Source organism: Arachis hypogaea, chromosome 8 (assembly GCF_003086295.3).
Source record: "Arachis hypogaea cultivar Tifrunner chromosome 8, arahy.Tifrunner.gnm2.J5K5, whole genome shotgun sequence".
Lineage (NCBI taxonomy): Eukaryota > Viridiplantae > Streptophyta > Magnoliopsida > Fabales > Fabaceae > Arachis > Arachis hypogaea.
The window spans coordinates 31,709,177-31,781,265 of record NC_092043.1 but is presented as its reverse complement, the minus strand read 5'-3'; the positions used below and the strand labels follow the sequence as shown (position 1 = coordinate 31,781,265).

Genomic DNA, 72,089 nt, shown 5'->3' with positions numbered 1-72,089 from the left:
TTGGTTTTACAAAATTTGTTACAATATGATTCGGGTATATAAGTGTGCTGTGCATGGTAGCCAGAACATTGAACTTGACTCTTCTTATCTATCAATCCATCTCTATTATTGAGTTCTTTTTTGAATGGAGGAGTGCTAGGGGCTTGAAATTTTTAGCTATCAAATAGTCATCAATGATGATTTTAATAGTGTGAGATTGGTGTGCTTAATGACTCACTATTCTTTGCTGGTTACATGTTAGTCAGAATTAAATGAAGTTACTGACCCTAAACTTTTCCTTTTACTTCTGAATAAGATTATTTAAATTATATCTTAAATGTACTCCTATACTACAAAGTACAAACCAAGTTTTGATGTACTCCCATGTAACAAACATAAACGAAATCATTATGTATTCTCATTATTAATTGGACTGTCCATCTTTCCTATTATTAAAATAGAATGCTTATCTTTCTTATTATTTAAAATAGTCTATTTTTTCTATTATTTGAAACGTTATATTTTTAAAAGTTTAGTCTAATTTAAATTATTAATATTTTTTATTATTTTTAAAAATTATATTTAATTATTTATAAATATATGTATCTCATTTACACTATAAACAAAATAAATAAATATAGTATAAATTAATAAATACGTTACAAATTATTTATTTTGATAATTAAAATAATAAAATTAGACTATTTTGTGAGTCTATACTAATCTATTAAATAAATTAAATTTAAAATTATTTTAAACATAAAACTATTTTATAACAGATCAGATTAATTATATACATGTATCGTTAATCTAATTCCCAACCTGCTGTTGAACATATTTCCAGTTTTATATACATATAATATTTATAATTAAATATTTATTATATTAAAATTATTTATTTATTTCAACAATAATTAAAGAATATAAAGTAAAAAAAAGGTTATTACTCCTTTTTCGTTCACAAACTATGACCTCTAATAATATTATTTATTTATTATTTCTATGTACTCAAAAAGGTGTTGTTTCAAAAAATTTTAATATTTTTGTCGAAATGCATGTCTTATTAATTAAATCTTTGGGTATTCTTAACTTGTGATTTAAGAATATATTTTAAAAATATTATAAAAAAATGTTTTATTAAAAATGATTAAAAATATAAAATATTTTAATTTTTAATATATTATTGAGTGCATAAAAAATAAAAAAATATTATTATATTTTTAAAATATGTTTTTATTATGGCACAAGATATATAGCTAATCCTAAAATTTGTTTTATAATATATATTGTGTTGAGGAATTTATTTTAAAACCTTTTTATTTAACCTAAATGTAAAACGTTCAACTACTATGTATATATATATATATATATATATATATATATAAATATAAACAAGCTAAGTCATGAAATTGCAGTGTGTTCTTCTGCTTCCCTAACTTTGTACCACTTATGCACTGGCGAATATAGTGGAGTATTTTTAAGTATGCTAGCAATTCATCATCCACTTGTTGGTGCATGGAATTATTCAATGCCTCTTTGTTATTGTTACAACCTCCATTATCATTTTTCTCTATATCCAATATAACACACAATCATGAATTATCAATCATAATAATCATTTTTCTCCATTATCATAGTGTAATTTCACCTGAGACCGAAATAAATGACGATGATGAAGCTGATGAAGAAAAGTGTTGTGCTTGTTGAAACATTTGTGGAGGATTTTCTAGTAACCATTCTCTTGGGCGCTTTCTCATTCTTTTTCTTCCAAAAGTTCTTGATGTCATTGCCTGATCTTTAGGAACCTGAAAACGGAAAATATATAGGATTTGATTGAGTAAGTTTTAAAAAAAAAATCTTTTTTAGAGTTATTTTTTTTAAAATATTTTATTTGCGAATTTGTTGAAATCTATCTTTTAAAAAAGATAAAGATAATAGAGATAATAAGAGAAATTTGTGGACAGTTGCTTATTCAGATAAGTACAAGTCAATCTCCTTCGTCGTATTCAATCTCTTAAAGATGTCTGATATTCGTTGGAGTGGACTTTTTGTTTTTATTAGGCTTATTTTTATTACGCTAGAAAATAAATTTTTTATTTTTGGTGGATTTAAATTCTATTTTAAATTATTAAATCTATAAGATAGAATTTAAATTTTTAATATTTACTTAAATGAATGAATAAGTTGAATAATACTCTATTAATCTAAATTAATTATTAAAGATGTAAAATTGAGTGCATTTATAATGTAACTTAATCTTAAAAAGGAAGCTTCTTATGATGTAAAAGTGTGATGGTCCGAGTCAGAGTGGTATAAAATTGGATGAGATAAGCCCAATTAAAAAACAAATAAAAATAGTAATTTAAAATTAAATTCTGGAATGAGAAAATAAATTTGATGCCTGACGTTCAAAAAAAATTAAAAATATTTTTTTTTGCTTTTAATAAAAGTGAAAATTCACCGATAATTATAGTTTGGAATTGTCGGGGTTTGGGGAGATCCCTGACAATTCACACCTTAAAAGGGATCTGTAAATCCCACTTCCTCGAGATTGTGTTTATAAGTGAAACAAAGAACCAATATCGACAGGTGAAAGCAAAACTTCGGGTATGCGGCTACGAAAACTGGCATATTGTTAACCCGGCAGGAGTGGCAGGAGGACTTGTGCTAGCTTGGAAGGACAGCATCAATGTTCAAATTATTAGCAGTGGAGAATTCTTTGTGGCAGCTGAAATTAAGGAAGTCGGAAGTAGTGAGGTATGGGCGTTCATTGGTGTCCATTTGAGTTGTTCGAAACAAATTCGATCCTTACAGTTTGAGGAGCTTACAACAATGAGCCAACACCTGGAAGGAAAAGTGGTAATAGTAGGCGATTTTAATGCTATAACAAGCCAAGCGGAAAAGGAGGGTGGAGGCCAAAAATCAGCAACCATCATTGCAACATTCACTAATTTTATTGACAATAACGAATTAGTGGATATTGGAATGGTGGGGCACCCTTTCACGTGGACAAATCGAAGACAATGAGAGGATTTGGTGAAGGAGAGCCTTGACCGCTATTTAGTTAGGATGGAATGGAAGTTGAAGTTTCCGAATGCAGTGGTGCACAGGCTCATAGAGTCAGGCTCGGATCATGATCTACTTTTGATGGAAACCGAACCTCAATCCTGGCATAGTAAAAGGTGGTTTAAATACCAGGAACATTGCTGTGGAGAAGAGGATGCCAAGAGAATTGTCAATGAAGTGTGGAGAATGGAAGTTGTAGGCTCAGCTATGTTCTCCTTGGCCCAAAAGTTGAAAGTTTGTAGACATAGACTAGTTCAATGGCAGAAAACTCACAAAGAAAACTCTCGAAAAGAAATTGAGGACCTTCAAGCTAAACTAGAGGAGTTGCGGGTGGCTGGAATCAATGGAGGAGAGGAGGTTACCAGTTTGGAGAAGAAGTTGGAGCTGGCATATTTGAAAGAAGAGAGCTATTGGCAAGAAAAATCTAGAGTCAAGTGGCTAAAAGAAGGAGATCAGAACACTAGATTCTTTCACCAGAAATTTCAATCAAGGATGCAAAGGAACAGAATTTAGAGATTAGTGGGGAGGGACAATGAGATTACATCGAAACCGGAAGATATTGCAAAGATAGCTGAAGACTACTTTTGCGATATTTTTACTTCTTCTTGTTCGGCTGATCCGAATCCATACTTAGAGGATTTGGAGCCAAAGGTTACAGCTTCCATGAACCGTAGGCTCCAAAGGCCAGTAACTATGGACGAGGTCAAAAGAGCTACATTTAGTGTTCACACTCAGAGTGCTCCTGGTAATGACGGGTTTACAGCTAAGTTTTTTCACTTTTTCTGGGATATAGTTGGAGGTGACTTTTTAAGGCAGTAAGAAGTTTCTTTCACAGTGGCAGAATTCTAAAAAGCTTCAATCATACTCAAATTTGCTTGATTCCAAAGGTGCCAGATGCCAATGACATGACTCAGGTACGACCGATCAGCTTGTCTTCAGTTATGTATAAAATTATTTCTAAAGTTATGGTGCATCGATTACAAGGTATTATGAATAAAATTATAAGCCCAAATCAGAGTGCGTTTCTCAAAGGTAGACTCATTTCAGATAATATTCTAATTGCCCACGAATGTATGCACTATTTGAAAAATAAGAGAAGTGAGGCAAAGCATGAGATGGCTATTAAACTAGACATGAGCAAGGCTTATGATAGGGTCGAATGGCATTTCTTATGGTATATTATGGATAAGCTGGACTTTGATGCTAAATGGATTAACTGGACTAAGGAATTGGTAACGACTGTTTCTTACTCTGTCGTTGTGGAAGGTCAACCTTTTGGCTATTTTAGGCCAAATAGGGGCATCCGACAGGGTGACCCCCTATCTCCATATCTCTTTCTTTTTTGTGCAGAAGGGCTTTCCTTCTTGCTACACAAGGCCGAGCAAAACAGATTAATTCAAGGAGTTCAAGTTAATTGGAGATGCCAAACAGTTAATCACCTTTTGCTTGCTGATGATTCAATCCTTTTTTGCAAGAGCGCACCTAATACAAGTCAAAGTATTCTAGAATTGATAGAGATCTATGAGGGTTTCAGTGGGCAAAAAGTCAATCTGAATAAGTCAGCTATCTTTTTCAGCCACAACACACCTCAGAACACAAGACTAGCAATTGCTCAGACACTAAATATTGAACATATCGGAGCACAAGACAAATACCTAGGACTGCCCTCTATAGTTCAAAAATCAAAGAAAGCAACCTTTGGAGCTATCAAGGATAAAGTTCAGAAGAGGATTATGGGTTGGAAAAGAAGTCTTTTGTCATCAGGTGGTAGGCACACGCTATTGAGAGCGGTGGGGGAGGCGATTCCTATTTATACACTCTTGTTTCAAGCTCCCAGACATGCTGTTGACTGAGATTCATAGCATGCTCTCGCAATTTTGGTGGGGTAAAAAAGGCGCAGAACGAAGAATGGTTTGGATTAAATGGGACACAATGACGAGACCGAAGAAAGATGGCGGGCTGGGGATCAAGGACCTAAGGGCGCAAAATTTGTCTTTATTGGGAAAACAATGTTGGCGTCTAATGAAATACCCTAATTCTACTCTATCAAGAATGCTCAAAGCTAAATATTTTAGATATACAGATTTTCTACATGCAGAGATAGGAAGCGTACCGTCGTGGGGCTGGTGAAGTGTTCTTGAAGGGCATAAGGTGATCGAGAAAGGCTTGTTATGGAAAATAGGCTCTGGCACTAATGTTCGCATCTTTCATGACCCCTGACTCCCACCACCAGTGCCCTTTAATGTCCCTCAAAATGCACTCACAATCCCGCCAGATCTGCAAGTGTATTACGTTAGTGCATTACTAAATCCTGATAGAAGCTGGAATAGAAATCTGATTGAGTCGATTTTTTCAGTTGATATATGCAATACAATTTTTTCAATCAAACCAACAGAGGAGGAGGATGAAGTTAATTGGTGCTGGACAAAATCTGGTATATATGAAGTTGGGTCAGGATACAAAATTGCTTATGGATTCTTTCATTCTCCTACTTCATTGAGGCCCCAGAACATACACAACAGAGTCTGGAATAGCATTTGGGAGTTGAAATTACCACATAAAATTAAGATTTTTCTATGGAAAAGTCTTCATGAAAAGCTTCCAGTGTTGCAACAAGTCCACAGCCGGTTCGCATCCACTCCTGCCACTTGTCCAAGATGCATGTTGAAAGCTGAATCAATTTCTCATGCTTTGTTCCAATGCCCCCTATCTTCAATAATATGGAGACTAAACTTAACAATCCCTGACCTATGGATGAGAGAAGAAGAGACATTTTTCAATTGGTGGCAACGAGTCTTATCCTGGGCAGCGGCTCAATTAGACGGTAGACAAAAGACCCTCTTCATAGCGGCGCTGTGTTGGAGCACTTGGAAAGCGAGGAATCGGTGTGTTTTTGAGAAGGTAACAAGCCCGGCACCAGAGATAGTGAAAGAAGCCAGCAATTTAGTGCGTGAACTCGTGAGCCATACCTGATAGATGCTACTAATTTTCTTTACTCTTACTTTACTCTTCTTTAAACTCTTAGTCTTTCCGTCACAGTTGGTGATAAATAAAAATACCCAATTCTTTTGTACTTCCTTATAGAAACACTTTTATTTTATATTAATAAAATAACATTTATCTTTAAAAAAAAAATTTCACCAATAATTATTTTTTATAAAATGAATAACTGATAAATTTTAAATAATAGTTTAATATATTTAACTAAATTATTATTTATTAATTTTTAAGTATTAACTTTAAATAAAAATAACTGAATTTTCAGTTGTAATATGACGATGCAATGTAATATATATAAATAATAAAAAAAAAACTAATTATAATTTCCCTTCTAATTGTCTCTATATTTTTGTTACGAGCAAAAATAAAGATAAAGAGAGACAATAAATATAATAATTTTTGATAAATGATATCTATTTAGCCTTTAATTAATTTAACTCTTAAAATTGTGTCTAATATATATATATATATATATATATATATATATATATATATATATATATATATATATATATATATAATCTCAAATCATCATAATCTACAAAATTTTGATTCAAATAAAAACTTTAAAAAAAAATAAGCTTCAACTAGATATAGAAGAAATTCTCATTAGAATTCTCAATTTCATGTTTTTCTCAATCTCATTAGTATGTATATATATATATATTATATATATATATATATATATATATATATATATGTTAGTTGAGTCTTTAGTTAATTACTTAATTTGCTGTTCTATTACTAAGTCTGTTATTTAGATTATTTCTTTATTAATAATAGGTTTATTATTGTAATTAATATTTAGTAAGAGTAAATACATATTATATAGTATATAAGTTATCTTTCATATTACAAAAGATCAATTTGCTGATTTTTTTTACCAAAATTCTGCCATTGAATCCTTTTTTTGCTAATGTTTTTAAGCTAAAATTGTTAGATTTACGTAATTCTAACTTGCGAGAAGGTGTTACCTAGATTATTTCTTTATCAATAATAGACTTACCATTGTAATTATTTTTTAGTGAGAATACATAAAGAGTACATAGTATATAAAATTTTTTTTTTTATATATTATATACTCTCACTAAAAAATAATTACAATAATAAGCCTATTATTAATAAAAAAATAATTTAAGTAACAAATTCTACCAATTACCAAATATAATTAAGATTAAAACATTAGAAAAGAGTATTCAAGAGGTCAACAATAAGATTTAGGGCTTTTGGAAAATAAAGAATGAATTCTGTATGCAATCAATCCAGGGATTTAGGGCTAACACTTCATAATAATTTCACACTCGTTATGTATACCAGTACCAATACAGGAACTTAAAAAAATAATTTTATTAATTTAATTTAATTTTTTATAATATTATATAAAAAAATGTACATGTAAAATAATAAAATTATTCTACACTGATAAAATAAATATACATTAAAATTATTTTTTTTTAAATATAAAAGTATTTATAAATGTGTCCACCAAAATTATTTTGTTAGTTATACGTATTTTAGCTTAATTGTTTTATTGTTTTAATTATTTATTTAGTATTAATAAAGATAATTTTAGAGATTGACCAATTATAGAAAAATATTAGAATCATTAGAATTTATTATTTTTAATGAACAGTTAGCTATTAATATTTAAAAGTGTATACTAAAATATGTTATGTTAAATTATTAAATTAAAAAAATTAATAACTAAAAATATGATAAAAAAATAATAAATTTAAATAGCCATTTAGCATTTTCTCATTAATTAAATATATTTTTGGTGTAACGAAAAAATACATAAGTAGGTTAATTTCTACAACCAAAGAAGAAAAAAATTATATTCGACAAAAAAAAGGTTGGGATACATGGATGACACATGACTTAATGTTATTACAATTTCAAACTATCTTAATCTTTTAATTTCATAACGTCATAACAAAAGAAAAAAAAATAAAATTTAAACTCTTATTTTTCATATTGGAATAATTTCATAACGTTAAAGACTTAAGAGGGAGCTACTTATACAATTTTTCTATATTGATGTATGCTCCGCGGGTGTTTATATATTTATAATTTTGATATCTTTCTCAAGTTAATTATTGAGATAATGTTCTTGTTTGTTACCTGATGATCTCGGGTACTCGACAGGTCGGGTGGTGATGACTGATGAGTAGAGGAGCACCTGAGACTCTGCGCTGACGTGAAGTGAAGATAAAGATGCAAGCTAGTGACACCAGAGGCGATGTGAAGCGTGGGGATGGCCACCTACAAGGATACTCCGACGATCAAGTCAGTGTCCATACGATGTGGTAGTCGAATTAAGTAAGAATGTTTCGTACTTTAGGTGGAGAGCTGACCTTTCCCTTTTTATACTGTGCGGGGCGGGCCCTGAGAATGACCTAGCCCACTGCCCAAGAAGCTTCCATGAGTTGTCGTAATCCACGTGGAAAGGATAGGTCGTTCCGGATCCCGGGTCGGGACTTCGGGTCATGATCCGAAGATATCGGCCCGACCGATGTCCTGGGGCGTATGGATGGTAAGTCAGGAATGCCTTGGGTCAGACGTTCTAGGACCCGACCGTCGGACTCTCTTTTGTGAGGGTGCCTTGGGCCTGGGTCAGGGGTGGTGCCCCGACCCGACGGCTAGTGGGCTGGACTCGGCGGTCCGTAACAGTGCCCCCAATGCGCCAGCTTCGAGTTTTGGTGCTCGGGGCTAGGCGCGTTTGTCCTACTCACCGAGATGGGGCGTGTTCTCCTTCTCGTGAGCTCGTTGGTGGCGTTTCGTGTTTCTCACGCGTGGTCATCCCGTTTCTCGATGCCGCCTTCTTGGCTTCTGCGCTGGGCATTAAATGCCCATCATTTCATTGATTTGAAATTTTGGGTGAAATAACGAATATGCCCTTGCCTTTTGGCGCTCTTCCTCGGCGGTTACGCTTTTTCCCTATTTTTGCTTTGTAACACCCTCATAGTTCCATTTTCCTACTTCTATTCTTCCTGCTCTCTTGCGCCACTGTTGTTTTCTGCTTCCCTCCCCTGCTGTCTTGATTTTCTTCTTGCTTCTGGTGCCCCTTCTCTCTCTCGGATCCTTCGTTACTGCTCGTCATTTTACGGATTCTACATTTCTGGTACATTGTTTTTATGGTTTTCCCCTTTTTGGTTGCTTCTTCCTCTTGGTTTTTGCATGTTCTTTTTTGTGCATTTTTCGTATGCATGCCTGGGTTTTGTCTGTTCTTGCTGTTTTTTTCCTTTTAGAGGGGGCGCCACTGAGTTTTCCTGGGGTTTTGCTTTAGGTTCTGGGTTAGTGTTGGGTTAACGTAGGGAGTGATTTGAGGAGTTTTTAGTTTTCTTTTCCTGCTTTACGGGTTCCCGACCTCCCGTTCTGACTGAGTGGTGCCCCCGCTGTAGGTATTGCCGAATGCCTCGTTCTTCCGAATCAGGCTCAGCGACCGCTAGCCGACTTTGTTGATGATTACGCTTGGGTGTCTTCCGACTTGAGGGACACTCCTTCCAAGGTCACGAAGGAGGGCCTTCAGAATTTGCGCCAAGCAGGGCTTTTATGTGGGGGTAGTCCCGAGGAGGCATTTTACCAAGCTTATGTTCCTGTAGCTCGGGAGCGTGTCTGTCAGAAGAACTTGGCAGCTCCATGAGTTGCCGACTGGTTGTGGGTTTATGAACCCATGTTCACGACTTTGGGGGTTTGTTTTCCCTTCTCCCCTTTCGTCATGGGTTTGTTGAATCGTTGTGATGTTGCTCCATCACAATTGCACCCAAATAGCTAGGCTGCCATCCGATGCTTCGAGATGGTTTGTGAATATCTGGAGCTTCCAACTTCTGTAAATGTTTTCCTCTACCTCTTTCTTCTCACGAACCCTTCTCGCCAGGGGAAGGCAAAAAAGGGATATATGACTTTTAGGGTCCAACAAGGTCGTAGGATTTTTGGCCTTTTTGAGGATTCCAACCATGGCTTCAAGTCTACTTTTTTCAAGGTTAGGCCCATTGAAGGTCATCAACCCTTCTGGCTTACTGTCGAGGGGGAGAGGCAGATCCCGACTTACTGGAGTTTCGGGGCGGGATCCAATTATCTGATAAAAATTTCTTATGATTGGTTGAATCCGGAAGATCGTAACATTGTTGATATCTTATTGGCAATTTTTGGCGAGAGAAATCTTAACCCTCGCATGGTTATGGGGGACCGGGAAGCCGGTCGGTCGTATGTTGGTGAGTTTTTTACTTTTTTGCATTTTTAGCACTTTGCTCTTCTTTTACTTATACCTTTGTCTTTTTGCTTGTAGTTTCCACGGCTGGTGGGAAGAAAATCCTGGCTGACCTGATGAGCCTCATCCAAGGGGATGACGAGGGTGGTGACAATTCCTCGGCGACTCCTTTGGCAAGTCAAGACCAGAGGGATGTCGGGAAAAGTAGTGGTCGTGTTGATGGGGCCGTCCAAAGTCAGCCGGAGAGGGTTGAGGTCCCTCCTGAGAACACCTCGGGGAACCCGAGTGTGGAGGCGGAAGTTTCCTTTGATGAGGAGGATCTAGGGTTTGGTGAGGACTTGAAGGTCGTCAGCAACCCTAAGAAAAGGAAACATGATTCCGGGAAGACACTTTCGGTTATGGAAAAAAACTTCAATGCTGTGGGCTTTATTGAAACCCAGTTACTTCTTGGCACCGACGAGTTTTTCCGTGATGCCGATCTTTCTGGGCAGGCGAGGTGGATCTATCGTAGCCTTCTTTGAGCAGCAACTATTGCCAAGAAGGTGGAGCCTATCTTGGGGAATTATCATGCTATGGAAGTGAAGCTTCGGGACTCCCAAAAAGACCTGACAGATTCGAGATATCGGGAGGAGTCTCTGAAGACGAAGTTGTCTGAGCAGGAGAAGAAGGCTGAGGAGGATGCTAAGGAGATCAACAGGCTGGTGGAACAGAACCTTGCCTTGATGAAGGATTTGAATGCCTCTCGTGGTGAGGCTACTGCAGCTAAGAAAAAGGTTGAGGAATTAGAGGAAAAGCTGAAGTTGGCAGAGGGCTCGGTCGAGGCTACTTGTCAGGAGATGGCTGTCTTGAAGAAGAAGAATAAAGATCTTGCCAAGGGGGCCCGGGAAGTCGTAAAGCTGACTGAGGAAGGAATTAAGCTTCAGGTTGCTGTGTTGGCTCCCGACCTCGATCTTTCTCAAGTGGGTGCTCTTAAGACAGCTGAGGATTGGAAGATTGTTGATATCCTGAAGCCCTGAAGTGGACGTCTCTCTTTGTCTTTTGTTCTTCCTGCCTTTTACTTTGTGATTTTTGCCTTTTGTTTATGGGCCTGTTTAGGCGCCTTCGTCTGTAATGAACACTTTAACTTTTTATTTCAATGTTGTTTTCATTAGCGGTTGTTCACCTGTTCGGGCCGTCGCGGCTTTGCTTTATTTTATTGCTTTCTTTTATCCGGGCCGTCGTGGCCTTTTTGGTTGATCACTTTTATGGTATTTACCGCTCTTTATTACTTGCTAATTGTTTTAAGCTTAGGCCCCTTTGGTTCTCGGGGTGATCAGTTCCGAGTTTCCGTTAGATCGACCGTTCGTCGTTTGCGCCATTATGTCGTTTTGTCGTAAATCTTGCAAAGAACAAAATTTATTATATATATGCATATGTGAAACTTTAAAACAGAGTGGTAGTACGATATATAAATAAAGGAATAAAATTAAAGGAACTAAAGCGAACGTGGCCGTGTTGCCAGGCCGTCAGGTCACTTCCCCCTACGAGTAGAACCTTTTTAGGTTTGCCATGTTCTATGTCCTCGGCACCTCGCTTCCATCCAATTTTTCTAGCTTGTATGCGCCTTTACCGAGGACTTCTTTTACCCTATAAGGTCCTTCCCAATTTGCAGCCAACTTGCCTTCTCCTGGGGTTAGTGGTCCTATGTCGTTACGTCATAGGACCAGGTCGCCTTCCCCGAGGCTTCTCTTCAGCACTTTACCGTTGTATCTTAGGGCTATTCTTTGTTTGATTGTTGTTTCTGTTAAGTGTGCCATTTGTCTTGTTTCATTAATCAAGTCTTTCTCGACTGCCTCATTCCCTACCCCAAGGAGTAATCTTGGGCTTGTTTCCCCTATCTCGACTGGGATGACTACGTCGACCCCGTATGTGAGTCAGAAAGGCGTCTCGCCGGTAGATGACTAGGGGGAGGTTCTGTAGGACCATAAGACTGAGTCCAGCTCGTCTGTCCATGAGCCCTTCTTGTGTTCAAGTCGTTTCTTTAGCCCTTTTAAGATGACTTTGTTGGCCGCTTCCACCTGTCCATTGCTTTGAGGGTGTTCGACTGAGGAGAACTTTTGCTTTATTCCTAATCCTTCGAGGAATTCCTTGAATTCCTTATCAGTGAATTGTGTCCCATTATCCGATATGACGGATTCTGGGATTCTGAATCTTGTGACTACTTGCCTCCACATAAATTTCTGGCAATTTGTTGAAGATATGCTGGCTAACGACTTTGCTTCTACCCATTTGGTGTAGTAATCTATGGCTACTATCAAGTATTTTACTTGTCCTGGCCTGGGTGGGAATGGTCCCAAGAGGTCGACTCTCCACTGGGCGAAAGGTCAGGGCGCCATCATCAGGATGAGTTCTTCAGGTGGGACTTTGTGGAAGTTGGCATTTTCTTAGCATTTTTTGCATTTCCTGACGAACTCCTGGGAGTCCGACATCATTGTGGGCCAGTAATAGCCTGCTCTGATAATCTTTCTTGCTAGCGACCTTCCTTCGATATGGTGACCACAATACCCCTCATGGACTTCGCTTAAGATGTAGTCCGTTTAGTCGGGGCGTAGGCACTTGAGCAAGGGTTGGTGGAGCCCTTGTTTGTACAACTGTCCTTGTATGATCACATACTTGGGGCTTCCCACCTGGTTGCTTGTGCTTCTTTTCTGTTTGGGGGCGTTTCGCCGTGTTCCAGGTATCAAAAGATGGTGTCTATCCAAGAGGGAGGGCTTGGGGTCTGGGTTGCACATAGGATGACTGCTGGTTCTGTTGCCAGCCCTTGGATTAGAGATCTATTTCCTGTTCCAGGTTTGGTGCTTACTAGCTTGGAAAGAAGATCTGCTCAGACGTTCCTTTCCCTAGGGACATGCTGGACTATGACTTCCTTGAAGCTCTTGCATAATTCTTTTACCCTTTCTAGATACTTTTGCAGTAGTGTGTCCCTGGCCTGGTAGTTGCCGTTTATTTGGGATGTGACGATCTGGGAGTCACTACTAACTTCTATTCTCGATGCTCCGACTTCCTTGGCTAGGACTAGCCCTCCTATTAGTAGCTCGTATTCTGCTTGGTTATTTGAGACTGAGAAATCGAACCTAATTGACTGCTTGTAAGCTACCCCTGCCGAGCTCTCGAGGATGATCCCGGCCCCTCCGAACGTTTGGTTGGATGCTCCATCAACGTGGAGCTTCCACCGTGTGCTCGATATCTCGGGTGCTTCTCCTGCGACTTCTACCAAGAAATCTGCCATTGCCTGGGCTTTGATTGCCTGTCTGGGCTCGTACTGCAAGTCATATTGGGACAGTTCTACTGCCCATGCCATCATTCTCCTCACAAGGTTGGGTTTTTGGAGGACTTGCCGAATTGCCTGGTCGGTTCTTAGGATGATCTTATGCCCTTGGAAGTATTGTTTGAGCCTTCTCGACGAGGTTAATAGGGCATAGGCCAATTTTTTCAGCTTGGTATATTTTAACTCTGCTCCTTGGAGCACTTTGCTGATGAAGTATATTGAACGCTGAGTCTTGTCTTCTTCTTGAACAAGGACTGCCGCCATGGCCTGTGTAGTCACTGCTAGGTACAGGTAGAGGGGTTCTCCTTCTTTGGGCTTGCTGAGCACAGGTGGTTTTAAGAGCACTTTTTTGAAATGGCTGAATGCTTCTTCGCATGCCGGGGTCCATTCGAAGATGATTCCTTTCTTTATTAGGTTAAAAAATTGGAGGGCCTTCTCAGCCGAGGCTCCGAAAAACTGAGATAAAGCCGTGAGCTTCCCGGTTAGTCGCTGTACGTCTTTGAAGCACCCTGGGCTTGTCATTTTGAGGACGGCTTCGCACTTGTCTGGGTTAGCCTCTACCCCCTTTTGCGTTATCATGAAGCCTAGAAATTTTTTGGCATCCATGGCGAACGCACACTTGAGTGGGTTGAGCCTCATGTTAAATTTCCTTAGTACTTTGAAGACAGTTTGGAGGTCGTCCATCAGGCTGCTTGGTTTTGCCGTTTTTAATAGGACGTCGTCGACGTAGACCTCTACCGTCTTGCCGATGAGGTCATGGAAAATCTTGCTCATCAGTCTTTGGTAGGTGGCCCCTGCGTTTTTTAATCCAAATGGCATTACTTTGTAGCAATAAGTGCCTCCTGGTGTTATGAACGCTGTCTTTTCTTGATCAGGTCGGTGCATCGGGATCTGATTATAGCCGGAGTATGCGTCCATGAAGCTGATGAAGCGATATCCTGCTACCGAGTCTACCAAGGCATCGATGTTGGGGAGGAAAAAAGAGTCTTTAGGACATGCCTTGTTCAAGTCAGAGTAGTCGACACACATTCTCCATTTTTCACTAGCTTTCTTGACTAGGACGACGTTGGATAGTCATGTCGAGTATTCGAGTTCTCTGATGAACCCTACTTCAAGTAGCCCAGCTGTTTGTTTGGCGACCTCATTGGCCCTTTCTTGGGACATTTTCCTTCACCGTTGTGCTACTGATTTTGCGTCTGGTTTGACGGCTAGTCGGTGGGATATGACATCGGGATCCTAGCTCAGCATGTCTGACGGCGTCCATGCGAAGAGGTCGCCATTTGCCCTTATAACTTCCATAAGGGGCCTTTGAGTTCATGGGGCAAATTTTTGTTTATGAAGGTGAACTGTTCTGCTGACTTCCCTATTTGGAACTTCTCCATGTCCCCTTCTGGCTCTGGTCTTGGCTTGTCTTCCACCTTCACATCTAGATCGGCCAAGAACACACCGGCCGCCTTCTTGGATTCCTTCCTTAGGGAGAGACTGGCATTGTCGCAGGCGACCGCCACTTCGAAGTCTCCCCTAACGGAGCTAACCGTTCCTTTGTCTGTCACGAACTTCATTATTAGGAATCTGGTGCATATCACAACTAAACATTCGTTGATGGTTTTTCTTCCTAAAATGATGTTGTAGGCCGTGGAGTCTCTGAGGACTACGAAGTCCACCATTACCGACCTCCTAACGTCACCAGCTCAAAGGCAGATTGGGAGTGAAATCGTCCCGTCGGACTTTATGTAGTTGTCGCCTAGCCTCATGACACCGTGTTGGTGAGTCTTAAGGTTGGACTCCCTAACTCCCATGGCGTCAAACACGTTCCCGAATAGGATGTTGGAGTCAATTCAAGTATCGACGAGAATTCGCCTGACCAACCAGGTCCCAACCATTGCCCTGATCACCATGGGAGGGTTCTCAGGGAGGTCGTGAAACCACTGGTCTTATGGGCCAAAGGATATCATGGGAGGTCCTCCGTTTAGGGTGGTGGGACCTCCCGTCAAAATAGAGAGGATCCGGGTATCCTTCTTTGCTGCTGACTTAGACTTTGGGGAGGGGAGGGTATCGCGTCCGATCACGACGTTAACCACAAAGGTCGAGGGGTTGTCAGTGGTCCCTGCGGGTTCTTGTCTCACTTTGACGGTCCTGCTTCGATCTTCTTCTGAGCGTTCTCGTTCTCGTCTTCTTGGCTCTTGGATAAGTCGGGAGAACTCATTCAGCTTTCTTTCCCGGATGGCCTGTTCTAAGGCGTCTTTGAGGTCGAAACAGTCTTGGGTCTTGTGCCCGAAACCATTGTGATAGTCGCAGTAGAGGCTTTTGTTGTCTCTCGTTCTCTCTTTCAACGGCCTGGGTCTGGATAAGATTCCCTTGTCCGCGATTTGCTGGTAAACTTCCACTATGGGCGCCGTGAGTGGCGTGTAATTTGTGAACTTTCCTACCCGTTGAGGTTGTTTATGCTGTTTGGCTGGGGTTCCGTTCTTGGGGGCCTCCTTGAATCTATCCACCTGGGTGACCTACCGAGCGGAAGGGTTAGGGAGCTGCCGCTTATTGGCTGCTACAACCTGACTAACTTCCTCATCATTGATGTATTCTTTGGCCACACTTTGAATTTCCTGCATAGTCCACACATGCTTAGTTGTGAGGTGCTTCCTAAAGTCCTCGTTTAGCAGGCTGTTTGTTAGGCAAAGACTAGTGACCGAGTCCGTGAGGCCGTCAATTTCCAAGCATTCGTCATTGAACCTGTCCAGAAACTTTCTGGTCGGTTCCCCGGATTTCTGGGTGACCCCTAGCAAGTTAATCGGGTGTTTTGCCTTCGCCATACGTGTCGTGAACCGAGCCAGAAAGCTTTGGGAGGTGTTCGCGAAGGTCATAATGGACCTTTGTGGGAGGGCGTTGAACCATCGGATCGCTAGGCCGGCCAGTGTCACAGGGAATGCTCGGCATCTGACCGCGTCACCTACTCCTTCCAAGTTCATTCCTGCTTCAAAAGCTGTTAGGTGCTCCTGGGGATCCTTGGTCCCGTCGTACCTCATGTCTGTTGGCTTGTCGAAATTCTTCGGAAGCCGGACCTTGAGGATTGAGGGGTGGAAGTGGGTGGCCCCCATGATTATGGGTTCTTGTTGTTTCTTGGCTTTCCCTGTTTGGGATTCCCCGTAGCCCTCGGACCTGCCTTGGTGAGGTCGAGAGGTCGCCTGCGTGTGTGCCTTGTCGCGCTTTATTGGACTCCTTTCTCGGCTCTCTAGTCTTCGGTAAGGAGAGCGGGTGCAGGTGCGAGATCGGCTGGCGTTGCCGCGGGAGTGGCTGACGTCTCCGTGGGATCGGCTCCTCACTGCCAGCTCTCGTTCTAGGTTTTGTACTCTGTGTCTGAGTTCCTGCATGATCTTGGCGCTATCGGCTCCTGTCCCTCTGAAGGGACGCCTTTCGGGGGTTTTGGTGTAAATCTGTTGGTCAGGCTGAACAAAGGAACGTGGGCGTTCGGCAGTACGAGCCGTCGAACTCGCCCTACTCAGGCGAGTCCCTCCTTCTTCGCGAAGCTCCTCCGACATGGGAAGTCCCTCCATGTTTACAGGGTCCCCACAGACGGCGCCAATGTTCGTTACCTGATGATCTCGGGTACTCGACGGGTCAGGTGGTGATGAGTAGGGGAGCGGGTGAGACCCTAAATTGACGTGGAGTGAAGACAAAGATGCGAACTGGTGACGCCAGAGGCGGTGTGAAGCGTGGGTGGTGGCCACCTGTAAGGACACTCCGACGATCAAGTCAGAGTCCGTACGATGTGGTAGCCGAATTAGGTAAGAATGTTACGTACCTTGGAGGGAGAGCTGACCTCTCCCCTTTTATACTGTGCGGGGCAGGCCCAGAGAATGACCTAGCCCACTGCCCAAGAAGCTTCCATGAGTTGTCGTAATCCACATAGGAAGGACAGGTCGTTCCGGATCCCGGGTCGGGGCTTCGGGTCATGATCCGAAGGTACTGGTCCGACCGGTATCCTGGGTCATACAGATGGTAAGTCGGGTATGCCCTAGGTCGGGCATTCTAAGACCCGACCCGTCGGACTCTTTTTTGTGAGGGGTGCCTTGGACCTGGGTCAGGAGTGGTGCCCCGATCCAACGGCTAGTGGGTTGGACTCGGCGGTCCGTAACAGTTCTAAATAGTATTTGAAATTCTTAACTCATTTTAATTAAGTCTGTCATTTTTTAAAATAGCTAAATATATCACTCAATCTTAAATCGTAAATTATTGTTAGTTCAAATGTCATCAGTCATTTTAATGTTATTTATGTGTACAATTAAATACCAATTTTGACAATTTACTAAACGACATTATTCAGGTCTAATATCCAATTATAATAAAATCACGCCGTTTCAAACTAAGTTTCTCTCTTCTTCGAATAACAAATCCCAAATGGTCCCTCCATTAACCTTACTTGGCCAACAACCTCCAAGTGTATCCAACAGTAAAAATTGAATGTTTGTGGTCTTTGATGACGAATAGCGTAGAAGTGAAGATGCCTCCACCAACACCAGCACTGACAACAACATCGAAGTAATCGACGATTGTGATGTTGGGGTCTTTAGACTTCTTGAGAGAATTTTTAAGATAGGCTAAGGCTTTACCGACAATGATCTTGCGCATGGCACCGCCACTGTCGATTGAAAGGATGCATATCTTGCCATTCTAGTTCTTGAGAAAAGATATGATGTCAAGAGTAGCGAGGATTGGCGGTTGAGGAAGTTCCGATTTGAAATCAATGGAGATGGGTATGTGCTAGAGGAACCAGTGCTTCTATCTGTCGTACCCAAATAGAAACTTGCTGCATTTTCATCTCAGTACTTGAATCCATTTTTCTCTCACAAACTCTTCTTCTGATTCACGTACAAAATTCACCTCTACAATATAATATTATATTTTATTAGTGAAATATTTACAAGAAAAAATTGAAAAGCAAATTTGAGCCTCTTCTAACTACTAATCATTCTATGGTGATGATGGCTGGTACTACATATACATATATTAACTCTAGTATTTATTTTGAAACAAATTAATTAAACATGATAAAAAATTATCACAACTCTTTGATTAACTGCTTTTCAAAATTGGAAAAACTAATTGTTACTGAAGTTTTTAAAAAGAGCCAACAAATAACCAACTAACAGTAAAAAGCACTGAACGAAACCATAAAATTCCAAATTACCTCTGCCAAATATTGGTATTGCAACCGTGGTTTTAAAAAATGACAATTGAAGGAGTAAGTGTAGGAACATTTAAAAGTTTTGATAAAGTTTGTTCTAACACTTAGATTTAAAATATTTATAATTATTCATATTTAAATTTGCTTGACTTTTATATCAGCGTGTAGTTAACTTGGCACTTAACTATGTACACATTAGTGACGTAAAAATATATGATAACTTTTGAATTAATTATAGGAATTCAGCATTTTAAAAATGAGAGATTTATTTAGTCATTTTAAAAAATAAAAAACTAATTTAAAATGAGTTAGAAATTTTAAGAATAATTTTAGACATTACCTCGTTAATTATTATGTACACTATTTTTATATTATTACAAATTATTATGTATTGAAAGTTTAATTACAATGTGTTGATAATATAAATGAACCAAGCAATTTTTTTTTTTGGGAAAACTCTTAATTAAGATAACATAAAGACGAGTGTAATATTTTTCCTAATGAAATATTGTTCATGATTAAACACTTGCGATTCTTAATTAATTTTTTACACTGAAAATTGCATAATAATAATAATAATTTGATTCATATATAAAATTTAACATTGCATAAATTAAAAAAATTATTCACTATAATTCTCTAAAAGTTATATTTAAAATTTTAAATTTTACACTCACGATAAGAAATATGTTGAATATCGTCAGATTTAGAAATGAACATTACCAATGGATTTAGTGGAGATTTTTCGACGGTTACGAGTGAAAATTCACCCCTCAACTAAGTTACCGTCGGATTTAAAATTTCGCCACTAAATTCGACAGTAAATAGAAGCGCAAAAATTAATTTTATTAGCGCCGAATTTACCGTCAGATTTTCCGTCGAAAAATTTCGACGTTAACAGAATTTAGTGAAACGCATCGTTTAGGCAACGACGAATATTTTATCGTCATATTTTTCCATCGGTAAATCCGACGGTAAATTTGGGATAAAATTCAAACGCGAAACCCCTCTCTCTCTCTCTCTCTCTCTCTCTCTCTCTCTCTCTCTCTCTCTCTCTCTCTCTCTCTCTCTCTCTCTCTCTCTCTCTCTCTCTCTCTCTCTGATCCATTAAAGAAGGTTGTGCCGCCACCACCTGGAACTACCGTCGCTATCAGTTCGCCACATTGTCGTTGAAGATCAGCACGTTGTCATCACTGTCGCTGGAATCTTTGAGCCTCCGCCGTGCCACCATTGTTGGTGTCTTTTGCCGTCGATTGGAGGTCGTCGCCTTGCATTGTCACTATTACCGTGGCTGAGGTCCATCGCGCTAAGGTAAGGTTGTTGTCCATTTTTTCTTTTGGTTGTTTGTTATGTTACTAAACCCTAACTGCACCACTATAGGTTTCACTATTGCCTTCTGTCACCACCATGCTTTCACCATTTTACAGCCACCACCAGAGGTAAATTTTCTATAGTTTTTATATTTTTTTCATATTTTTTTGTTTATTTAGGATTTTGTTAGGTATTTTATTAAATTATTGATTAATTTTTTTAATAAAGTGTGTGATTAGAGTTTGTTATATTAATTTAGTGTACTTAGAAATTAAATAATATTAGGTTAGGTAGGGTATAATTTAGCTAGGGAATTCGTCTATAGACAGTAGGTTTATGATGCAAAACTTCCAATTAGGTTTGTAAGTTGCTGAAATTGTATAATCATAAATAGATATACCATTTGAGAGACATACACAAGCATGTTAGTGGTTTACCTTGAATCTTAAATAGATATACCATTTTTATAATTATTTTTTTAATATTTTATTATCTAGATAGTTTTAACTATGCAATTTACTTAGTTACCGTGAAGTATCTTGTTTTTCATATCGAACCTTATGTAAGTTCATCTTTTCTGAATTTAGAGTATATATTTATAGTGCTACTTTTTTTCATACACGAGTAATTATTATTTTTCTTCTTTGTTCTTAAACTTTGATGTGTAAACTTATTTGTAAATTTTTAACGAAAACTTATAGACAAATTATTATGGGAAGTTGTTAAATTTTGAATTGTTTTAGTTTAAAAATTATTAAATTTAAACATTTAAAATTATATATTGAATTTTTAAATAATTTTTTAAAAAAAATAAAATTTAAGATTATCGTCGAATTTACAGAGAGATAAATCTGACAGTAACAAGCTCTAAAATTTCTCCAATTGAGAGTTAATATCTGCCGCTAAGCCGGTATTTAGCGGCGAACGAAAAAACTGTCAATAAACAATTATCAATGAGGTTTATACCGTTGGATTTATTTCAACGATAATTCTGACGGTACTCATTGTTTTTCTTGTAGTGACTATAAACTCTAAATTTTACCTTCTAAACTCTAAACTCTAAATCATAAAATTATAAATTCTACTCTCTAAATTTATAAAATTTAAAACGTAAATTCTAAATTTTAAATTTTAAATTTGTGTCATTAATATAAAATATAATAAATTAATATTTTATATTTTTTAATTAATAAAGAGTATAATATTCTTTACTTGATAAGGACCATTTTAGGATGAATTAGGCATTTATTCCTTTCTTGTTTTGATTAAAAAACAATATAAAATTAGCCATTAATATCATTTACTTTATCTACACCCATAGTTATAAGAATCGAACCGGATTAGTCGGTTCGATTGAAAAATCGATGAAGTAGATCTCTAGCCGATTCGGTTGATTAATATGACTGGATAAAGAACATAATCGGAGAGAATCAAATTGAACCATCCAGTTCTGATAAAATCCAGAGAATCGACAGTTTTTTTTTCATTCGGCCAGTTCGAAAGTTTTTTTTTTTTTAATTTACTTACCAAAACGATGTCATTTTAGTTTTTCAAAAAAAAAAAAAAACCCTCGAACCTTACCCAATACCCCATCCCTGTTCCCCAACCCTAATCTCCTAAACAACGGCTAACCCTCCCCCCTCACCTCACCTCACGTCCTCACCTCACCTCACCTCATTGTGTCACTCACCGCCACACCGCCGCTCGTCGGTCTGTGTCGTCTTCTTCGTTTCACCTCACCTCACCTAACCGCGATACCTATTCGTCGCTTCTCCTTGTTTCGCTTCATCGTCGCCATCGTCGTGCTGTCTCCGTCATCTGCTCTCTCGGACAGGTTGGCGGTCTCTGTCGTCTTCGTTATTTGTTCTGTCAAACAGGTTGGTGCTCTTCTTTTAATGCTCTTGTTATGTTCTGTTTGGTTGTAAACTATGAAGTTGTTCTGTTCTTCTAATGCTTTGTCAGACAGATTTTTCTTCTATTGCTCTTCTTCTGTTCTAATACTCTTATTCTGTTCTAATGCTCTTGTTCTGTTCTAATGCTCTTGTGCTGTTTTGTTCTATTTGATGCTTGAATCTGCTTGTTGAAAATTGAAATTATGAATATGTTTTGTTCAGTGTGGTGTTGGAATCTGCTTGTTGAAAATTGAAATTATGAAAATGTTTTGTTTGATGTTTGTTTTGCTTGAATATGTTTGTTGAAATTATGAATTTTTGTATGAATCTGCTTGTTGAAATAGGTGATGTTGAATAGGAAATTTAAGGTTGTTGAATTTGTTTGAAGTTGTTTATTGAAATTTTTTGTTTATTTTGTTTGAATCTGCTTGTTGAAATTATGAATCTGTTTAGTATGAATCTGCTTGTAAAAATAGGTGATATTGAAGTAATCTGTTTAATATAAATCTGCTTATTCTGTGAATTTAAGGTTGTTGAATAGGGAATAGGAAATTTAGGGTTGCTGTTGTTTTATACTTTTATTACTCTATATTGTTTTAGAATTTGAAACTTGGTTATTTTTAAAATGTTGGTGAAGAACTTTTTGAATTTTTTAAGTTTATGACTATTTTATATTTTTTATTTACGCGATATCGATTTTATCGGTTCAACCATTAATTTATCAATTAAATCAATAAACTAATAATCTGACTAATTTTATCACCGATTCCGTTCTTACAACTATGTCTACACTACCTAAATATTTATAATTAAATTATTAAAATATACAAGTAAGTTGGAATTAAATAAGTAATAAGATTATCAAAATAACAGAATCTGATAGATCAAATTGTTAAAATGTGAATTAACTTTGAGATTTTAAATTAGTTAAACTAAGAAAATGGCCAAACTCACGAGTTTTTGTAGGATAGGACTGGCCACTAGCTTGTCTAGCGGACTGTTTCATGAATGCTATAAAAAAATTTAAATTTGATATATTGTTAGTGTAAAATAATTTTATACGTGTATTTAATGATGTAATTTTATATCAACAAAAATAATTGTCTTTAACGTTGACCGCATGAATAATTATTTAAAAAAATAAATGTGATTGTGCGACTGTATAAAATATTTTAAATTATCAGTACATTAAAATTAAACTCTTTAAAAATATATATACAACATTTAAAAATTAAATACACTACTAGAAAATAGTTATTACAGACGGATATTTCCGACGGATTTTATCCCACGGAAATATAGACAGAATTTTAGAGGGATTTTTTTGTTGGAAAATAAAAAAAATGAATTAGCATAAATTACAGACAGAAAACAAAATCCGTCGATAATTCTGTCGGTAAAATTAATTTTTTTCAAAAGAAATGATTACAGACGGAAAATTCGTCTGTAATTAAATAAACAAAATACTGTATTTTAGTAAATTATTACAGACAGAAAAATTCGACTGTAATTAAAAAATTTCCGTCTGAAAACATGGAGCTAACCCTAACTTACACCCTAGTCTCTCGAGCTTCATTCACCCTCCACACAAGTGAAGAACTTCTTCCTCTCTCCGTCCACGCTCTCTCACCGTCCACGAGCTTCTTTAACCGCTGCCGCCGCCGCTCGCGTCGCACAATCTCATCACTGACCTCAGCAACGGCCATTCGCTGGTTATCCTCATCCACCGGTTCAGGAATCACTGCACTCATCCTTCAGGGAAGATCTCTGCCCTGATGGTCACGGAGGTAGTCGCGTCGTTGTCGTTCTCACCGCTCTGGGCCCATCCGCCTCCTTCATGCACGGTGTCATCTCCCTCCAACTTTGCCGACGGCGATTCAACCCCTCCGCTGCTACTCCGCTGCCCTGGATGGCAACTTCCTCCTCAGATCGGCCCGAGCCGTTTCCTCCAAATGCGCCAAATGTAGATCCAGGTGTTCTTCTCTTGTGTGTTCTGGAATGAGAGGTAATTTTGATTGCAGTTTTTGGAATTGAATTTTGGAATCCTGCTCGAACTGAAATTGCTCTTGATTATACTGGTTGAAATTCAAAATTGAAAGCTAATTCTTCTTCTTCAGCCAAATCTATTGCTTCTTCTTCGTTTTCTGCATAAATAGACAAAGATGAATGCTGAATTATTGCTCGATCTGCCAGCTCTGTTGATTTTGTTTGTTGTTGAGGTTAAAATGTAAAATGAAATCTGATGAGTCTCCTTCTTCTCCTTTGATGTGAACTTCTTCTGTAAGTTTTGGATTCCTTGCTGATTCTGAAGCTTTTGATGTTGTAGACTCTAATTCTGCAATTTTATATTCTGAATCTGAATTCCAAAATTGGAGATATATGATTATTGAATTTTCTGCTGCTAGCTTTGCTGAATTGTTACTGAGTAGTGAAAATTCTGCATTTGATTTGGCCTGAATCTGGAAAATTGGAGGCTCCTGGAGTCGTTGATGATCGTTGATTTGGCTGTGGTTACTGTTCTAAGGTCGTATAATGAGACTGCATTTTTGGTTAGTCAAAATTATCCTGTCACCATCTTCAATTAAGCTCTGTCATATAAGCTCTGGCCCTGTTATTGTTTCTAGACTAGTATGATTTTCCCTTTAATTCATGAAACAGGTTCGGGAAGGACATGAATTTCAGTACCAAGATGAACTTGCCAAATTGGTGTCTCTAGAACGTTTCTTTAGGTTCGATGTGCCGGCTCAGACTTCAAGAGATACCGAAGAGACCTTGCTCAAAGTCACAAGGATACTTAGTGCTGTTAGGAAGCTGCCCTTAGCTAGAACTGAAAGTGCAACCGGTTCGGCTTCTGACTTGGATTCTATGCCTCTGGAATCAGATGTGTGTGGCACTCTACCATTGCAGCTGAATGATGAAAAGGAGAGGGAACTTGATTCTACTGAGGAATTCGCCGATTAGAGTGCCTTGCTAAGCCAATCTTGAAAGATATTGCCAGCCTTGTACAGAAGGGTAGCCAAGTAAGTTTCTATATTCTTCTGCCATTTATCTTCAAGTGAACAATCAATTTAATTAGAAGCCACAGCTGAATTTGATATCATGTCCCTCAAACTGAAGCTCACAAAGCTTTAAGTTTGCAAGTTCTGACAAATTAAATCTTTAACAATGACAAACGTGAGTGGATGAATGGCAGGGCAAAATGATTCTATTTAGCTGAGCTTTTGAAGACGAGCAGTGGAATAATGTTCATAGCCACTGAACTTAAAAACTGAGTTAACTAGAAGAAAGCTAAGGGACTTCTTTTATGAAGGAAGTGGGAGACTGAGAAGCAGCATTGAGTTTTTTGGCAGTAGAATGGACTTTACAGTTAGTGATTCCATTGTATTCAATGAAAATAATTTGATTGCTGAAGATATCTCTAAACTAGAAGATGCGTTTAAGCAGCTATTGTCATTTTTCAGGTTTGTATATTTTTAGCTTTATGTTGTTCATGTTGAGGCAAATATTCATTGCTTGTGTTGTAATCACTTGAAAGATTTTTTTTTTCAGTACCACCCCACTGCCTCAGAAGGACCGATTTCTGGCACCTAAAGGATGGGGCTTATCTGATTTTTCAAGTGGCAGGACAAAATATTTCAAAGGCGAGCTCATAGGTCTTATTTACGCAACTCAATACCTAAAAGTTCCTCTCATACTTCTCAACTCCATCTGCATCATTTTGAAATTTATTTCTGGATAATGCCTAGCAAGGTGAGATTTCAAGACGTGTTGTCTAAACATTTTGTTAATCTTGTGTATGTTAATATCTGGTGTTATGGAAATACCCTCAGCTTTCATACGTTAAATTTTCAAACAAAAAAGAACTCTACTTTTCTTAAACTGATGCTTGAGCCATTCTGACTGATATGCCAGTGCAACTCAAGGACATAAACTGGACGTAGTTGATTAGATTCTTAGTTCAGGTAATGAATGACTCTAGTCATCAAGTTATACTTTGTCATTTTCAAACTTGACTGATGTTTCAGTTCAACTCATGAACATGAAATGAATTATAAGTTGGTTAATTTTGAGTAGTTTGAACATTTGCTTGAAATAACTGCCTTCATAGAGATATCGCCTTCACTCTCTTCAATCCTCGCCCCCCTCTCTCTGTAGAATCAGAGGGCCCAGCTTGCTCCGTAATCATGTCTTGGCGCGTGCAGAAGATAAGGCCAGAGGTTCCTCCGCTTCTTCCCAGCAGCAGATCCTGGTTCTTATGGATACCCATTTATAGCAAAGTTTGTGAATTTGTATATTCGATACTGATTTGCATATTTTGAGTCAAGGGCACCTCAAAAACCAATGCAAGATTCAAAATTTCTGGAAAGTTTGTTGAATTTGAACCTAATGATATCAACTCCACTTAAAAATAAAAATAAAATATAAACCTCTGTATATGTGGCAAAGTTACATATCTGCTGCTTATAGCTTAGTGCTTAACTCATACTTCACGTATAAATATTTTCAGGACTTACCAACTGAATCTGAAACTGTGATCCCCTATGTTCACTCCATGAAACAAGCTCACAAGATTTTGAGGACAGTTATAAGCCCAAGACTGATTTGCTCAAAGCTGTTGCGGTATTTGCAGCAGCTGCAACTGGGGCAGTGGCAATTAACCATTCTTGGGTGGCTGCAAATCAGGTCTATCAATGTCCTCTTAGTTGAAATTCACTTGTGTATATTTCAACATGAAGTGTTTGCATTTGGGAATATGTTTACAAGTCTGTGACCATGACTGCAGGATCTTGCCATGGCATTACTATTTGTAATAGGATATGTAGGCATCATATTTGAGGAATCTCTAGCTTTCAACAAAAGTGGAGTAGGACTTAGTATAGTTGAACAATACATTGAGTTTATGTTTTGAATTATAGTTAATGTATCAACACACTTTGATGTATGGTTGTTACTTATTATTATAATTGATGATCAATATATTTTGTTTATGTTTTGAATTATATTGACTTACTTGTTTATAATACTTTTCTTTTAGTTTGATAATACGATGAATTTGTTTATATTTTGAAATATTATAAATATTTCATATATAAATTAGATAAAAATTTGTATTAAATTTATATTTATTTTGTATGAAAATAAGTTTATTTTGTAATTAGAAAAAGTAAAAAAAATTCTATTTTACCTTACAGACGGATTTACAGACGGATTTTTTGTCTGTAATCATGATTTTCCAAAGTTTAATTTACAGACAGAAAATTCGTCGGAAAACCTGTCTGTAAATTACAGACAGAAAATCTGTCGGAAAATTCGCCTGTAATTACAGACGGAAAATCCGTCTGAAAATCTACCTGTAATTACAGATAAAAAATTCGTCTGAAAATCCGTCTGTAATTACAGATGGAAAATCCATCTGTAAGTTTGTCGCCTTCAGGAAATGGAGGGAGAATTTACAGAGGGAAAATCCGTCGGTAAATCGTAAAAATCCGTCGGTAATTTTCTGACGGGAAAAAATCCGTCGGTAAATAATTTTCGACGGGGCTTTTACAGAGGGACAAAATCCGTTGGTAATTTCGTCGGTAACCAAAAATTCGTCTGTAATAAAGACTCAATCTGTCTGTATTTATCCATTTTCTAGTTGTGATATCTAAACATACCTCTTTTATTTTTTTATTATATATATATATATCCTCCAAATTATGTGACACATTTTAGATAATTTATTTTATTCTTTACAGTAATTTAAAAACGATATTCTAATAGACAATTTTATTAATATTGGGAATTTAAAAAATTATAAAAAGTTATATTATAATTTAAGTATTTTTTATTTGTGCTTGAATAATAACTAATATTTTATCTATTATTTTTATTAAATTAAGGGTTAAGTATTTTTTTTACCTTAATATTTAGAGTTAAAATTAAAATCGTCTTCAACCTTTTCTTATTAATATCATCATCGCTCAACGTTAAAAATCATTTTAAAATTATTCTTTTCACATAAAAATCACATAAAATTCTCTCTCTCTCTCTTTTTTGTCTCTACCATTTACTCTCCATCCTCAACACTCCTCCCACCTCTATCACACCTATGCCTTAGTCCTTTCTTCTTTTACTGTAAAAAAAATCATCACAAATCTAACTTTAACTATACCCAAAATCAATAACAACAATAAAAATAAAGAAAAAGTAAATCAATGAAAAAAGATACAGAAGAGAAAAAAAGAGAGAAGAAGGAGCAGAAATTTGGCTGAGATCCAAAAAATCTAGAAAATAACAAATTATTATTTGACCAAATTAACCGCAGATACACGATTTGGCCGTTGGCGGCGAGAATACCTCTCATGGCAAAAGTTGTTGGATCAATTACATCTTCTCCGCTTTCTCATACAACACCATACTTTAGTCGCCAAAATTCTTTTGTTTTTTTTCTCTATTGGCATCTTTAAGGGCAAAATCGTCTGAAAAATATTATTTATGGATAAAAGGATGATTTTATAATATTTTGTAACGTTAAAAATGATTTTAATAATAAAAAAAATGTCGAAAACAATTTTGATTTTGACCCAAAACCTTAAAGACAAATAAAGTATTTAACTCTTAAATTAATTTTAATTAATTTTATGATTTTCGAAAAAAGTTAGATTGATTAATCCGCAAATCCATTTTAGGTTAATGAATTACACTTATTGATTTTGTTTTCATCTTAGGTACTACAACACATTAAAAATTTTTTAGATGAGTTATAGCAAATAAAATTCCAACTTAAAATCTTTAAATAAAAAGAGACTTTAAGTTCAAACTAATTTCATCAGACTTTTAGTTGTATCGCACAGGAGCCACCGCCCACTTTTATATCCATAATAAGCAAAGTACTTAACTTTTTATTTTTGCAATATTAAAATATGCAACGCAAATTATTATTTTCATAATAAAATCATTTTTAAATTAATCGTGTGTTCAGTTTTTGAATTTATATATATATATATATATATATATATATATATATATATATATATATATATGTGAAAACTCAGGTGCAGTTGACTTCACGTGAAGTTAATAACTAGGAGTCGTTAGATGATTTGACTGATTTGACTAAATTTTCATCTAACGACTCTTAACTATCAATTTCACGTGAAGTCGACTGCACCTGAGTTTCACCATATATATATTCTTCTTACTTTATTAATGACAAAGTTTTAAACATGAATATTTTACTTAGAGATGTCCAAAAAATTCATATCAGCGACGAAAAAGCTAATAAAACCTGCAAAATTTTTATGAAGACAGAGACTCGTCCCACAAATAAATAAAGATAAGGTGGGGATTGAAGTACACAGGAACTCGCAGAATATTTACAAAACAAAATTTGTTTAAATACCGATTAAATTTTTAAAATGATTTTTTAAATTTATAATTTTTATCATTTTAGTCTCTCAAATTTAAAATGTCTAAACCATATTTTATAATAAATATTATGTTAAAGACACCTAAAAAAAACTCAATAAATTTAATTGCCCTAACCTGCACAGTTTCAAATTGCAATGTGTTCTTCTGCTTCCCTAACTTATAATCCTAACATAGCATATTGGATTTTTAATTGTTCTAAATATATGAATGAACACATCTACGATTTCTTTAGTTATTACAATGAATCAAAATTCCATAAGTTACCAACATTCCAATCTCCATCATCATCATGAGGGAAGTACTTGTCATCATCAACTTTGTACCACTTATGCACTGGCAAATATAGCCAGTGGAGTATTTTTAAGTATGTTAAGCAATTCATTGTCCACTTGTTGGTGCATGGAATTATTCAGTGCCTCCTTGTTATTGTTGCAACCTCCATTATCATTCTTCTCTGTATACAATATAACACACAATCATGAATTATCAATAATAATAATCAAACTCGTGAAAACATAATTAAGTTAGTTTAATTTCACCTGTTGAAATCAATTGATGAGAAGAGCTTTGAGTTGCAATAATGGTGGCTGTTTCTTCCTCTTTACTGGTTCCAATTGGTGGCAATGGTGGCTCTTCAATAATTTTCCTTTTATCAGCTAATTCTTCTTCCTCCTTACCAATAACAATGGGTGCATCCTTGTTTGACTTTCCCTTGGGACAAAGATCATTACCCTCCATCACCACATCATTCAATAAACCACCACTTTTACATTGAGGTAATGACCATGTTGATGATGCTCTATAACAAGGAGACATAGGGGTTAATGGCAATATAAAGCTTGCATTATTATTGGTGTAAGAAGAAGAAAAAGTTTGATTAGGTTGTTTCTTATTATGATTTTGTGGAGGATTTGCAGCAGAAATATTTGGCGGCGGTTCAACACTACTGAGATCATTTTTAGGGTAACATGAAGCTAAGACCGAATTAAATGACGATGATGAAGCTTATGAAGAACTTGTTGAAGCATTTGTGGAGGATCTTCTGCTAACCATTCTCTTGGGCGCTTCTTCATTCTTGTCTCACAAAAACACTTGATTTCATTGCCTGATCTTCCAGGAACCTAAAAACGAAAATCATATAAGAATATTGTAAACGAAATTGCTAAATTTACAATATAGAATTCAAACTTCTAATATTTATTTAGGTGGACGAATAAGTTGAATAATACTCGATTAACTCAAATTAATTATTAAAGATGTAAAATTGAGTGCATTTATAATGTAATAGTTTTAATATGTCAAACGTGTTTGCACATTGAAGTGCCAAAAAATGATTTGGCTGACCGGTGAGCATTTTTAATGTGAAACCATTAGATTATTGTAAGTTTTTTAATTTAACGGTAAAGATCTTTCTGAACCTAGTTTCATATGATTGGCTAATTAATATTTTATACAATTTTTGTGTCAATGTGTAACTTTATAAATATTACTTTTATGATGGTTATTGTTGTTAAATTTAAAATATTTTGTGGTATTATATAAAAAAATAAAAAATTAGATATTTTAATTAATTCAAAATTGATAAAAATTTTATTGAATAAAATATTTTTTATTGTATTATTTTGCAAATTATTAAACGCCGGAGTAGGAGCATCAAACCAAAGTGGAAGAGGATCGTACTTCAACTCCGATGAAAGCACAGCGTGTACACAGTTCTTCACCTCCGATGACTGCATCCCCAACGCCCGCAACCGCGACAGACGACAATACTTCAGGTGTGCAGCAACGCCTCAACAACAACCATGGCGCAGATGCCCCCGACGAGGAGGATTACGGTATGGTAGGGATGAGATTAGGAGGGAGATGCTGTCGCGTGTACACAGGGCAGATGCCTTCCTCCTCTTCGTCGTTCCTTTGACTTCCTCTTCTACCTCCGCTGTTGCAAGCGCACTGCGTCTTTCACTATCTTCACCGCCGGCGACGACTCCAAACCTCTCCACTGCATCTATTACTCACTCTTTCGTCGCGCCATCAACTCCTTCTCCTCTCTAATCGGCCATGGCGGCTTTGGCACCGTTTTCTCCGGCATCTTTCTTCTGGACTCAGTGAAACTTTGGACTCCACAACAACTTTATAGAGAGCGTGAGTTTCACAACAAGATCTTCTGGATTATTACAATTTACGATTTTTTATTTTTGGTTAAACAAAAGCGAAAAAATGAGGTTGGTTAGATTTATCAATTGGTCATTATTTGTTGGAGTTTTGAGAAAGATGAAACATTTTATAAAAAGAAAAAATAAATAATAAATAAATTTTACATTTTAAATTAATTCTATATTCGAGTCACCAACAAAAATTAATTATATATTCTAAACCAATTATTATGAGTTAAATAATTCAGTTCAATTTTCTTTTAAAATAAGATATTCTAAAAATTAGTAATATTTGGAATAATTTAATTAATTATAGTAAAATATATTAAAAATTAGTGATTTTGATACGTTAATTTTATTAATTATAGTTAAATAATATCAAAAATAATTTTATTAATTATAGTAAGATGTCATGTAAAATTAGTAATTTTTTAGAATAAATTTATAAATTATAGTAATATAATTTAGAAAATTAGTTCTTTTTTAATAATTTAATAAATTATAGTAATAGATCTGAGAAATTAGTAAATTTTTAAAGTAATTTTATTAATCATATTAATATGATATAAGAAATTAATAATTATGTTAAATTAATTTCATCAACTATAGTAATATGTAATGAAAAATTATTAATTATATAGAGTATTAATTATAGTAAGATACTATAAAAGCTAGTATAGATAGAGAGTATACAGAAAAAACAAAGAGTACACACAAAAATTCAAGAAGATAACATGAAAAAGAAGAAGTCTCATATTACACAAATAAAAATCTCATAAATCCTGAATCCTAAACTCTAAATTAATAATTTTTAGATTAATTTGATTAATATTATATATATATATATATATATATATATATATATATATAAAATTAGTAATTTTTTTATATTAATTTTACTAACTATAGTTAAATGATATGAAGAATAATTTTATTAATTATAATAAGATGTAATGTGAAATTAGTACTTTTTTAGATGATTTAAAAAATTAGTTATTTTTATAGTAATTTTATTAATTATAGTAATATAATCTTAGAAATTAAAATTTTTTTTAAAATAATCTTATTAATTATACTAATATAATATGAGAAATTAATTATTACGTTAAATTAATTTTATTAATTACAGTAATATGTCATGAAAATTTATTAATTATATAAAATATAAATTAAAATAATGATATAAAATTTAAAAAAATAACACTATAAAATTTTTAAATTAAAAAATAATAATTTAAAATTTGAAATGCATGTGCAAAACCAATACAAATAACCATATTCATATTATTTTACATATGAACTTTGTCTATTTTTAACTATAGAATATTTGTATTTTATTTAGTTTATAAAAATAAAAAAGTCAAAAAAAAAATGATCAATGAACTAGGCCTCAAATGACATAATTTTTTCATACTCACTTAAGAGATTGAAAAAAAAAATTAATAAAAATTTTAACGCCAAACTCCAATTCTAAAACCCCAAAACCCAAATCACGAGCTCCCAACTCGAAACTTCCAAATATATTTTGTTATAGTCAAACTAATATTTGAAAATTTTTATAAATATCCATATAATATTTTAATTTTATCAATTAAAATATTTTTAATATTTTCTAAAAATTATTTTGTTTTATTAAGAAAATCTAATAAAAGAAAGATAAAAAATAAAAATAAAATAAGAGTGATATTTGTATATATAAGATAAGAGTAATATTTAAATATATAAAATATATATTTTTTTAAGGTAAGATATTATGAGAAATTAATAATATTTTGAGTAACTTAATTAATTATAGCAATATATATGTTGAAAATTAGTGATTTTGTTACGTTAATTTTATTAATTATAGTTAAATGATATCGAGAATAATTTTATTAATTATAGTAAGATGTCATGTGAAATTAGTAATTTTTTAGAATAATTTTATGTAGTATAATAATATAATATAGGAAATTAGTTATTTTTTAATAATTTTATTAATTAAAGTAATATGATTCGAGAAATTAGTAAATTTTTAAAATAATGTTATTAATTATATTAATATGATATGAAAAATTAACAATTTTGTTAAATTAGTTTTATTAACTATAGTAATATGTTACGAAAAATTATTAATTATACAGAGTATTAATTATAGTAAGATACTGTAGAAGTTAGTATAGATAGAGAGTATATAAAGAGTACAGAGAGTACACATAAAAAAATTCAAAAAAATAATATGAAGAAGAAGATGTCTCATATTACACACAGATAAATATCTTATAAACCCTGAATCTTAAACTCTAAATTAGTAATTTTTAGAGTAATTTGATTAATTATATATATATATTAAAAATTAATAATTTTGTTATATTAATTTTATTAACTATAGTTAAATGATATGGAGAATAATTTTATTAATCTTAATAAGATAGTTATATAAAATTAATAATTTTTTAGAATAATTTTATAGGTTTTAGTAATATAATTTAGGAAATTAGTTATTTCTTTAGTAATTTTATTAATTATAATAATATAATCTAAGAAATTAAATTTTTTTTAAAATAATCTTATTAATTATGTTAATACGATATGAGAAATTAATTATTATGTTAAATTAATTTTATTAATTATAGTAATATGTCATAAAAAATTATTAATTATATAGAATATGAAATTAGTATTTTTTAAATTAATTTTATTAAATAATTGATAGGTATTATTATTGACTTGTGAAATAAATCGAAAATAAAAAGAAAATATATGTAGAAAGTTCTAACGTTCAAATAATAAGATGGAATATATCGAGGATAAGAAGAAGAAAAGAAAACCTAAACCCTAAATTTTAAACTCTAAATTTTAAATTAGTAATTTATAAAGTAACTTAATTTATTTTAGTAATGTATATATATTGAACATTAGTGATTTGTTACGTTAATTTTATTAATTATAGTTAAATGATATAGAGAATAATTTTATTCATTATATAATAAGATGTTATGTGAAATTAGTAATTTTTTAAAATAACTTTATAGGTTATAGTAATATGATTTAGGAAATTAGTTATCTTTTTAGTAGTTTTATTAACTATAATAATATAATATGAGAAATTATTATAATTTTAAAGTAATTTTATTAATCATAATAATATGATATGAAAAATTAATAATTGTTAGATTAATTTTATTAATTATAGTAATATGTCATAAAAATTTATTAATTATTTAGAGTATAGTAATATGCTATAAAAAATAGTATTTTTTAGATTAATTTTATTAAATTAATTACTTATATTTCTGGGAATTTTATTAATTATAGTAATACAATCTAAAAAATTTTAAAGTAATTTTATTAATTATAATAATATGTTATGAAAAATTAGTAATTGCTAAAATAATTTTATTAACTATAATTAATTAATTGTTCAAAAACACCGAAACTTGTTTTAGACTTTGACAGAATATTCGAAAACGCAGTTGAAAGAGAAACAGAAGCAGTAGCCATGGCGGATCAGCCAAAAAGAACGGTGCAGAATATTCTAGAACAAAAAATTTTTAAATGAGTTTTCGTTGGTGGTAAAGGTAGTGTTGGCTAAACCACATGCAACTCAATACTCTCGATTCTTTTCGCCAATGTTCATAATTTTCACCAACCCAGCTCACAATTTCCTTCTCAACTGCGATTCACAAAGATTCCAACTTTAGTCAATGACTTTACCAATCTCTATACTATAGAAGTGGATCCAACTGTTGAACATAAGAATGTGGACACTTCTAAAGGGATGGATGGTATGAGTCACTGCAATTTTCGACGGAGTGTGACAGTGAATTGCGTGCCAGAGAAGACAGGGCCGAAACTATCATGACTGAGTGGGGAAGAGAAAGAGTTGGTTGGTAGTGAAAAAGAGTATCGGAGAGGCAGTGTGGAGGATTGAGTGGTTGTTGGCGGTGGAGACAATGGAAGGGGGGTGCGCAAGGAGGGTGCGCTTGCGACCGCAAAGAAAGGAGAGAAAGAGAACTTGCAGGAGATTAGCAGCTTTTAACAACTAAGTGAAATACTAAAATATATTCATTTAAAAAAATTAAAAAAGTTACCCCTCTATTTTATGTGTAATTAGAAAAAAAGACCGCATAAAAATAAATATTTTAATTTTAATACTTTATAGCTGACTGGTGTGCCAAAGAGTATTTTGGCGTTTTGGTGTGCAAACTTCTCCTACACACTGAATCCGTGCCCGTGAAAGTGTGGTGGTCTGAATCAAAGTGGTACAAGGTTGGATGAGATAAGGAAAAGAAAAAAATAAATAAAAATACTAATTTGAGGTTATTAATTCAGACGAAATACTAAAATTAAATTTTGGAATGAAAAAATAAATTCGATGCGTGACGTTCATTAAAAGGAAAAAAATAAAAATATATTTTTTTAATAAAAATAAAGATTCACCGACAATTATTTTTATATAAAAGGATGAATAACTGATAAATGTTAAATAATAATTTAATATATTTAACTAAATTATTATTTAATAATTTTTAAATATTAATTTTATATAAAATTTACTGAATTTTCAGCTTTAATAAACTAGAGCTTGCTGTTTTGATATATTGTGTGATTGTTCTTAGAACATCTATAGAACAAAATAAAATTGGAGCCAGGAAGCATACAATGCAATATATATAAATAAAAAAACCCTTAATTAGAATTTCCCTTCTAATTGTCTCTATATTTTTAGGGGGTTTAGAGAAATAAAGAATGAAGAAAATTTAACTATCATTAGAAGCAGAGTAAAAAAAAATCACTCTAAATTATATGAGTCTTTCTGTATGTAATCAAACGTTTTTATTGTCAAATTTGAGTTAACTATTTTAGTTGTAAATAAACGTGACTACAATCATTATAGAAAATGATTCAATTATACACATAGTCTTCACTCTTCAATCTTACTTGGTGTTGTATATATCCCTGATTATGGTCATAATTTACAATTGCTAGAATATAATAAATCTTGAGATTGAAACATTAGAAAAGAGTTTCCAAGATGATTACAGCAAATCAATCAAATTTCAAAAAAAGTGATCCAACTAATAAAAAATTACAGCAAATCAATCAAACAGGCATTATATAGCGTACCTTGGTAGCTATTAGAGCCCATTTGTTTCCAAACTGAGCGTGGAGATCAACGATGAGTTTCTCCTCTTCTTCAGAGAGAGGACCCTTCTTCAAGTCAGGCCTTAGATGTTCGAGCCATCTACGCTTACAACTTCTGTCACTTCTCCTCAACTCAGAATTCCTTTGGACAAAATTCCAATTACGTTCGCCCCACTTCTTTACGTACTCGATAAGCATGGCCTCCTCTGTCGGCGACTCGGCGTCCAAGGCCGCTTTCTCAAATCTTCTCTCTGTTGGATGATAAGGCTATACAGTTAATATAGCTAATTAGTTCTATCTTTAAAATTAGTAGAGTTGTTACTTAAGTTTGTTAGAGTCTAAAATTTGTTAGAGGCTCCTAACTCATAGCATTTAGTTAGCAGAGTGCTGAATTAGTGTGATTCAGTTTTTTCTAGCATCTATAAGTATAGAACTAGTCATTTGCAAGTAAATAAGATTAACCATAATCACAATTCCATTTTTGAATCTCTCTCAAGTTCATTCTGCACTTTCATTCTGTTCTCATCCCCTGATTCAAATTCTGCAATACTATTGCAGATTTTATCATGGTGCGGTGAGCGTGGATGTGCAAACGGTGACACCTTGGTGGATCTCCTCCATTGCAAGGTCGAGAGATCGTGGAATTGAAAATCTGCAATTCTGTCCAACTTTGACAAATTAGCAGAAAGTATGGTTGATCCAGAGCAAGGCCCATGTCAAAACGTGGAAACTCAAGTTTTCTCAGCCTCGGATCTTCAAAATTTGGCTCAATTGATGAACCAGCTAGCAACGATGCAAGGGCAGATCGCTCAATCTGCCAAACCAAGCACGAATTTGATGCAAGATCGTGCATCTCCATACTACCTTCATCCGAGTGAAAATCCAGGTATTTCACTCACTCCAAATCCTCTAACTACACTGAATTATCACTCATGGTCCCGATCGGTTTGGATATCACTGAAGACGAAAAACAAGCTTAGTTTCATAGACGGATCTTTACCAAAACCCGAGAAATCTGATTGCACATTTGAAGCTTGGGATAGATGCAACACTTTTGTTCTGTCTTGGTTGCATGCTTCCCTAAGTAGTGAGATTTTGCAAAGTGTGATGTGGTGTAATGTGGCATCAGAGTTGTGGAAAGATCTTAAGCACAGATTCTACGAAGGAGATTTGTTCAGAATAGTTGAGTTGGAAGAAGAAATGTACTCAGCAAGACAAGGAGATTTATCAATCACTTCATTTTTTACAAAGATGAAAGGACTATGGGAAGAATTAGAAGAGTTTCAACCGATTCCATCATGCAATTGCACAGGATCATGCACATGTGGATTAGAGATTGTTAGAGGATACAGAAAGCAGTCGCAAGTGGTTAGATTCTTAAGAGGCTTGAATGATGAGTTCGGAAATGTGAGATCACAAATAATCCTAATGAGACCCCTCCCTGATGTCAATACTGTTTTTTCGCTATTATTGCAACAAGAAAGGCAAATGTCAAGTTCAGATCATGCAGAAAGTAAGGTATTAGTAAATGCTGCAATTGACAACAACTTCAACACTAATAGAGGCAACATGAGCGTACGAGGAAGAGGGAGAGGGCGTGGAGGTAGAGGCCGTGGCTTCGGAGGAAGAAGAATGATCAAGAAATGCTCTCATTGTGGCAAAACTGGCCACTTGGTTGACACATGTTATTACAAGCATGGTTTTCCTCCACACTACCAACAAGATTCAAGCTCAAAAACCATAAATCATGTCACTACTGATGATGAAATTGAGAAAATCAATAACTCTCCTTCAGGAAAAAATAGTAACAGCTTAAGTTCTTTATTTTCCAAAGAGCAGAAACAAGCTCTCATTGCTTTATTCCAGGATCATGAAGAGGATCTTGTTCATAACTCAACATTAGCAATTGAGGCACAAGTCCCATCCCTAGGTATATACCACATTCTTTCTTTTGCCAAACATAAATTGAAACCAAATGATTGGATTTTGGACAGTGGTGCTACTGCACATGTCTCTTTTTCATTAAAATTCTTCAAAAATTATCATAAAATAAATCCAATTATGCTTCAATTACCAGATGGTTCAAAGGTTGTTTCCTCTATTTGTGGAACAGTCTGTTTTCCAAATAATATACTCCTCACAAATGTCTTTTATGCTCCATCATTTTCTTTCAACATAATTTCAATTTCCAAAGCCACAAAACACTTACCATATAAATTCTTGTTTGACGAGATGCATTGTGAGATACAGGATCGGAAGAGCTTGAAGATGATTGGCATTGCTGAAGCCAAGGCTGGATTGTATACACTGGAATTCAAGACTCACACCGATTTGGATTTGCATTCCTTCACTAATAAATCTGTACCTGCACTCACAGCAGCACTCACAGCAGATTCTGCTTTTAGAGATATTTGGCACAGTAGGTTAGGACACATCTCTTCTGAGAGATTAGACATAATAAAGAAAGCTTATGACTTTTCTATTTCTGATAATGCAAGCATTCCTTGTGCACCTTGTCATTTTGCAAAACAGAAACGTATTCCTTTTCCTACAAGCATTAATAAATCTGAAAATTGTTTTGATTTGATGCATGTTGACATTTGGGGACCTTTAGCAATTCAATCTATCAAAGGTCATAAATATTTTCTCACTATAGTAGATGATTATAGTAGATTTACTTGGGCTTATTTTATGAAAACCAAAGGAGAAACCTCTGATTTGCTTCGAAACTTTATCACAATGATTGAAACTCAATTTCAAAAGAAAGTGAAATGTATAAGATCAGATAATGGTAAGGAGTTTATCATGCATGATTTTTACAATTCAAAAGGTATTTTACATCAAACCACCTGTGTGGAATCCCCACAACAAAATGGTATAGTAGAGAGGAAGCACCAGGATATCTTAAACATGACAAGAGCTTTTCTATTTGAAAGTAATGTTCCTAAAAAATTTTGGCATTTAGCTACTGCTCATGCCATTCATGTCATTAATAGAATTCCTAGCTCCTCTCTCAATTTAAAAAGCCCCTATCAAGTCATGTTTAATAAACTCCCTTGCATCAAACATTTTAAAATTTTTGGCTGTTTGGCATTTGCCTCGACTTTGGCTGCTCATAGAACTAAATTAGAAAAAAGAGCCAAACAAGCTGTATTTTTGGGTTTTAAGTCTGGCACTAAAGGATATCTTCTTATGGATTTGCAAACTAATGAATTTTTTTATCACGAAATGTCATTTTCTATGAAAGAAATTTTCCTTTTCACACTAAAGATGCCCCTGACTCCTCATTTACTAACAATTCATCTACTAATAATACTCAACTTTCAAATAATCATGCTTTACTCTTTGATGACACATTCATATCAGCACATACACCCATTATGCCTATTACAAATAAAACACTAGCTCATGTTCCAGAATCTACTATTAGCACACCAACTCATGTTTCACATACACCTCCCTCACAATTACATCCCATCACCCCATCCACACCTCATGATGCACACACTGATCATCCTCAAAATCTCATTCCTCCCTCTTCCCATACATCCACTATCTCACCAACTTTAGTTCCTAGGAGATCATGTAGGATTAGAAAACCACCTGCATATTTGTCTGATTTCCAATGTTTCCAAACCAGCACAGCAACTCAGAATGAATCCCAATCATCTTTCAAGGCAAGATATCCACTCTCTCAATATATGTCCTATGATAATTTTTCACATACACACAAAATTCTTTCTTTAGCTCTTGATTCTATCATTGAACCTCAAAGTTATGAACAAGCAATTCAACATGATTGTTGGAAAAAGGCAATTAGATCAGAACTCAATGCTCTTGAAGCAAATAAAACTTGGACTGTTACATCCTTACCTAAAGGAAAGAGAGCAGTGGGGTGCAAATGGATTTTTAAAACCAAACTCAAAGCAGATGGGACAGTGGAAAGACACAAAGCAAGGCTCGTTGCAAAAGGCTATACTCAAATTCATGGATTTGATTTCTTTGACACATTCAGTCCTGTGGTAAAAATGTCTACTCTTCGAGTTTTGTTAGCAATTGCAGCGTCTAAGGGTTGGTTTCTCCACCAATTTGATGTCAACACTGCCTTCTTACATGGTGATCTCCCTGAGACAGTTTATATGGAGGTTCCTCCAGGTTTATCGACTCCTCCCAACAGTGTTTGTAAGCTTGAAAGATCTCTTTATGGGCTCAAACAAGCTAGTCGTCAATGGAACCATAAATTATGCTCAGTTCTCAAAGCTTCAGGGTACATTCAATCCAAGGCAGATACATCTCTCTTTACCAAAGGCACCAGAGATGATTTCACTTGCATTCTTGTGTATGTGGATGATCTGATTTTATCTGGCAACAATATGAATGAAATCAATCGGATGAAAAAGGTGTTGGATGATGCATTCAACATCAAGGACATAGGTAAACTTAAGTACTTTCTGGGTTTTGAAATCGCGCGGAGCAAAGAAGGAATTGTCATGAATCAGCGAAAATATGCTACTGATCTCCTCCATGAATTTGGAATGACAAATGCCAAGCCTGCGACTACGCCAATGAACTACACAACTCCACTGTCCAAATCTTCAGGCACTGCATTAACTGACTTGACTCCTTACCGCAGGCTTGTTGGGAGGCTGCTGTACCTCACAAATACAAGACCAGATATTTCATTCGCCGTCAACAAGTTGAGCCAGTACTTGGACTGCGCTACAACAGATCATTTCAAAGCAGCCCTACACATCTTAAGATATATAAAGCGTGCACCAGCCAGTGGAATAAAGTTCTCTGCTGCCTCATCAGAGTTATCGCTCACAGGATACTCAGATTCCGACTGGGGGACATGTCCAGACACAAGAAGATCTGTATCTGGGTTTTGTTTCTTTTTGGGTTCATCTCTTGTGTCATGGAAAAGTAGGAAACAAACTACAGTTGCTAGATCATCAGCAGAAGCAGAGTATAGAGCTATGGCTTTGGCAACATGTGAGGGAAGGTGGCTTAGCTACATACTTCGAGACTTTCTTACCCCACTGAGCAAACCGATCACTCTTTACTGCGACAACCAGTCCGCAATGCATATAGCCGCCAATCCTGTATTTCACGAAAGAACGAAGCATATCGAGATAGACTGCCATACGGTGAGAGATAGAGTACAAGATGGTTCACTAAAGTTACTGCCAATCCCTAGTGGAGAGCAAATAGCAGACGTGCTCACAAAGAGCTTAGCTCCAGGACCATTTGCATCATTTTATCGCAAGCTTGGATTGGTTGATATATGCACTCCAAGCTTGAGGGAGGCTGTTGGATGATAAGGCTATACAGTTAATATAGCTAATTAGTTCTATCTTTAAAATTAGTAGAGTTGTTACTTAAGTTTGTTAGAGTCTAAAATTTGTTAGAGGCTCCTAACTCATAGCATTTAGTTAGCAGAGTGCTGAATTAGTGTGATTCAGTTTTTTCTAGCATCTATAAGTATAGAACTAGTCATTTGCAAGTAAATAAGATTAACCATAATCACAATTCCATTTTTGAATCTCTCTCAAGTTCATTCTGCACTTTCATTCTGTTCTCATCCCCTGATTCAAATTCTGCAATACTATTGCAGATTTTATCACTCTCCAAGACTCACCATCCTCATTGTTCTTGTTATTCTTGGAAGTCATTTTGACCATATATATATATATATATATATGGCTGATGCTGCTTCAATTCTTAATTGCACCACCAATGTATATTTGCTTTGTTACGAAACAAAGACAATGCGTATGTAAGGACTAAGAATTTGATCGAAGAAACAAGAAAGAAATGAGGTTAAAGAAACAAGAAATTAAAGCTTCTGAGAGAGAGCGCTAGGTATGAGAGCTAACACTTCATAATAATTCCCCGCGTTATATAAAGCAGCACCAATCCATGGACTAAAAACAAATAATTTTATTAATTTAATTTTATTTTTTATAATATTATATAACGAGATACACATCAAAATTAAACTATTTTTTAAAAATATAAAGTATTTATAAATCTGTCCACAAAAGATATTTTATTAGTTATACGTAATTTTAGTTTGATTTTTTTATTATTTCAATTATTTACTTAGTTTAATAAAGATAATTTTAGAAATTGGTCTACTATAAAAAAATATTAGATCTATCACAATTTATTATTTTTGACAAACAATTAGTTATTAATATTTAAAAATATAAATTAAAATATATTATATTAAATTATTAAACTAAAAAATTAAATTAATAATTAAAAATATTATAACAAAAAATAATAAATTTTAATAGTTATTTAATATTTTTTGTTAATTAAATATATTTTTGGTGTAACAATATAAAAATACAAAAGTAGGATTAATTTCTCAGACCAAGAAAAATATTAGATTCGACAAAAAAAGGAGGTTGGAATACATGGGTCGACTTAAGGTCCGTTTGAAAAATTTTAGAGGTAAATTTTTTTAACTTTTGACTTATGAAAAGTAGTAGTATTAGGCTGGATTTGGTAAAGCTTTTTCAGGAGGTGCTTGTGCTTTTAAGGGTTTATTGCGTTTGGTAAATTAAAAAGCTCAAGTGCTTGTGCTTGCGGCTTTTAAAAGTTATGCGTGCTTTTGAAAGCACCTAGGAGGGAGCTTTTCAAAGCTGGCTTATGCTTACCAAATTTTTTTTCATTTTCCCGCACATATTTCCCGCTATTATATTGCCATTAAAATCTTCATATATTTCTAACTTCTCTTCCTAACCTTCATAAAATCTAACACAATCTTCATATATTTTTTATTTTTCAACCTAATCTTCACAAATTTCAACACAAATACATCTCTGTCACATATTAGGTATGAACTTCTATCTATTTATATTATATTTGTTTGTTTTTTTCTGTTCTTAGATTATAGTAATTTAGGTAATTTAATATTTTTAGTAATGATGTTTAGGATAAAATAAATTTTTATGATACTTATATAAAATTTTTAAGTTAAAAAATAGAAGAATTTATTTATTATATTTATGTTTATTATGAATTTTTTATTTTAACATTATTTTATTTTAAAATATTATATAAAATTTTAAAGAATTTGAAAAAAAATTATTTTTTTGTTATAAACATGTTTATTATAATTTTTTCAACTTTTAAAAGCTGTTTTACCAAACACAATTATGGTGCTTGTACTTATTAAAAATCATTTTTAGTTTGATTTTACCAAACATCAGTGCTGCAGCTTTTAAAAAGCTGTCTTTTAAAAGACAACTTTCATAAGCTACTTTTAAAAAGCAAAAGCTTTACCAAACTAAGCCTTAATGTCTGGTGCAATTTTCAAAATCAAATTGTAACTTTCTAAGAAGTTATTTAGGAGTTTATAGAGAAGTTAAAAAAAAGACTTTTCTCATAACATTTCTACTTTTTATTACATTTTTATAAAATAAACACTTTTAGAATTAAAAATCTAAACACAAAATAACTTATTTATAAGTTACTTTTAACAGAGTCATTTATTGTTTAAGTTATTTTATCAAAAGGAACTTAATTAAGTTTGTTACCTAAAGTGGACCTTAATGTTATTATAATTTCAAACTATCTTAATCTTTTAATTTCATAACATCTTAACAAAAGAAAAAGAAATAAAATTTAAACTCTTATTTTCCATGTTGTAATAATTTCATAATGTTAAGAAGGAGTTACTTATGTAATTCCATGTTGTAATAAAATTTAAACTCTTATTTCCCATATGGGGCGTTTATATATTTATAATTTTCATATCTTCTAAGTTAATTATTGAAATAATGTCCTAAATGGTTTTTAAAATTCTTAATTTATTTTAATTTCTCACTTTTTAAAATATTAAATATATTTTTTACTCTCAAAAATACGAATTTCTATTAATTCAAATATTATTAGCCATTTTAATATTATTGATATATACAGTTAAGTGCCAATTTAATAATTTACTAAACAACACCGTTACACCGTTTAAATCTAACATCCAATTGCAATAAAACGACGTCATTTCAAATTGAATTTCTCTCTTCTTCAAATAAACAAATCCCAAATGATCCTCTCATTAACCTTGTTTGGCCAGCATCCTCCAAGTGTCTTCGACGGCGAAAATTGGATGTTTGTGGTCTTTGGTAGCAAATAGCATAGCAGTGAAGTTGTCTCCGACACCAACATCGGTGGTAACATCAAAGTAATTGGCGATTGTAGCGTTGGTGTCTTTAGATTTCTTCTTGAGAGAATTTGTAAGGTAGGCTAAGATTTTACCGGCGAGGATTCTGCGCATGACGCGCGCCACCGTCGATTGAGAGGATGCATATCTTGCCACTGGTTCTTGAAAAAAGATACGATATCAAAGAGTGGCGAGGGTTGGCAGTTGAGGAAATTTCAATTTAATTAGGATAAATAGAGATAGGTATGTGCTTGAGGAATCAGAGCTTCCGTTTATCGTAGCCAAATAAAAACTTGCTGTATTTCCATCTCATTACTTGAATCCATTTTTCTCTCACAAACTCTTCTTATTCACGTACAAAATTCACCTCTGCAATATAATATTATATTTTATTAGTGAAATATTTATAAAAAAAGACTGGAAAACAAATTTGAACCTCTTCTAACAACTTCCTATGGTGGTGATTCTAGTACTACATATACATATATAAACACTAGTATTTATTTTAAAAAAAATTAATTAAACAGAGTCAAAAATTATCACAACTCTTTTGATTAGCTGCTTCTCAAAATTGAGAAAACTAGTTACTACTCAAGTTTTCAAAGGGAGCCAACAAATAACCAACCAATAGTAACGAACAGTAAACAAAACCATAAAATACCAAATTACTCCACCCAAATGTTGGTATTACTAACGTAGTTTTAAGAAAGACAATTAAAAGAGCAAGTGCAGGAATATTTAAAAGTTTTGATAAAGTTTATTCCAAACACTTGGATTTAAAATATCTAGAGATGTTCATGTTTAAATTTGCTTGACTTCTACCGTTACAACTCATCATGCCTAGCATAGAAAAAAGGAAAAGAACAATAGAAAACCAGATGGAGAAGAACACCAAAAAAGATGAGAGAAAGAACTTATAACAAATGATGAATATGAACATTTGAGGGTTAGAATTTTATAGTGTGAATGGATTAATTTGAGTATTTTAATTAAATTTGGATACTAATTCAAATTGAATTTATTGTGTGTCCATATCAGTATGTAATTAAGTGCTAACTTGACATTTAACTGTACATATTAGTAGCATTAAAACATTTGATAACTTTTAGTCAAAAGGTAAGGGATTAATCTAAAATGAGTTAGAAATTTTAAAGATTATTGTGAGAATTAATTTAGAATGAGTTGAAAATTTTAAAGACCATTTTAAACTTTAAATCGTTAATTATTATATACACTATTTTTATATTATTACAAATTATTATGTATTGAAAGTTTAATGGTAATGTGTTGATAATATAAATGAACCAAGCATTTTTTTTTTGGGGAAAACTCTTAATTAAGATAACATTAAGATGAGTGTAATATTTTTGTTAATGTAATATCGTTCATGATTGAACAGTTGCGATACTTAATTAAATTTTTACACTGAAAATTGCATAATAATAATAATAATAATAATAATAATAATAATAATAATAATAATAATAATAATTTGATTCATATATAGAATTTAACATTGCATAAATTAAAAAAAAATTCGATATACAATTAACAATATAATTTTCTAAAAATTACAATTAAATCTTAAATTTTACGTTCACTATAAGAAATACGCTGAATATTGTCGGATTTAGCGACGGATGTTATCAATAGATTTGGCGAAAATTTTTCGACAGTTACAAATAAAAATTCGATACTTAGTAAGTTATCGTCAGATTTAAAATTTCGCCACTAATTTCGACGGTAAATAGAGGCACGAAAATTAATTTTATTAGTGTCGAATTTATCGTCAGATTTTCTGTCGAAAAATTTCGATGATAACAGGATTTAGTGAAATGTGTCGTTTAAGCAACGACGAACATTTTACTTTCGGATTTTTCTGCCGATAAATTTGGGATAAAATTCAAACGTAAAATCCTTCTCCCTCACTTTTGCAAACTCTCTCTCTTCTTCTTTTTTTCTCTCATCTTTCTCCCTCTGATCTTCACTGAAGAAGGTTGCGCCGCCACCACTTGGAGCTGCTGTCGCCGCCGATAAGCCATATTGCCGTCGCAAATCAGCACGTCGTCATCACTGCTGCTGGAATCTTTAAGAAAAGCCTCCATCGTGCCGCCGTTGTTGGTGTCCCTTACTGTCGATCAGAGGCCGTCGCCTTATCGCTATCACTGTGGCTGGGGTCCACCATACTAAGGTAAGGCTGTTGTCCATTTTTCTTTTTGGTTGTTTGTTATGTTTCTAAACCCTAGCTCCAATACTATAGGTTTCACTGTTACCTCCTGTCACCAGCACACTTCTACCATTTTGTAGCCACCATTAGAGGTAAATTTTTTTTTTTATAGTTTTTGTATTTTTTCAGTTTTTTTTGTTTGTTTAAATTTTTGTTAGGTATTTTATTAAATTATTAATTAAATTTTTTAATGAAGTGTGTAATTAGGGTTTGTTATATTAATTTAATGTAATTAGAAATTAAATAATGTTAGGTTAGGTTGCTTGTAATTTAGGAAATGCGCCTATAGATAGTAGGTTTATGATGCAAAACCTCCAATTAGGTTTGTAAGTTACTGAAATTGTATAACCTTAAATAGATATACCATTTGATGAGAGACATACATATGCATATTAGTGGATTACTTTGAATCTTAAATAGATATATTATTTGTATAATTAATTTTTTTTCAATATTTTATTGTCTAGATAGTCTTAACTATACAATTTACTTAGCCACCATGAGGTATCTTATTTTTCATATCGAACCGTACGTAAGTTCATCTTTTCTAGATTTAAAGTATATGTTTATATATAGTGCTACTTTTTTTCATACTTGAGTAATTATTATTTTTCTTCTTTATTCTTAAACTTTGATGTGTCGTCAACTTATTTGTGAATTTTTAATGAAAAATTATAGACAAATTATTATAGAAAATTGTAAAATTTTAAATTTTGTTAGTTTCAAAATTATTGAGTTTAAACATTTAAAATTATATATTGAATTTTTAAACAAATTTAAAAAAATAAAATTTAAGATTACTGTCAGTAATGAGAAATAAATTCGACGGTAACAAGCTCTAGAATTTTGTCAAATTAAGAGTTAATATCCACTGCTAAATCCACCAGTAATTAGCGGACAGATGAAAAATCTGTCAATAAACAATTACCAACGAGATTTATACCGTCAGATTTATTCTGACGATAATTCTGATGGTAAATCTAATGATACTCAATGTTTTTTTTATAGTGACTCTAAATTTTAAATTTTATATTTTATATTTTAAACCTCTAAATTTTAAATTATAAAATAATAAACTCTACTCTCTAAATTCTAAATTATAAACCATAAATTTTAAATTTTAAATTTTAAATTTGAGTCATTAACATAAAATATAATAAATTAATAGTTCATATTTATTTAATTAATAAAGAATGCAATACTTCTTACTTAATAAAGAGTATTTTAAGATAAATCATACATTTATTACCTTCTTGTTTTTATTAGAAAACAATATAAAGTTAATCATTAATATCATTTACTTTATCTACACCGCCTAAATATTTATAATTAAACTATTGAAATATACAAATAAGTTGAAATTAAATAAGTAATAAGATTATTAAAATAATAGAATCTGATAGATCAAATTGTTAAAATGTGAATTAGATTGAGATTTTAAATTAGTTAAACTAAGAAAATGGCCAAACTCACGAGTTTTTGTAGGGCAGGACCGGCCACCAGCTTGTCTAGCGGACTGTTTCATGAGTGCTATAAAAAATAATTTAATTTTAATGTATAGTTAGTAAAAAATAGTTTTATAAATGTATTTAATTACGTAATGTCATATCAGTAAAAATAATTATTTTTAATATTGACTGTGTGAATAATCATCTAAAAAAACAGATGTGATTATACGAATGTATAAAACATTTTATACTATCAGTACATCAAAATTAAACTCTTACAATATATATATATATATATATATATATATATATATATATATATATATATATATATATATATATATATATACAATCAGGAGTGGAATTTAGTTGAGACAAGGGGGGCATGTCCCAAATTTTTTATAAAAAAATTAATAGTACTTTTTCAAAAAATAAAAAATAGTTCAGTTTGGCTTTAAATACTTTAGTATGATTTAAAGTACTCATATTCAATCTTCATCTCTTGTTTTTATTGCAATGAGTGAGTTTTTGTTGGTTTTCACAACACATCAAAATTAAAAGATCAAATAAAAAAATTATCTAACAAAAAAGATAAGAATAAAAAAAATCATCTAACAATCAAATTAAATAAAAAAGTTATCTAACAAAAAAATCATCTAATAAAATAAAAAATAAAAATCATCATTATAAAAAAATCATCTAACAATCAAATCAAATAAAAAAAATTATCTAACAAAAAAGATAAAAATAAAAAAATCATCTAACAAAATAAAAGATAAAAATCATCATTATAAAAATGTTGCTTTACTATTCGCATTTCGCAGTTCTTTATTCAACAAGCAACACTCCCTCTACCTTTAAGTTCAAATATAAAAAAATTAAGTATTTTTTATTTATTTAATTTGATATTATTTTATATTTCACTGTTTATTTAATTTAATTTTTTATATGATAAAAAATATTAGAATATTTAATAAGTATTGATATTATTGTATTTGTACAAATTGATAAAAAAATTTAATAAGTATTATAATTTTTAATATTTATCCTTCTAACTTCTTTTTTATATATTTTATAGGATATATATTTAAAGTTTTATATAAAATAATCATAAAAAATAAAAAAAACTTGATGTATTTTTTAAGAAAGAGACTAAAATTTATGTTAAATTTTTGGCCCCAAAAATTTATTTCAAACTCTGACACTGTATATAACATTTGAAAATTAAATATCTAAACATACCTTTTTTTTTCATTTTATTTTTTTGTTATTTTATTTATTTATTTTATATATATATATATATGCTCTAAATTATGAGACACATTTTACATAATTTATTTTATTTTTTACACTAATTTAAAAACGATATTCTAATAGAAAATTTTATTAATATTAAGAATTTAAAAATTATATTATAATTTAATTATTTTTTATTTGTGTCTGAGTAATAATTAACTTTTTACTTATTATTTTTATTAAAATTAATTTTAATTAATTTTATGATTTTAGAAAAAGATTAAATTGACTAATCCACACATCCTTTTTAGTTTAATAAATTAAATTTATTAATTTTTTTTGTTAGATACATTGAATAATCTTTAATTTTAAATACTGTAATATAATAATAAATAAAATTTGAACTCACATTTTTTAAATAAAAAAATAATTCTATTTAAATTATAACTCGTTGATAAATTTATTGACTTTATGTTCAAATTAATTTCAACGGACTTTTGGTTAGACCACACAGGAGGCAGGAATTACCGCCTACTTTGATGTCCATAATAAGCAAAGTATTTAACTTCTTATTTTTGCAATATTAAAATATGCCGCGTAAATTATTATTTCGATTATAAATAATTTTTAAATTCATCGTGTTTTCAGTTTTTGAATTTAAACATATATTCCTCTTGCTTTATTAGTGACAAAGTTTTAAATATGAATGTTTTACATAGGAATATCTAAAAAATTCATATAGGAGAGATTACCCACCACGAAAAGTTAATGGGATTCGCAAAATTTTTATAAGGATGGAGACTGGTCCCGCGAATAAATGAAAACGGGATGGGGATTGAAGTACTTATCTCATGAATTCGTAAAATCTCTACAAAAGAAAATTTACTTAAATGCTGATTAAATCTCTAAAATTATCCTTTAAATTCACAATTTTTATCATTTCAGTCATTTAAATCCAAAATTTATTATATTAGTCTCTAAAATTTAATTTTTGAGTACTATATTAATCCCTAAACTCTTTTTAGCACTGAATTAATGAACGAAGTAGTGCTAAGCTGACTCTAACTTATCACGCTAAATACAGGACTAAACGACGGCATTTCATTTTGACATTTAAATTAGGTAAAAACGAGAAGATGAATAAGAGTTTATATGATGTGTAAACCGTTTATTTCCCCCATTCTCCAAAACGACCTTGTTTTTGCGTTGTTTAAGCGTCAAAACGAAAAGATGTCATTTAACCATGTGTCTAGCGTGGAAAATCAAAGTTAACTCAGCATTTCATTCATTGATTCAATGCCAAAAAGGGCTCAGGGACCAATATAGTGCTTGAAACTAAATTTCGGAGAGCAGTATAGTGAATTTTGAATCTTAATGACTAAAATGGTATAATCCTTGAATCTCAAGGACCACTACGAAGATTTAGTCTTTAAATGTCTTTATATATAGGATTTTTTAATAAATAAAATAAATATTTTATTTATTGAAATATGTAAATTATATCGTTTTTACCGAAATCCATCTTTTTACTTATCCTATTTACTCTGTAAACGATTTCACTTTGATCATATCTTGTTTATAGTGTAAACGAAATACGACACAACACGACTTAGATGTATCATGTTTATAAACATGTTGTGTAAGGTGCCTTATCTCATTTACAGTTTATCTCGTTTATACTGTAAAGGAGATAAGGCGTAGATGCACTTATATAAGAAACTCGTTCACAACACCCTTCTGGTCCCTTTTCCCATTTCCTTCATTTTTCTCTTTCTCGAACGTTTCTCTTGATATTTGTGAGATACTCAGACTAGACACATGGAATGGAGACATCAACCACCTGAACGCCATTTGGCACATTACGGGAGCGATTGACTTCGAAGTTAATTTTGATTCTTTTTCTCTTTTAAGAGATTGAGCATGTAATTATAGTTTGGGTATTTTTATAAACGTAGTGTCGTTATATATGCAGATTAGATTGTCATGTTATTAGAATTTGTTCGGTTGTGTAGAATGTACAAATTACTGAATTAGTAAATGTAATTAATTAATTTAATTAAAATTCTAATTAATTTAATTGTAATTATTAGTTTTAATTTATTTTTAAAAATGTTTTTTCTATTTTTACATATATTTAAATAAAACATTATATTCTCAATTTTAATTTTCAATATGTTGTATTGATATTTGATAAATTAATTATCAATTAGATTTTTTTATAATTAATTATTCTGAAATGTAAAATAATTATTTATTGTTAAGTTTTATTTTTATATGTTGAAATAAAATTATTTACAATTGAAATAGATTTATTATTGAAATACATTCATCTTTTAATCAGTGTTATGAAAATCGAATAGGACCTATCAGTTTGACCAGATTAATCAAAAACCGGTTTTTTAGTCAATTCGGTTGATGTATAGAATCGTTCTGCAAAAAAATGGTTAGAAAATCAGATGAACTGATAGTTAACCAGTGAACCAGCCCGGTATTTATGCACCCTGGTTTGTTTCTCTATCCATCAAACAACACCGTTTGATTCATTAAAAAAGAAAAACAAACGCAGCACAATAGCCCCTCTCCTTCTTTCTCCACAAACGGACCAAACCCAACCCTATAAAGTAAAAACCCTATCAGAACAGAGTAGCAGCTAGCCATCCTTACCACTATTGGCATTGTTGTCGCATCTCCTCCAGTTGTTGTCCCCACTGTTTAATCTCTTTTCCTCTGTCGTAACGTGTCTTGCTTCGCAACATGTCTTTGTCTCATTCCTCCTTCGCTGCATGGCCCCTATTTTGCCGGCCCACTGCTCAATCTCGGCTCCTCCATCGCAATGCGTCTTGCGTCTCAACTTATGTGGCGTCGCATCTCGTCTTCCCCGTCTCATTCTTCCGTCGCACACATTCCCTATTCTGCCGCGCTCCAGCCCACTTCCTTGAGTTAATTTCTTTGATTATTTTTGTTTTTCTGAGTTAATTTCTTTGATTGTTAATTGTTGTTAACAAGAAGAATTGTTGATTGTTATTTATATTGAGTTAATTATTATTGAATTTTGTCAAATTTCGGAATTAATTTTGTATTATTGTTCTGAATTTCTAATTTTGAGTTAATTTTTGCAAGTTTTTTAGATATTATCATCTATTATGAATTTTGTGAGCCTTTTGATGGTGTTATAATAAACCTTTATTGATTCATAACAATTGAAATTGTTGCTTCTTAACTTTTTGAACTTGTGATTCACTAAGATTAAATTTTATTTCTGTTCCTTTTTTTTCTGAAGCATAATAAATCTGCATTTTAAGGCTCCAACATCTTGACTTTGTAAACAACTATCATAGAATATTACGTGTTGCAAGTTAGCTTTTGCTCTTTCATTTTACTTTATTGTTTATTTTGTTATTTTTACTGATTCTCAGTTGCTGGAATCTGATTCTAATTGGAATTGCTATTTTTCTATTTTTGTGAATTTTTATTTATTTTATTGATGATTATTTGATTATTAGAAGTTGTTGTTGAAATTTTTAAATTTAAAATTTAAAATTTTCATTACTAATGTGACAAGTGTTGTTGCTGATTATTTGATTAGAATTTACTAATGGCAGGAGAATATTTACATACATATATAAGTATCCCAAAATATCCAAAATACAGAAATAAAACCTTAATTATCCTTAAACCTCTAAGAGGGAAAAAATAAACAAGTTTTTTGGAGAGAAAGCTAAGTACATATACACATGAACTACATAACAAAAGAACCCAAAACTGCTCAGCTTCAGGAATCCAGACGCCTAGCGAGGTGACTCTCGACCTGCATCTGAAAATAACAACATAGTATGGGGTGAGAACCGGAGGTTCTCAGCATGTAAAGGTGCCACACATATAATATATAAGGTCCTGGAAATACCAGAGGCAATCCTAAAATGCCAACACTTAGTTATAAAACTTAGATTCTATATAGAAGCCATAGAAGGGGTCGGTGTTCTAAGGAATACTAAACTTACTTACTTAAACCTAACTTTATCACCAATCCGGTCAACCTTTCCTCTGCTCTTCCAGCACCAATGCTTTAGCAGAGACAGACAACCAAATAATTTCAAGCACAAATAGAAAACAGGTAGTGCAAGTAGCAAATATAACAATTAGCATAATATATATTCAGTTAAGCAATCCCAAGTAATGCATAGCAGACAAAACAAATAGAATGCACATGATGTATGCCTGTCCTATGGATGATGAGGCTCATCTGTCGATTATCCAGCCAAGCCGACTAGTTGGAAACCCTTAGCTTGTCCCTCGTCGGGCATTCCCATGAGTCTATGCATAGATTTTCTCATTTCATTCATAATTCATACATACATTCATTCATATATAACTCACTAAATGGGGGATATCCATTCCCGGGAATTTATACGTGCCCGATCACCCTTACGACGTAGGGTCAACAGAGTATCGAGTTTCAACCTGGAACACATGGTAGCAAGCCACGGTTCTGTTATCCAAGAAAACTCGTATATCAGATATCATTAATTTCATAAGCCGCATAATATTCATAACCGTTCATATTCATCATGTAATCTTTCATCATAGCCATGGCATCATAACTTATTTTTAACCTTCACATCATTCTCTTATAATTTATCATGTTTATCTCCTTTCTTCATCCCTAAGTTACCTCAATTCCCTAGCTTCAACTAAATTCTAAGCTTACTAATAAGATCTAAGGTGAAAAGGATAAAAATAGAGGTTTAGAGGTTCGAAACCATGTTTGAATCACAAAAATACAAGTGCTGGAAAAACAGAGTGTGTGCAGACGTACACAAGTGTGCGTGTGTACAATTTGTGAAAGGCAGAGCGTGTCCGTGCGCACACAAGCTAGAAACTACTTAGTGTGCATGCGCCTCACATATGCGAGCGCTACCAGCAGTAAGTGTACCCCTGCATGTGTGTGCGCACCACGGCGTGCCGCACGTTTTCTGTAAAACACAAGGTGTACGTGTGCACAAAGGTGTGCGTACGCACAAATGAAATTGTTGCTACTGCTGGGTGCGTGCGCACATCAATGTGCGTATGCACACAAACCAGAAATTCTGATCCTGCTGTACTTAAAAAATTTCAGTTTTTGCACAAGATTTCTGGCTCCATAACTTTCTCTACAGAATTTGATTTTTCACAAAATTTATACGGTTCTCAAGCTTATAAAACCCTCTTTGATTTGAAACAAATCTCATCTTCACCCAAAATTTTAGGCTCGAGTTATGGACTGCCAAAGTTCGTAAAAATTAAGTTTTTATTCAAAACCTTAAACCTCCATTTTCTTCAACATTAGGTTCAATATCCATTTCCTATACATATATTCAACACAACACCTAGCATAACATGTCCAAACAACTTTACACTCCACTTGCCAATTTAAAACCCATCAAACATCAAATTCTTACCAAGTCCATACCTTAGTTCTTTTACCTCCATCAACATAACCATCAACATTTTTCAATACATACATTTATTATCAATTTCATCAACTTGCCAACAATATTCACATACCAAGGATTATGGTTACCAACTCAATATACTTATATCATCAATCAACATAATTAATGCTAAGCCTCCAGTTTACATGATCATTCCAACTTATCCTATAATTCTCTAGCCTAAGTATTCACACGACATTATATATTAAATACGCGAAACCTAAGCCATACCTTGGCCGCTTCCCCACGTGGTCTAGGGCGACACTTAAGCCACACACACACAGCCCCACAATTCACAAAATCACCAAGACCTTGGCGCCAATTCTCTACCAAGCCTTCAAATGTCCACAATTCAATTCCAATACTTGTATATATACACCTAGTTCACACCTATCATACATATATGATTCAAAATTCAGAATTTACATACTCAAAACCAAGAATTGGCAAAGGCGAGAAACCTCATTGTACTCACAGACCAAGAGAGCCAAAATCAACAAGTACCACAAGCTAATTTAAACCTAGAGAATCAAAATTAACAAATTTTTAACTTGAGCACACATAATTTTCGAAAATTGAGGGGAAGGAGAGGCTGGAGTGTTAGAGTGACTTACCAAATAAATTGTTCCGTTAGAATTGTAAAGCTTGACGCGCTGGACGCGTAGCCACAAACGGTGTGGCGATCGGAGCTCGGATGAGGAAGTTATAGTGGTTTGATTATATGAGTGAGGGTTAGGTTTGCTCTTGTTCTTCCCCCTTCATGGAATGTTTCCCAGCGTGAATGATGAAGAGAAGGGAAAGAGGAGGCTGGGTTCTCACTTAATGGATGGGCTTGGTTGGGCCTTGGGCTCATTTTGGACCCAGTTTAATTGGTTTAGCCCGTTTGGCCAAATCTTGAGCCAAATTTTTTAAAATTAATGTCAAAATTCTTGTTTTGAAGAGCTCTCTGCTATTTTAATATTAGATTTACATTTCTAGTTTTTCTCATTAAAAATCTAATTTATTGGCTAATTATTTACTAATTTAGCAGGGTTTACAGTAATCAATTCAGTTCTCGCAACCTTGCTTTTAACAGAGGCCATACATACTATTCCCTAGGCGAGTGAGCCACACTCTTGCACCTCCAGATGCCATTGTCCCTTACTTGAGGGAGGCTGGCATCAGTGACACGGTGCAACTCAGGAACTTTGTCTTTGACAGCTTCTTGATAACTGCATTCGTGGAGTGGTGGCGTCCGAAGACCCACACTTCCCAACCTCTTTTCTCCCATGACCACTGACATGTGTCAATATCAGATTTGTTAACTCTGACAAAAACATACTCTCCGAGTGTGCAGTAGAATAGAATTTTCACACTTGAATACAACCAGCATAGTGTCACTGTTCTTTATGTGATAGTTGGGATACACTGTCACAACAAAATAACCACTGATACTAGACATTCATACTAAATTTATCGAAGAAACGGATGAAAAGAATGATTGAGATATTTGTGGAGAATACCAACAGTTTGCAGCTGATTGAATTTTGTCGTACTATATCTCATTTACAGTGAAAACCTTTTAATTCAGCATGTATCTTGTTTATAATGTAAACGATTTCACTTTGAGTATATCTTGTTTACAGTGTAAACAATATACTTAGATCCCACTTTATTATACGTATCACGTGTATAAACGTGATACGTGCAAGCTGTGTTGTGTCTTACTGTAAACGAGATATACTCAAAGTGAAATTATCTACCGTGTAAACGAGATAAGTAAAAAGATGAATTTGGGTAAAAACACTACAAATTACATATTTCAGTAAATAAAAAGTTTATTTTATTTATTTAAAAAATCTCTTATATATATGTTGTGTAAGTAATCCTAATTCACATGATTTTAATTTATATGTTAAAGATTTTATGTGTATGTTATTTTGTTAAATTTGTGTTTGATTTGATATATTTAGTTTAATTGTATAGGATTTTATTATAGTTATGTTAATTTTTTTTAAATTTAAAACTTAATAATATTCAATTATTCATGGATACACACGGGTATTTGCCTTTTCTGTAAGAAAAAATAAACGGAAACCCGTAACGATAATGAGATAGGAACGACGGAGAGTATTTTACTAATTTTTAATCCAACTTTCTATAGAGATTATTATTTTATTTCTCTATTTTCTCTTATAATAATAAATTTTATATATTTAATAAACATAAAAAAATTATTTGTTATATTGATTCCATAAAATTATTTATTAAATAGTATAATGTCATTTAAGGGTAGTAGACACAACTATTAATTTTAGCAGCAATTAAAGTTGTCGCATAATAAGTGTGGTTTTTACAACACAAAGATTGTCGTGAAAAAATAGTTGAGTCATCAATCCAAATAGTTGACAAACGCGAGTTATGATAACAACAAAAGTTTATAGCTATATACCAACAATTCAAATTGTTGGCAAATGCGAGTTAAGTTAGTGACTGAAAAAATTACATAGTTTATGTCAGCAAATGAAATTGTTGGCAAAGACTAGTTATACTAGCGATCAGAGTTGCAAGCGATGCTGAGTTATGCCAGGAATCGAATTTGTTGGCAAAAAACTTGGTATTACAGTAAAAATATTACTGACATAACATGATTTTTACTTGTGACGTAAGAAATTGCTGCAAAAATTTTTTCTCAACATGCATGTGTTATTAATTAAAATTTTTGGTATTGCTAACATGTAACTTAAGAACACATTTTATAACATGTAACTCACATTTGTTATATTGATTCCATAAAATTATTTATTAAATAGTATAATGTCATTTAAGGGTAGTAGACACAAATATTAATTTTAGCAGCAATTAAAGTTGTCGCATAATAAGTGCGGTTTTTACAACACAAAGATTGTCGCGAAAAAATAATTAAGTCATCAATCCAAATAGTTGACAAACGCGAGTTATGATAACAACAAAAGTTTATAGCTATATACCAACAATTCAAATTGTTGACAAATGCGAGTTAAGTCAGTGACTAAAAAAATTACATAGTTTATGTCAGCAAATGAAATTGTTGGCAAAGACTAGTTATACTAGCGATCAAAGTTGCAAGCGATGCTGAGTTATGCCAGGAATCAAAGTTGTTGGCAAAAAACTTGATATTACAGCAAAAATATTACTGACATAACATGATTTTTACTTGTGACGTAAGGAATTGCTGCAAAATTTTTTTCTCAACATGCATGTGTTATTAATTAAAATTTTTGGTATTGCTAATATGTAACTTAAGAACACATTTTTAAAATATTATAAAAAATATTTTACTAAAAATTATTAAAAATGTAAAATATTTTAATTTTTTAATGTATTATTGAGTACATAAAAGATAAAAAAATTTATATTATTATATTTTTAAGAAATATTTTTATTAGGGCACAAGATATATGGTTAATCCTAAAATTAGTTTTATAATAAATATTGTGTTGAGGAATTTATTTTAAAACATATTTATACAATATATCAATCATTGCCTAAATATAATTTCATTCAACTTCATGTATGAAAACAAAAGAGAAAACATTATTAATAAGCTAAGTCATGACATTTGTTAAGGACATCTAAAAAACACTCAATAAATTTGATTGCTCTAACCTGCACACTTTGAAGTTGCAGTGTGTTCTTCTGCTTACCTAACTTAAAATCCTAATATAGCATATTGGATTTCTAATTGTTCTAAATATATGAATGAACGCATATACGATTTCTTTAGTTATTACCATCCATCAATATTCCGTAAGTTACCAAGATTCAAATCTCCATCATCATCAAGGAGTCCTCATCATCATCAACTTTGTACCACTTTCGCACTGGCGAATATATTGGACAATTTTTAAGTATGCTAAGCAATTCATCGTCCATTTGTGGCATAGAATTATTCAATGCCTCCTTGTTATTGTTACAACCTCCATTATCATTCTTCTCTGTATACAATATAACACACAATCATGAATTATCAATCATAATAATCAAACTCGTGAATCATAAATAAGTTAGTTTAATTTCACCTGTTGAAATCAATTGATGAGAAGAGCTTTGAGTTGCAATAATGGTGGCTATTTCTTCTTCTTTACTGGTTCCAACTGGTGGCAATGGTGGCTCTTCAATAATTTTTCTCTTATCAGCTAATTCTTCTTCCTCCCTACCAATAACAATGGTTGCATCCATCTTTGACTTTCCCTTGCGACAAAGAGCATTACCCTCCATCACCACATCATTCAATAAGCCACTACTCTTACAATAAGGAGACACATGGGTTAATGGCAATACAAAACTTGCATTATTATTGGTGTAAGAGAAAGAAGAAGAAGAAGAAGAAGAATCATTTTGATTAGGTTGTTTCTGATTATGATTTGGTGGAGGATTGGCAGCAGAAATATTTGAAGGTAGTTCAACATTGAGATTATTTTTAGGGTAACATGAAGCTAAGACCGAATAAAATGGTGATGAAGAAAAGTGTTGTGCTTGTTGAACCGTTATTTGTGGAGGATATTCTCTTAGGCGCTTCTTCATTCTTGAGTTCCAAAAGTTTTTGATGTCATTGTCTGATCTTCTAGAAACCTGAAAATGGAAAACATATATATAATAACATTGTAAATGGAAAAGGCTCTTGCCTGGTTCCGATGATGGAAACAATGCAATCCAACTACAGCCAGAATGGTATTTGATATTGCTTTTTTTTTTTATAGATATCAGCCAAATTCTCGTCTAATCCTATCGAAAATCTCTTGGAATGAAGTTTTAGATTTAGATGTAATTTTGGAAGAACTTGGAGTATATTTGGAAAACTATCAAACACAACAACCACAATACATCATCACAGAAGAAAAAGAATCATCATCAAATTTCAAGTTTAAATTTCATCTCAACAGCAACAAGAAGAATCAACAAAACATGAAATCGCAGCAGCATCAGCAAAAATTCAAGAAAAGCAAGAGGTAGAAGTCTATGTAAATCTAGATTTAACAAGCAAATCAATAACAAATTTAATAACAATATATTACAAATTCAATTTCACAAGATCTGTAATCAAACCTTTTTTTTTAGTCAAAATTGAGTCTAACTCTATTAGTTGAAATTAGGGGTGTACATATAGTTCGACCCGATCTAAAAATCCAGCCCATCCTAAAGCATTTTAGGTCATGTTGGCCTGGACCCAAAGTGGCCTGGGTCTAATCCGAAAAAAGAGAATGAAACTTGGAAGGATACTTAAATTGAGACCGGGCCATAGCTTGAGTCACCCAGACCCGGCCCGGCGAACATACACTTCTCAAAATTAGGGCACGCATTCATGTAGTGCACAATGAAGATTGAAGGCATCCAGTGAGGCTGAGGCACAACCCTGAAGCCTGAACTCTGTCTTCTCTCCTCAGCACGCAACCACTGAACCACGCCCCCTCGTCCCCTCACGCATGGTGGCGACGACGCCACCCTTTCCCTCTCAACCCCCTCTCTCTCACCAGCCACTGACACCACTCACCAACCTCAAAGTCACCTTGCCCCATGAAAAAGCTCCTCTATTCGATTGCTTCTCGACGATGACTCTCAGCGAAGTGCGATGGCATTTCTCTGTTGCCCCAGTCGTCTTCTTCTTCTCTGCCACCATCAATCAGCCACTAAAAGTCACCATTTCTGCTCTGCTCTCTTTTCAAGTCGTCTTCTTCTCTTTTCTAACATCTGTTCTTTGACTAAAAATTTTGATTATTGGAACTTCTGGTCAAAGATGTTGATTATTGTTCTGATTTTTTATTATCAGTGATGGTAGTTTTTTTTTCTGAAAAAAAGTAATTAGTAATTGTATTTTGATGTTTTGATTCTTGTTCTAATTACCAGTAAATTAAATATTGCTGATTATTACTGAATCTGAAAAAAATTAATTAGTTTTGAGTCCTTGTTTCTTTTTTTAGTTAAATCTAATGTATTGCTGATTATAATCTAAATTAGAATCTGAAAATATCTAATATTGATTATTGCTGAATCTGAAAAAAAATAATTTTTTGCTAAAAACATTAATTAGTTTTGATGGATCACCCGATTTTCATCCAGTAAAATTGTGGACATAAATTTCATGGGATATAGGGTCGGATTATAGTCTAAAAAATAAACCGTGTATATATATATATATATATATATAGTTAGATCTGGGTTAAGACGAACTTGGATTCACTCAATTCATATACACCCCTAGTTAAAATGATGATTATAAATCATTAAAAAAAAACTTCAATTTTAGAAAAATATTTACGTCAAACACTTTTAACATCGACATAAAATACATTATTACGAATTAATTATGTATTTAAATTATATTTTAATTAATAAAATAAAAAGAATACATTTTTGATTATTAAAAAATATTAATGTCAAAATGATATTTATTATGGAAAATGTAGACGTAGTACAAATGTCGATTTTATATATTAAAAAATCTGTGTATATATATACATCAACAAAAGTGACTTATGGAACAAGATGATTATTGCACCAAAAGACAATACACGCACGGAAAAGAGTCGGACACATGAATATAGACCCCAAACATGCATTTAGAATAAATAAACAAACAAATAAAATTTCTAGTATATATCGCAATATAAACTCTATATATATAGCTAAGCGATACCTTGGTAGCCATTAGAGCCCATTTGTTTCCAAACTTAGCATGAAGATCATCAATGGTTTTCTCCTCTTTTTCAGAGAAAGGACCCTTCTTCAAGTCAGGATTTAGATGGTTCGACCATCTAAGCCTACAACTTTTGCCACTTCTCCTCAACTCAGAATTCTTTCGAATTAAACTCCAATTACCTTTGCCACACTTCTCTACCTGCTCGATAAGTATGGCGTCCTCTCTCGGCGTCCAAGGCCCCTTTCTCAAATCATCTCTCCAAGACTCACCATCCTCATTGTTCTTGTTATTATTGGAGATCATTTTGACCTTATATATATATGGCTGCTGCTGCTTCTTAATTGCACCAATCTGTATTTGTTTTGATATGGGTATGTAAGGACTAAGAATTTGATCGATGAAACAAGAAAGAAATGAAGTTAGAGAAAGATGTGGGGTTTTGTTTTGTTTTGTTTTGGTGTTTAGTGTTTTAGAGAGACAGAAGAAAGTGAGGTATGAGAGCTAACACTTCATAATACTTCCGCGTTATATATAGCAGCATCTGCACGAATTAAGGGACTTAAAAAAATAATTTTATTAATTTAATTTCTTTTTATAATCTATTTTTTTATGATTTATATTTTTTAAAGAATTTAATTTTGATATCTTGATTAATAGTACAAAATGTTTTATACAATCATCTAATTACATCCAATTTTTTTGTATTATTATTTACATGGCCAATTTAATTACGTAATTAGATGTATGTGTAAATTTTACATTGACAAAGTAAATAATGTGCATGAAAATTAATTTTTTTTTAAATTATAAAGTATTTATAAATATGTCCACAAAATTAAAGATATTTTATTAGTTACACGTATTTTTGATTTTTTAATAATTTTTAATTATTTACTTAGTATTAATAAAAATATTTTAGAGACTAATTTATTAATAAAAACTTTTTTTAGAAATTGGCCTATTAATCAAATATATTTTTGGTGTAACAAGAAAAAAATACACATATAAATAGAGGTTAATTTCTGTGATCAAAAAAGAAAAAAAATAGGAGCCACACAAGAAAGGTTGGAATAAATTAGTGACATGTCTTAACGTATTGTTTGAGTGAGTTTTAAAAAATATTTTTAAAAAATAAAATTAATTATATATTTAAATATTTTATATAAAAAAATTATTTAACAACTATATTTAAATATAATAATATAAAAATATTTTTTATTTATTATATAAAAAATATTTTTAAATAAAAAATCTTTTTAAAAATAATATAAATTATAAATTTAAAAAAATTAATTTTTTAAATATTTTTATTTTTATTATTAAAAATTTATCAAATATAAAAAAATTTATTTTTTATTTTTTTTAATAACTTAAGAACACTCATGTAAACTCTTAATCTTATTATAATTTCAAGCTATTTTCGTCTTAATTAAAAACAAACATGACGATGACATATTAAAAAGGAGCTACCTACTTAGTTTTTCCATATTGATGTATGGTCTTATAGGCCGTCTATATATTTATAATTTTCATGTATTCTTCAACTTAATTATTATACAAGCTATTTTTATTACATTATTATAAATTATTATATATTGAAAATTTAATTGTAATATGTTAATAATATAAATAAATCAAGTACTATTTTTTGAAAAACTTTTAATTAAGATAACACTAAGATGAATGTAATACTTTTGCTGATGTAATATAGTGCATGATTGAACACTTGCAGTACTTAATTAATTTTTTTACGTTGAAAATAATAATAATAATAATAATAATAATAATAATAATAATAATAATAATAATATGATTCATATATAAAATTTAATATTGCATAAATTAAAATGATTCAAAACACAATTAATAATATAATTCTGTAAAATTATACTTATTTAATTTGGTAACATTTCATTAGACAAAAATTTTATTTCATTATATATATAATATTGTATAATTGCATATTTAAATTTTAAAATCTAAATCCTAGATAGTATGTATATAATAATGTATTGTTGCATATTTGAATTTTAAAATCTAAATCTTAAATAGTATACTTTAAACTCTATGTTTTACATCACAAAAAAAATCTATTTTACATTTTAAATTATATATCATAAATTTTAAAATTTAAATTTAAATCATTAATATAAAATATAATAAATAAATAAATTAAATTTAAATTAACTAAAGAGTACAATACTCTTTACTTAATAATTTTTTTTTAAAATGAACCACGCATCTATCACTTTTTTTTAATTAAAAAAAAGATATACTAATAATGTAAAATTAGTTATTAATATCATTTATTTTATATGCCGCCATTTGAATAATTTTATAGGAAAAATTGATTAAATAATAGTATAAAATATTTGTAATTAAATCATTAAAATATACATGTAAATTGGAACTAAATTAGTAATAAGATTATCAAAACAATGGAATATGTTGGATTGAATTGTTAGAAGGTGGAATAAATTGAAATTTTAAATCTGTTAACCTAAAAAATTGGTCTAATTCACGAATTTTTGTAGAGTACAACTAACTAATTTGTCTAGAAGATTTTTTTCTAGTATTACAAGAATATATACATAAAATTTGAAAATTAAATATCTAAATATACTTCTTTCAATTTATTTAGTTATTTATAAATTTAATCAAAATTATATTTTATTTTATTTTTTATAATAATTTAAAAATAAATATTCTGATAGGCAATTTTATTAACATTAAGAATTTAAAAAATGACAAAAATTTTATGTTATAATTAATTATTTTTTATTTATGTTTGAATAATAATTATATTTTAATTTATTATTTTTATTAAATTAATTTTAATTAATTTTATAATTTAAAAAAATTAGACTGACCGTCTTATAAAACTACCAACAGACTATAAAATAAGATAAATTAATATTTTAAATTTATTTTATTTTAATAAATTGGACTTATTCATGGTAACTTCAAATAAATCTTAACAGACTTTTGATTGAATAGTACGCTACTTACCGCCACTTTCATACCCATAATAAGTAAAGTGTTAAGGCTCCAATTTAGATAAATAATTTAATTAAATTTAAAAAAAATAAATAATAAATATTTATAAAAAATATGATAAAAAAATTATTATAAAAAAATTATTTTTTTTCAAGTATTTAAATATCTTTTTAAAAAGTTACAATTAATTTAAAAATTATATCAAATATTAATATTATACTTTTTTATAAATTAAAAATAAAAAAATTACTTATAAATCTATCAAACACAAGCCTTTAATCTACTTATTTTTGCAATATTAAGATATGCAACTTAAATTATTATTTTAATAATAAAATTATTTTTTATTCTTCTTGTTATCATTATTTTGAATTTAAACATATATTATCTCTTTCTTCATTAATGATAAAATTTGAAAAGTAAATGGTTTACGTATCCATTAATGCCTTAGTATGAATATGCATTTTTTTGTTATAGTATTATTTTTTTTCAAGAGTAATAACTTATATTTTATAGATCTGCTACACATTTAAGTAATATTGTTATCCAAATTTAACTAAATAGACTCAACGCTAACAAAAATTATTTTTGTTAAAAAGAGTGTGATTATATATGCACACATAATTCTTTGATTCCAGTCAAGTTATCTATATTCACGCGCGGAGTTTTACGTTATCGTCGTCGTCTTCTTCTTCTTCTTTTTTATGTTCCTCCTCCTCCTTCTCCTTCTTTTTCGCGTATTTTCTTCTCATCGTCATTCTTTTATTGCTACTGTTACTGTTATTATTGCAGTAGAAGGTGAGAAAAAAGAATTTTGAATTGTGCAGAACAACGAGTCTAAATGCACCTTAATTTACTCAGAAATGAACTGAAATCACATAACAATTATGACGCAATTAACTCAGAAATAAACCGAAATTACATATAATTTTGACACAATTAACTCAGAAAGAAAGTGAAGCAGAGAACAATGGTAAAGAATCTACAGGTTTGAGAAGCAATGGATGTTAATAATAAAAGATTTTCAACATGAACTAAGAGATTTTTGCATGGAGATTTCAAGTTTAACTGAGAAGAATTTAGCTACAACAGAGAAAAAGATTTTTAAAAAAATGCCTTTTAAAGAAAATAAGTATATTCATGGTATTTTATATTAAATTCATAATTCATTATTTCTTGTTATATTTTTTATTTAATTTTACTAATTTTCTAAGGCCTTGTCCAAGAGATAAACTCAAATTTAACACATAAACTTAGAAATTGTGTTAAATTTGAGTAAATCAAAAAGAATTTTGAAAAAATAAAATAAGAAGGAGAAGATGAAGAAGAAAAAGGTGAAAAAGAAGAAGAAACAATAGAAGATGAGGAGAAAGAGGAGAAAGAATTTTGAATTGTGCAGGACAACCAAGTCTAAATGCATCTTAATTTATTCAGAAATGAATCGAAATTATATAATGATTGCAACACAATTAACTCACAATTAACTCAGAAATGAATCGAAATTACATAATAATTGTGACATAATTAATTCAGAAATGAACCGAAATTTACCATAATGATTGCGACGCATAAACTCAGTTCGAAAACAAGTATACAAACAAGACTGAATCATGAACAAAAACACATTCAAAATCAATTTTGGATCAGACAATGTCATTAATATGTTTTTCTTCTTTTTGTTTGATATTTTCTTCTCTTTTTCTTGGTTTTACTCCTCTCAACAGAGTAAATCAAAAAGAATTTTGAGAAAATGAAATAAGAAGGTGAAGAAAAAGATGAAAAAGAAGAAGGAGAAGCAGAAGAAGATGAGAAGAAAGAAGAGAAAGAGTTTTGAATTATGTAGGACAACGAGTCCAAATGCACCTTAATTCACTCAGAAATGAACGAAAATTATATAATGATTGCGACATGATTAACTCAGAAATAACCAAAAATTACATAATGAATTGCGACACAATTAACTTAGAAATGAACGGAAGTTACATAACAATTGCAACAAAATTAACTCAGTTCGAAAACAATCACATAAAGAAGAAGAAGGAGGAGGAGGAGGAGGAGGAGGAGGAGGAGGAGGAGGAGGATGATGATGATGATGATGATGATGATGATGATGATGGAGGAGGAGAAGAAAAAGAAACGAGAAGAAATTCAAATGAGAAAAGAAGGAGGATGAGGTGGTGGTGTTGTTGGTGATGATGATAACAAAAGAAAAAGATAATGAAAGAAGAAGCGTGTGACTCTAAATCATTTGAATGAATTTGAATGTTAAAATTGCTTGGATGTAGAGTATAATTCTATATTTTATTAATTAATAAAAAATAATATCTCATAATAAAAGGTGGGGATCTCCCAAAAATATATACTAATAGTATTAATCTAATGGTACATGGTTAAACTAGAAAGAATTTAGAAGAAGAAAGAAAATAAGTCGAATTGAATGAAACTAAGGGTGTGTGAGGTTTTAGAATTAGTTTTTATTACCAAGAATATCATTCCTAGGAATATAATGCCTAAGAATGAGATTACTTTATATGTAAAATTCCTATGTTTGTTTATAAAATTCAATACTTTGAAATATTATGTAATAATCCTAGGAATGAATAATTTTTTGTTTGGTTGAATCTAAAATTTTTGGCAATATTATGTAATATGTTAAAATTATTCTTAATCATTCAGATTAACGATTAAACTTAATAAACACATAAAAAATTTACATATAAATATATTTTCAATTAAAAGGTTAATATTATTATTGTTGGACAAAAAAACTTTTTATTTCCAAAAATACCCCTATATCAAATATTTTCAATCAAAATTATTATTGACATTTTCTTAAAAAATTAAATATAAATTTAATCAAATATTATTATTTTTTTACATTTTAAATTTATAAAATATCTCTGATAATAAATTTATTAAAATACTCTTAACAACAAATATGTTCAATTAAAGTTATTATTGATTTTAATTTTTTAAAATTTACTAAAATATCCCTAATATTAAATATCTTTAATTCAAATTAACATTATCACAATTAAAGTTAGCACAAAATACTTACCTAGACCATAATTCATAATTTTTTTCATAATCCATAGTTGAATTTATTTTAAACAAATCTCAAAAATTCAAACCACATGTATTAAAAAGTTTTACTATTATCCAAATCAAAGTTACAAAAAAAAATCTCAAATGACAAAAATTACTGGCACTAATAAACATACATGTATAACTCTTGTACAAGAACACATACACATTAACAAAATAAAACCAATGTTATGATAGACAGCCTCACACATAAAACAATGATCACAATAATGGAGCATGACGTCTTCTCCTCCATTAGTTTCATATTTCTTGTGCAAATTGATCCCTCTATCTACTCCAAGTATCTCTCGTCTCAATTTGGTGGATCGTCCTACCATCTACTCCAAGCATATTTTGATCTACTATCTTATCAATAGGAAGAACAACCATCACTCTTCTAATGTGATTATGCAAAAGACAACATGCATTTATAACTATTCCTTTAGTCTTAATAGGATAAAATGCAATGTACTGAGAACCGGACCGGACCGGCCGGTTCAACCGGGTTAACCGGAAACCGGTCCCCTAGCCGGTCGGTCCACATGAAAAACCGCGCTGCAAAAAACCGGTGGAAAAACCGGCCGAACCAGTGGTTAACCGGCGAACCGGGTGAACCGACCCGGTTTTTGTCAACGCCGGTTCTCTCCCAGCCCCCTGAAAACGGCGTCGTATTAACTTTAAAAAAAAAAAATTAAAACAGCCAATATCTGAAGCTGCTTCCCCCTTCCCTTCGACATTTCCCATTTTCCCCCAAATCTCCAAAACTAACCTAAAGCCAAAATCCCTTCACCTTTGTTTCGAAGACAGCCACCCTAATCGGAGCTGCAGACGGCGGAGGTGGTCGTCTTGTCTGCGTCGAGGCTGGAGTCGCGGGTCGTGGGTCACCGTCGCTCGTCGTCTTCTCTGCTTCCAGGGTCGTCGCTCACCGTCGTCTTGTCTGCGTCGAGGCTGGAGTCGCGGGTCGTGGGTCACCGTCGCTCGTCGTCTTCTCTGCTTCCAGGGTCGCTCACCGTCGCTCGTCCATCACTGGTCGTCTTCTCTGCTTCGTGCTCGCTTACCGTCGCTGGTTGTCTTCTCTCCTTCGAGGTTAGTTCGTTCTGGCCTCTGGGTTGAACCAGTTTAAGGCTTCTGATGTTAGGGTTTAGGGTTGTGCTTCCTGCTCGGTTGTTAAGCTCTGTTATTAAATTTTATTTTTTTTGTTCTGTGCTTCAAATTATTAAGGCTGTTGTATGTTGAATAAATTGATTAAGTTCTGTGCTTCAATTAGTCCGTTAGCATTTAACCTAAACAAGTTTTAGTGCATAATTTCTTTCATATAAACATTGACCATTGTATAGTTTTCCCATTTAGATGTTCCAATTTCAATAGTTACTTTTACTCTAAAATAATTATGTTAAATCTGCCTAGCAAAGATTTAGGTTCATATTCTTTGTGTATATGAGTATCCAACTTCCAAATGTGCAAGTTTGTTCTGTGCATACATTGGAAAACTTTGGAAGTTTTTTGTTCTGTGCTTCAAATTATTAAGGCTGTTGTATGTTGAATAAATTGATTAAGTTCTGTGTTCTTGGTTGATTAAATTCTGTTCTTGGTTGAATAAAGTGAATAAAGTTGGGACTTGCCAAGTGGATTGTTGATGCACGTATTCCTTTCAATGCAATTCAATCACCTTACTTCCAACCTGCATTGGATGGTGTTGCTGCAATTGGACCTGGTTTATTGTCATTAATTATAAAAGAAGGGTATTCAAAGTTATATATTTTGATATTTATTGCCAAGGAAATGCGTTTATTTGTTTTTAAAGAAAACACATATTATATATTTCTTATTTTTTCCTTATATTAAATTTCTTATTCTTTTGATGGACAACACTTGAAATTCAAAATGCAGTTTCAATACATTAATCAATGAAAGAGCTTAGTGGCATCAAATAATGGAGAGAGGCATGAGGATATAATCATTGTAGTAGGGATGAAAAAAGTGATATGTGAGTCTCAATCTCAAAGCTAAGGAAGGAGTGGGTGCAAAAAGTATTAAACAAGAAAAGTTAAGAGGAACAGGGACAATGGAGGGATATAACAAAGGGAAGCACAAAATGGATAGGATTGACGGAAAAAGAGGGGGTGCAGCCACAATATGCAAGGAGTTATTTTAATATGGAAAATTTTGTCATGTGTTTTAAGTTTTGTTGATTGGTATGAGGATTACTTTTGGTGTGTTTTAGTTGTTGGGTTTTAGGATATTTTTTTGTGTGTGATTTTGTTTTCTTTATGATTTTTTATTATTCTTCATGGGGACGCGGAAGGAAGTGATTGATAAATCATACACATTGTCTCTCTTATTTTGGATCAGTTTGTACCAACAAAAAAATGGATAATATATTGTAAAAATAATATTTTTAAAAAGATTACACAAATCTATAAATTTATTGTTTGTAAATAATAAATATTAAATAATAAATAAGACACATAAATTCATTGTTTAAAATTATGTTTTGATTTTTTTTATAATTTTATTATATATTTAATTAAATCGGTTCAACCACGGTTCAACCCCGGTTGAACCATTGAACCATTGAACCAGTCACTTGACCGGTTCGATGACCGGTCCGGTTCTCGCAACCTTGATAAAATGACATTTTCCTTAAAATTTTTTATCTCGTTTTTAATACTCCAAATGTCCTTTTAATGATACTTCTAACTTGTGAGTGTTTCATATTAAAATTTTTTTGAGCTATACTGGGTTGATTATGTGGATTATACTCACCGAAATGATATTTTTGTCCTTTATAAGGTGGTAAAAATCCTTTACAATTCATGTATCTAGCATCACATAAGTAGTAATGACCTAGTGTGACATATAAAATTGAAGAAAATTAATGAAAGATCAAATAGTTACTTTGATAACATACTAAAGTCTCAATAAAATACCTTAGGGAACACTAAACCCATTGCAAAATAGTTCATCTTGCAATACTGCTAGAATCCGCAGCTAAATCCTCCCAACCCGTCAATACATAGATAAATTGCATTTTTGGAGCAACCACTCCAAGCACATTGGTTGTTATGTCACCTATTCTATTTCAATATCTAGGCTTATTAGCCTCAAGGACATTGACCTTGATATGGATACCATCTAAGGCTCCTAGACAATTCTAAAATCCAAAAAAAAAAAAGATCAATTAACTCAATCCGAAAGCACATCAAGCATATTAGGTTTAATAGCATTAGCAAGATAAATTACCTTGAACCATTTTCATCGTTCATCTTTTTATCCTGGCTAACTGGTTGAGGTTTTTTCAGTAAGAGATTATGACAACTCAAAATAGCAAGCAATACATCATTAAACTGCCTATTAATTGTTTCTTCAGATCTCACAAATTGTCTCTTTATTACTCTAATTTTGACGTCATGTGCTATAATATGTAAAAACATGGCAATGATTTCTTCTACACCCATATTCCTACTTGCTTCTAACCTTCCAACCCCTCTAAGCATATTATACAATGCATGAAAGACACGTCTATCCATTATTGTATTTTCTATACAAGCTAGATCACTAAAATAAATAATCCTATCAACACTAACATCCCTTACTACTTGCATACTATAACTATCATTCCATTTTCTTTTCTTTTTTCTCAATTGCAATATAGTCAAAACATAGCAAATCATCAACAACTTAACCATAAGGTTATTCATTAATTCGAAACATAAAATCAAGCAGGCAATAACTCTCATCTTTTGTTTGAGATTCATTCTGTCAAAAAAGAAGAAAACATTAAAATATTTAGTTAGAAAACATTCAAACTTTGTAAATCAATTCAAATATGCAATACATAATACAGGTCTTATAATTAAGTTTCATCTTCAAGCCATATATGCAATACATATGAGTGCTACTTCACTCTAGAATTGAAAACTACACTAATTAAAATAAAGTTTCTTCATTTTAATAGATGTATCACTAATAACTTCACCGTTAAACCATAAGCAACAGGTCAAGCATACTACAATACAAACGTGTGTGTATATATATATATAAATCAAACCAGTCCGATAGACATAAACAATCAACCATATAAAATAGCATAAAAATAAAAAAGGAAACATCAAGGCTAATATAAATAGTGCACCAGAGAATTATGATATATTT

General features: G+C 32.3%; 2 protein-coding genes and 1 long non-coding RNA gene across 44 annotated transcripts; all 3 read left to right on the top strand.

The window, feature by feature from the left end:
- Positions 1 to 21,391: 21,391 nt before the first annotated feature.
- Positions 21,392 to 26,947, top strand: LOC112706997 (uncharacterized). Of its 42 annotated transcripts, none has more exons than XM_072201076.1 (9): positions 21,411 to 23,952; positions 24,141 to 24,227; positions 24,353 to 24,496; positions 24,606 to 24,967; positions 25,141 to 25,408; positions 25,497 to 25,697; positions 25,860 to 25,909; positions 26,103 to 26,224; positions 26,455 to 26,947. In XM_072201076.1, exons 3-4 carry the CDS (start codon positions 24,437 to 24,439, stop codon positions 24,906 to 24,908), a joined length of 363 nt encoding a protein of 120 aa, XP_072057177.1. In that variant the 5' UTR covers positions 21,411 to 23,952; positions 24,141 to 24,227; positions 24,353 to 24,436; the 3' UTR covers positions 24,909 to 24,967; positions 25,141 to 25,408; positions 25,497 to 25,697; positions 25,860 to 25,909; positions 26,103 to 26,224; positions 26,455 to 26,947. The 42 variants fall into 42 exon arrangements, with proteins under 42 accessions (XP_072057167.1, XP_072057177.1, XP_072057174.1 ...); XM_072201087.1 differs by lacking the exon at positions 24,141 to 24,227 and having other exon boundaries at positions 21,523 to 21,932; positions 26,103 to 26,196; positions 26,455 to 26,630; positions 26,731 to 26,947; XM_072201099.1 differs by lacking the exon at positions 24,141 to 24,227 and having other exon boundaries at positions 21,541 to 21,932; positions 25,258 to 25,408; positions 26,455 to 26,630; positions 26,731 to 26,947.
- Positions 26,948 to 37,038: 10,091 nt separating this feature from the next.
- LOC112706996 (uncharacterized) lies at positions 37,039 to 39,224 on the top strand. Its single transcript, XM_025758535.3, has 2 exons — positions 37,039 to 38,570; positions 38,891 to 39,224. Exons 1-2 carry the CDS (start codon positions 37,331 to 37,333, stop codon positions 38,923 to 38,925), a joined length of 1,275 nt encoding a protein of 424 aa, XP_025614320.2. The 5' UTR covers positions 37,039 to 37,330; the 3' UTR covers positions 38,926 to 39,224.
- A 29,400-nt stretch (positions 39,225 to 68,624) lies between these two features.
- LOC112706995 (uncharacterized) lies at positions 68,625 to 70,358 on the top strand. Its single transcript, XR_003155940.3, has 2 exons — positions 68,625 to 69,020; positions 69,825 to 70,358. It is a non-coding gene; the product is annotated as an uncharacterized lncRNA (long non-coding RNA).
- The last annotated feature ends 1,731 nt before the right edge of the window (positions 70,359 to 72,089 follow it).

Coding starts and splice junctions, on each gene's coding strand:
- LOC112706997 (XM_072201066.1), top strand. CDS start 24,437: ATGATCGTTGATTTGGCTGTGGTTACTGTTCTAAGGTCGTATAATGAG. Junction 24,497..24,605: donor ATAATGAGACTGCATTTTTG/GTTAGTCAAAAT, acceptor TTCATGAAACAG/GTTCGGGAAGGACATGAATT.
- LOC112706996 (XM_025758535.3), top strand. CDS start 37,331: ATGGTTGATCCAGAGCAAGGCCCATGTCAAAACGTGGAAACTCAAGTT. Junction 38,571..38,890: donor GGCACAAGTCCCATCCCTAG/GTATATACCACA, acceptor TGTGAGATACAG/GATCGGAAGAGCTTGAAGAT.